General features: G+C 38.1%; 5 protein-coding genes and 1 pseudogene across 9 annotated transcripts in view; 2 read left to right on the top strand and 4 right to left on the bottom strand.

The window, feature by feature from the left end:
- The window catches only part of n4bp2l2 (NEDD4 binding protein 2-like 2), a 10,814-nt gene extending 3,973 nt beyond the window's left edge, over positions 1-6,841 (bottom strand). Inside the window, exons 1-4 of one of the 2 annotated variants that reach the window (XM_036564829.1) lie at positions 6,731-6,841; positions 3,790-3,932; positions 1,816-2,795; positions 557-681 (exon numbers count right to left, since the gene is read on the bottom strand). In XM_036564829.1, coding sequence (XP_036420722.1) covers positions 557-681; positions 1,816-2,795 — 1,105 coding nt within the window. In that variant the 5' untranslated portion in view covers positions 3,790-3,932; positions 6,731-6,841. The remainder of the gene's footprint in view (positions 1-556; positions 682-1,815; positions 2,796-3,789; positions 3,933-6,730) is intronic. The other variant, XM_036564838.1, reaches the window with a different exon arrangement.
- Positions 6,842-13,512: 6,671 nt separating this feature from the next.
- Positions 13,513-19,539, bottom strand: mmp13b (matrix metallopeptidase 13b). The gene is made up of 10 exons (XM_036555888.1): positions 19,433-19,539; positions 17,568-17,806; positions 17,306-17,454; positions 16,567-16,692; positions 16,038-16,194; positions 15,623-15,742; positions 15,113-15,246; positions 14,570-14,729; positions 14,291-14,394; positions 13,513-13,980 (listed from the first exon to the last, which is right to left on the bottom strand). The coding sequence occupies exons 1-10, from the start codon at positions 19,529-19,531 to the stop codon at positions 13,880-13,882; spliced, it is 1,389 nt and encodes a 462-aa protein (XP_036411781.1). The 5' UTR covers positions 19,532-19,539; the 3' UTR covers positions 13,513-13,879.
- A 6,979-nt stretch (positions 19,540-26,518) lies between these two features.
- On the top strand, positions 26,519-41,400 carry inpp5ka (inositol polyphosphate-5-phosphatase Ka). Of its 3 annotated transcripts, none has more exons than XM_036564804.1 (14): positions 26,519-26,718; positions 28,385-28,460; positions 32,269-32,373; positions 32,862-32,970; positions 33,315-33,431; positions 35,059-35,234; positions 35,338-35,449; positions 35,582-35,691; positions 36,326-36,352; positions 38,216-38,456; positions 39,634-39,771; positions 39,890-39,964; positions 40,070-40,174; positions 40,350-41,400. In XM_036564804.1, the coding sequence occupies exons 2-14, from the start codon at positions 28,393-28,395 to the stop codon at positions 40,428-40,430; spliced, it is 1,464 nt and encodes a 487-aa protein (XP_036420697.1). In that variant the 5' UTR covers positions 26,519-26,718; positions 28,385-28,392; the 3' UTR covers positions 40,431-41,400. The 3 variants fall into 3 exon arrangements, with proteins under 3 accessions (XP_036420697.1, XP_036420705.1, XP_036420711.1); XM_036564818.1 differs by having other exon boundaries at positions 26,634-26,718; positions 39,890-39,973; XM_036564812.1 differs by lacking the exon at positions 36,326-36,352 and having other exon boundaries at positions 26,530-26,718; positions 39,890-39,973; positions 40,350-41,399.
- Positions 41,401-41,534: 134 nt separating this feature from the next.
- tekt1 (tektin 1) lies at positions 41,535-52,348 on the top strand. The gene is made up of 8 exons (XM_036555877.1): positions 41,535-41,638; positions 43,795-43,988; positions 45,673-45,838; positions 46,000-46,128; positions 47,972-48,118; positions 48,644-48,869; positions 49,945-50,141; positions 51,444-52,348. The coding sequence occupies exons 2-8, from the start codon at positions 43,799-43,801 to the stop codon at positions 51,601-51,603; spliced, it is 1,215 nt and encodes a 404-aa protein (XP_036411770.1). The 5' UTR covers positions 41,535-41,638; positions 43,795-43,798; the 3' UTR covers positions 51,604-52,348.
- LOC118826364 lies at positions 51,925-54,218 on the bottom strand (annotated as a pseudogene).
- Positions 54,219-56,569: 2,351 nt separating this feature from the next.
- Positions 56,570-67,199, bottom strand: xaf1 (XIAP associated factor 1). 2 transcript variants are annotated; one of them, XM_036564797.1, is made up of 8 exons: positions 67,087-67,199; positions 62,320-62,455; positions 60,594-60,650; positions 60,003-60,204; positions 58,167-58,228; positions 57,859-58,077; positions 57,374-57,451; positions 56,570-57,278 (listed from the first exon to the last, which is right to left on the bottom strand). In XM_036564797.1, the coding sequence occupies exons 1-7, from the start codon at positions 67,134-67,136 to the stop codon at positions 57,410-57,412; spliced, it is 768 nt and encodes a 255-aa protein (XP_036420690.1). In that variant the 5' UTR covers positions 67,137-67,199; the 3' UTR covers positions 56,570-57,278; positions 57,374-57,409. The 2 variants fall into 2 exon arrangements, with proteins under 2 accessions (XP_036420690.1, XP_036420691.1); XM_036564798.1 differs by having other exon boundaries at positions 62,320-62,505; positions 67,087-67,198.
- Between the last annotated feature and the right edge of the window lie 3,859 nt (positions 67,200-71,058).

The following is a 71,058-nucleotide window of genomic DNA, read 5'->3' as shown; positions in this document are numbered from 1 at the left end:
AATAAAGATTTGTCTGTTGTCCATGTTTCTCAGAAGTGTTTTCATGAGCATAATGCTGACGTTTTATCCTCTCACACTGTGCTGATGTAAACTCAGCCCAATTTGCAACAATCTTTTGCAACACGTCAGTTGTTGACATTTCAGTTCTTGAATTTAATTTGACAGCTGGATGGAAATCTGGTAAGTGTTTTAAATGTGAGATCCTGACACAGTCAAGACAGCCTTGCGTTATGCCTTAGGAACACGATGAACAACTCTCCCTGGTGTGCATACACACACAAAACACCCCAGACAAACGCTTCAATGCTGCTAAACTGAAGTAGTTCTTTCTACCGATCATGCTCTGTACCTTATGGGGCACACGAACATAGCCAAGACAGTTTTTAACTAGCATAACAGAACACACATCTTTACCCATAATTCTGACAAGCGAGCTGATTGGCTGAGTTTATTTTTATTCACAAATTACTGGTAAAAACCAGCCTGTGGTTCTAAACAATTGTGCAGACAAAACGTGTTCTAAAATGTGCAACTAATGGTTGTACAATGTACTTACCTCTCTTCTGATTCCAGTCATGTGCATCCCCAAGCAGGGTGGGGTCAAAGAAGTAGCCGTCCTCTTGGAAGAAGTAGTCATCTGTACTCAATATTAGCCCATTTGGGCCACTGGACAATATTCCCCTGAAAAATGGTAATATATGTTGCTGTATTAGGAGGCTTTAATGTTCAGAATGACTTAAAACATTAACCTAAAATAGAGCTTTTGCATTCTTTAGTGCAATTTCTCTTGCAAGTTTCCAGTGATCACCTAAGAATATTATTAAGGTATTATGCATTGCATTTTAATTTGTTGTAAACAATCAAAATAATCACCATTTGACTATTAAAACTGTAAAGGGGTTGCACAAAATGGACAAAATATTGGTATCACAATTATACTGCGACATACTGCGACTGCAACATGCCTTGCAATTCACATAAAATGCATTATTGATTTAAAAGGGACGTTTAAACGTCCCATATCCCACATTTTTGTTATATTTTATATTTTCCCAAGGTCCACTTCTAATATTTGTGTGGGTTTATGTACCAAAGCAGTCATAATTCAGTTTTGCATGACCATTTTCCAACCTCCTTTTATCTCTTAGAACTAAACAGGCTGTTTTTGCTACTGTGACTTTTAGACTGATATATGTAAATGACCTCTGTTTTGATCAGCTGCCCTGTATTGCGCCTCATTCAAGAAGCAGTCCGGGCTGAAACATGCAGTCTGGGCTGAAACATGCAGTCTAATTTCAACATGAATGGACAGAGCCAAACCGCCATAGGCCAATTAGGCAGATACCTATAAATGTCATGGTATCTGTGAGATCGCAAAATAAATTATTCAAAACAGGCTGTTTATGCAGATTAACTTCCACGGCTGTATGGACTAGGGAGGGAACGGTATGTTTTAAAATAATGTTTTACATACTGCATCAATCAGTTGTATTTAACAAAGCAAGGAGAATGTTTTTTCATAACATGGGCCCTTTAAAACTGACCTGCATTAATCAGACTAAAATAATGTAATTTGCTAGAATACATAAATAACTTCATTCATCAAAATACCCACAGAAACACTCTGGGAACTGGGATTTGTCATTTACATATCACAGTCTCGGAACTGCAAACATCAGTATCACAATAGTGGATAACAAATTCTACACTGTACATTGTAACATTTGGGCATAACTCACCCACCAAAAATGTTATCAACACATGAGTTCATCAACATGTGAGGCTAAAATCTTTACTGTCATTCTCACAACTCACTTTGCCAGAGTTGATTTCCCAGAGCCTGGAAGTCCCCTCATCAGTATCAAAACCAAAGGTGTGCCGTTTTTATGCTGGTGCTGGTCTTGCTCCTGATAATTCTGCTCCCCATAATGCTGCCAATCATTTGAGCTTCTTTCTTGCTGTTGAAATGACCCAGAGCAGTAAGGTGAAGAAAGTCCCATGTCATAACCAAGCGGGAAATAGGGTCCTTGGCAAGAGGACCAGTTGCTTCTCTCAGCATGACTGTAGTCATTTAACTGAGGCTGGAAATATGGACGTTGCAGGGGATTCCCAGGTGGTGGCGGAGGAAAAAAATGCTGTGGGCCATGAAATTGGATCCTTGGTGGTCCATGTGGAAGCCTAAATGGGGGATGCTGCCACTGACCTTGGTTGTTGTATGAGTCTGAAAATTCCCAAGGCGCATCACTGTGTGACTGAGGCCCCCATTTCCTATTGTTTCCATAGTCCCTTTGAGGCCGAATCGGTGGATAAGGCCTATAGGCTTTCGTATGATCAGTTCCCCAAGCCTCTTTTCTGGGAGATGGGTTGGGTGTTGGCTCACAAGACTGTGAGACATCCTCATTAACTCCTGTATCACCATCAACTCTGTCTTGGTGGTTAATCTCCTCAAGCTCTTTGTAGAACTCACTCAGTTCCTCCTCTATTGCTGTCACTGGTCGACATGCTGGACCAATGAAAGCAACACTGCTGATCGCTATCTCTTTGATGACTTCTTCTCTGCTTTTGTCATGTCCACATTCATGGCCATCATCCCTTGAGGTGTTCCCTTCATATATATTAGGGTTCTCTGTAGGGAATACTAGTGGTCGTTCTTTCACCTCCACATTTGCATTGGCCAACAGGTTCTGCTGTGGGAGCACAGTCTGGTCAGGGGTTTCTTGGTTAGGGCACTGGGGGTCTTCTACAATTCCACTCACAGGTGGAGGAGAAGATTTGCTTGGAATAACATTAGGCATCTGGAAAGAATGACAACATTATTTAAGACAAATAGAAGCTAAATAAGTGCTTATAAAAGGAATCTGATCATGTTTGAGGTTTCTGATACATCAAATTATTACTCTAAATACATACAAACACTGCCATTATCTTAATTAGTGATGCACCTGTATGGAATTTAATGGGCAATTCAATAACCATTAATTAACACCTTATTGTGGCCGATGGTGATATCAATAACGGATAATTTACTTTTCCTTCCACAATAGAAGCCATGTATAAAACACATTGAGCTTAATGCAGGTTAAAACAAACCAAAAGTGGGTCACTGATTAATTTTACAAAGTCATGAATCGGCTAGATCAGACATGACAATTTCTGTCAACTTTTAGATTATTTTATATATTTTTTATTATTATTTCTTCCCTCATTTATGATTTCACCTGCTAGCTAGGCCTCCCCATAATAAAAACAAGCTAGGAGGGTGAAGGCTAGCACATGCTTGCTCCAAGTCACGTGATGCCACAGCATCTTTTCAAACCGCTGCTAACGAAACATCACTGAACACCTCAATGAGGAGAACAGTAACTGCCATTTGTGTTACAGCAGCTAACAGGTGACCACGTTGGCTGATATCACGCTGAGGGAGGTTCTTCAAACCCATCCAGAGAGAATGAGGCCAGTTATGTTCTCTTGGACTCCTGACCACGGCTGTGGCATCATCTGGAGTTAAACTGGCAATCTCCCATAGACAGGGCCACCACTTGGATGGTTACTTTTCTAGAGCTATTCGCAGTGATGGATGAATGTAACATCCATCACTGCGAATCCGTCTTGCCCAAGACTCTTACTGTGTCATTCTCTTTTTGAGATAGTAGTGGTGGTCCTGCCTTTAAAAAAGGGAAATTCCACCAGTAGAGACTACACAAGATAAAAATACTGTTTGTATTTATCGGCCGTAATTCTGATACTGGAATGATAATAGTGATATTCTCATGTGCAAAATATACTCACTGAACAAAATTTTGTGCATTTCAACAGGTCAAGCAGCCATCAATCACATGGGTGTATGTCTTTCCCCTGATAACATGTAAAGCTGGATGTTACTGGAGGTTACTCCTTAAAATAGGGCTTCTGATTCCAAGTACTCCACAGACCTGTTAATAAGGGGTTCATACATTACAAACAAAACTCTGGAAAGTTGAACAAAAATAATACTTCTAAATAAATCCAATCACTCCCGAGTAAACAACAGGAGTTGGCTCGGCTCATTGGTGCACTGGTGCACACGTTCATAAAAGTCATCATCTCAGCACTGGTGAGCAGATATCTCTGCCAATAAAACTAAAAAGCTGAAGAACAACAGTTGTGACTTGAATGTCCCTCGTTCACCTGACCATCCTCTGCACACACACTCCTGTTAAATGGATCATATGACAGAAAACCAAATTTCCCCTCATATTTCTGAAATAAAGGAGTTTGAAATAATATGTATACAACAAAGTTTCACGCCCCAGTCCATACAGTCCATATAAAGAAACTGTGCTGCAAAAACAGCTGGTTTTGAATTTATTGTTTCTGTGATGTCACAAGAATCAATTTACATATGTCCACCTTTATACAACAGTTAGTCTGGCCACGCAAGCTAATTGGTTGAGAGGCGTTCTAACCGTGCTGTTATTTCGCCATAACATCACGTTTTTTTCACAAACACTGTATCACTCCGCTGAGACGCTGTTGCTAAGCAATGATTTTGACAGCTGTGGGAGACGCTCAAGCCATTTGAACGTTTTTACTTCTTACTTTGCCACAAACAGAAAATGGACACTTTTATGATCACATTTGACCCACAGACGATTTGGTCAGAGTCTGAAGATGAGACTACACTAAATTCCCAAACTGTTTTCGCCACTGAGCAGCTTTTTAGTCGGCAGCTGTGACAGAAGCTAAACAGCTAAACAACCTGGAATCAGCCAGAAATTAACCGAATACCATTCGCCAAACTAGATGGGCTGTAAAATGCTTTACAGACCGGCTGGAACAAAACAACATTAATATTGATCCAGCAAAAATTGACAACACTGAGCTAAACTTGATATTGCGGCAGTTTTATGGCTCAGTCCGTACTTCAAAAGGCGAGGCTCAATTCCCACGTTCACAGCCCAATTTATTTATTTCTTACTTTATTATTTACTGTTGTATAAAAACAATACAACACAAGCTCGTGCCTGCGACCAAATCACAGGCGTGATGTTATTTCACAATAACACACTCCCTCTCGTATTCTATTGCTTAAATTGAGCCTACAGCAGTTAGCCCTGACCCATGCATTCTGAAGTTCTAGGGCACGTGTCAGGCTCCGGTCCTCGCGGGCCAAAACACTGCACACTTCAGCACACAGCCTCATTAAACACACCTGATTCAGTTAATCAGCTAATTAGTAAGGCCTTCATAAACTGAATCCAGAGTGTTAGATGAGGGTAAACTCTAATCTCTGCAGCACTTTGGCCTGGAAAGTCCCAGTTTTACCTGCCATTTGTAGGGAGAGTTTCAGCTCTGAGTACTTTTTGAATGAGGCACAATACAGCGCAGCCAAACAGAAACAGATGCCATTCAAATGTAACAACCTTAAAAGGTGCAGTAACACTAAAACAGCATAAAGAGAGGCTAAAAATGGGCCACGAAAAAAATGAATTATGTCCATTTGTGGTACATAAAAGCACAGTACTGTTATATGTGGAGCTCAAAGAAAAAAAAAAACAAGAAAAATGTAGGATCTGGGCCTTTTAAACAGATCAGGCTACATCAGTGGGTGACCAAACCTGGTCCTGGAGAGCTACAGTCCTGCAGAGTTTAGCTCCAACTCTAATCTAACATACCTGACCCAGGTAATGAAGGCCTTCAGGAGCGTCTGATGAGTAGTATCAGGTGTGTTGGATCTGAACTCTGGGCTACATAGTGGCAGACAAAGGTGAGCAGAAGAGCCTAAAATCACGCTTAAGGTCACGTACTGGTACTTAAATTAAACAATGGCTCAATCAGAAATACAACAGTGTGTCCCATGGAACTGCACTGAAACTTGTACATACAGCATTTATCACCACAGAAACTGAAACAGGTGCTGTTCTCCTGTTTGGGGTTCAAACAATAAAGCTTGAAAGTGAGGGACGTGAACAGCTGCAAAGTAGTCCGGGTGCTGAAACCAGCGTGAGACGGCTGAACTTGGCTTCCTATTCTCCAGCTTCTTGTTGGAACTTCCCCGCTCCACCTTAAAGGGCGCAGCAGTTAGATTCTGACGCAGGAACCCTAATGTAACTGCAGCACCATTTAAGGTGGAACAGGGAAATTCCAACAAGAAGTTGCCTTCAGCTTCGTCTGAAGACCGAAATTAACGTAAACTCAAATAGAAGAGTACGGAGCCCCGCTGGTGACATCCTGTGTCAATAAAAATAATGCGTGGCCACGACTTAGTAAAGCGTGGGAACAAGATCCTAATGCGTGGCCACGACTTAGCAAGCCGTGATCTCGTTCCCACGCATTACTAAGTCGTGGCCACGACTTAATCATCTCATTCCCACGCCTGCCTTACTTACTTACACATTATTTTTATTTATACAGGATGTCACCAGCGGGGCTCCGTAGAAAAGCAACAAGAAACATGAAATTGGATAAATATTACTAGTTACATCTAACGACTGACTCGCCGGCGTATTTAGCTACAAACGTCTCATTGCTGCTTAGATTAAGTGACTATTTAGCCACTTTTCTGCTCGTTGCGGACACAAACAGACTCGGTCTAGGGTTTGTGTTGGCTCCTACAGCGGTATCTTACAGTCGGTTAGCTGGCTTGGCTAGCGTTAGCGGTCAGTCTGTGTAACCGTTAACTAAATCAGTGTTTGGGACATCATTACTGATCCTCATATATCATATTTCATAAGTTAGACATTTATCTTACCTAACGATTACAAACTCGGCCAACGGACAGCCGTATTTCCAGTTTTCCTTCAGCGAGCTGCTCCAAAACCACCTTTACTGACTAACCGAAACTAAACCGGCTAAACAAGCCCCGGACTGGAGGGTATTTCCGGTTATGGTGGAATTGTGGGAAATGTATGACAAAACAAAAGTAAAAAATACTGTAAAAAATTAAAAAATGAATAAAAATACAAATACTGGTGCACTTGATAGCACACTATATGTACACTGGACACTGCTGAATTTTGCTGGCGTCCAAGTACGCAGCTAGAGAGGGAGATGCCACTGATATCCAATACAACGGCCAATATCACGATATTAACGCCAATACTGACACATTAAAAGGCTAATATCACGATATCAACGCCAATACTGAAATACTGACACATTTATAGAAATTTATAAAAATAATTATAGAATTTATAAAACATTTATAGAAATGTCCCACTCATTGAAAGGCTGCTATAAAATTCTCACACATGTAAAGGCTGCTATCCTGATATCGGTGCCGATATTGACACATTTGGCTAATATCATTATATCAACGCCAATACTGACACGTTAAAAGGCTAATAGCTCGATATTAACGCCAATACTGACACATTTATAGAAATTTATATATGTAAAAAAATAGTATTTATAGAAAATGTACAGAAATGTCTCATTTATTGAAAGGCTGCTATAAATGTCACACACATTTAAAGGCTCCTATCCCAATATCACTGCCACACATTTACATCTCGCTGTGCACATAAACTCTTAATTTAGTTGGAAATCAAATGCAGATCAAAACATTTGAAAGAAATTCACATTGATCTTAACTACACTGTCCAGTTTAAGCCTATGTGGGTTTATGCAAAAGTTTGGGCATCCTGCTGCCCAGTTTATGCCTATGTGGGTGTATGCAAAAGTTTGGGCACCCTGGTCAAATAATATGTTTTGCGGATTTTCTATGTGAAAATAAGTTTACGTCCTCTACAGGGAACACACATCTGTACATTTTTTTCCCCAATATGTTGAAGTCAACAAAGAAATTGTGATTAAAATGTGCAGAATAATGCTGTTTTGAAGTTTTACTTTACTGTAAAGCAGGGCTTCTCAACCTGTCAGCTGTACCCCTTTGACCTACACTCTTAAAAACGATGGTTCTTTATTTAGTAAAGAAAAAATAGAACTATAAACATCCAAAGGACCTCTTGCATGATTGAAGGGTTCTTGGCAACCTGAAAGTGTTCTTCAGGTGGTTGGAGAATGTGTTGTATATGGTTCTATATAGAACCTTTTTGAAAAGGGCACCAAAAGGGTTCTTTTACTATAACCATGTCAAGCTTATTACAATAGAAGAACAAGGCTCTATATAGAACCATCTACAGCACCTTCTCCATCAATGTGAAGAACACTTTCACAATACAAAGAACACTTTAAACACACAAAGGGTTCTTTGAGTGTTAATGGTTCTATTAAGAACCATTTTCTTTATTAAAGAAACCCTGAAGAACCATCTTTTTTAAGTGTGTAGATTATTTGCTTTAAGTATCCTTTAGATTTTAAGCAGGCTAACATTAAATGAAACCATGTTGTAAACAAAACACTCACAGGTCCCACAAAGGATTATTTCAGCAATGCAACAGAAAAACTATTTCAACTAGTGAACCATGTATGCAAAAGAGATTAAACTGCTGTAGGCAGAATAGGCAGGTATATGTAAATGTATTATAATAACTTTTCAGCTTAGTTTCCGTATGTTGAACATTCACTCTGGGAAGTGAAAGGCATGTTTTGAAACAATGTTTACAATCATCAAACTTCGGTACCTTTGCTTGATCTATGCCTGTTGTAAGTGGATGGATATACTGTGCCAATCTGACCAAATAGCCGCCTTTGATAAATTCTCTGGTTGTTGCTTCATGATGAACAGACATTTTAGGGCCATTACAAAATCTCCTGGCACACCATGTCCCCAGAGTCCCATGTCTAGGCTTATCCCCCATCCATAAATCTCTAGTAATGCTCCTTCACAGAGGTAGACATCATATTTATTTGAGGAGGGAGCAGGCAAGGATGCTTTATAACAGTGCTTCCTACCTCCAGTCCTGTAGTCCCCCTGCACTGCACTGTGTGGTGTATTCCTGCTCTTGCTATCCTCATTCAGCTCCAGAAAGATGTGATCATCAGTTAATGATGTGGCTTAGCTGCTGAGAAAACAAGACACTATAGAAAGACTACAGAGCTGGAGCTGGGAAACATCAGTTTAAGAGAAAACATGAATTCGAGTATTACTTATTTAGAAAAATGCCACAGAAATGCATTCAGACAACTGAAATTTCAAGTGAAGCACTGAAAATACAGCTTCCATCTTCTCTCACACTAAAATATACTATTAGACATACATTAGTGATGAATTTGAGAAAACCTGTTAATATTAAAGTTGTGGTCGTTTACATTGCTCAAATTGCATTGGTGAAAAGTGGGTTATACTTGTGAAAGACTATGAAAAAAATTAATTTAAACTTCTAAGCCTGTATATAATATCTTTCTTACTCTTGCTGTGTCGCTGCAGTGTCCCAGGCCCTTTGGGGAGCAAAACTGGAATGTGTTGTCAAGATAATCTTGCCACTAATCTTTCTTCTTACTCTTAGATTCAACATTTCAGCTTCATGGACATCATCTATGAGTTGGTGCCTCTAGGAGTTTTGGCTGGAGTGAGGCCTGAGGCCTGTCCAGTAAGTGATCTTTCAGTTTTTGCACATCAGGGTGCTGATTTAGGACCAGCTATTCCAACCAATAAAAATGACAAAAGCCAACGAAAATGACAAAAGGCCAAATATGTTACAGATCTGGATGGATACATGTGAGTTACTCAACTAGATCGCACTGCTCATTCTTTTTCGTTTCCCTCATTGCTCCAGGTGCCAGGAGGATTTTATTGACCATCCGATGGTCATAATTTCCTAATTTCTTCGCTACCAGCATGCAGAGATCTCCCAAGGCTGAAGAATACGCACTCATTCTCAAAGTAAGGTTGTTCCATTCTCCATTCTCAAGTATCTTTTACAAGTGATCATTCTGTCACTCAGAACAGAAATGATGCACACTTCTTCTGATGAGTTTTTGTTTTTGTCTGTTCCTCTGCATATGGTATTATGATAAACTTTCGGTTGTGGTCTGTGTTCCCTTTTAAATTTCTTATATTCTTGTGTAAAGCGCTTTGATGTAATCCATCCATCCATCCCATCATCTAAACCGCTTATCGCGCTTTGAGCATTTGTAACTAAAATAAAAGCGCTATCTAAAAAGTGTTAGAAATGTTTCCTAAAGAGCATTGTTTGCATAGTTTCACAATATTTAAAAAAGGAAAAAACTATATAGGTCCATATATCTGCATTGGGCTAAATTAAAGCAACGAATAGTAGGCCAAAAAAAACTGTTTTCTAGGTGGCACCATGTAACTGTGGTACCATTTAAGGTGGAACAGAAAATTCTCATAAGAAGCTAACTTCAGCTTTGTGCTGAGACGTGCGTTTCCAACTCATGTCTATATTCAGGTTCAAATGTATACAGAAGAGACTCGTACGTGCCGGAAATGTGGTCTTCAAATTCTTAATCGCACATTGTATTGATTTGATCTGTGTTGTGTCTGTATTATGAATTCTATTAGCCCCAGCTATGGTCGTCTTGTGCGGAATGATACCAAGGAAAAAGTGATTCTGGTTATTCTAAATGGCTGCCCCTTCCTATAACTGCACTGAGAAATGGTATTTTTTTCTATAGTTCAAAGTGAACCATGTGTTCTAAACCACACGACTTGTGGTATAGGATCTCAATCAAGACCTGGATGCAGTTTGAGCAGACTGAGAGAAATTTGGAGAGAAAACAGTTTGGGAGACTATTGACTTCTAGTGTTTGTTAGCAACATCGGGCTTGTAGCTCCTGTTCTAAATTAAAGAAGCAAAAATTTGGCACAAAACATGTCTTGACCGACGGACTGCATTTGGAGTAAGTCGTAAATCATGTACATTAGATTTTCCGTCAAACTATCGCTTGAAACTTTACAGTGTGATATTTATCCTTGATCATAATATTTTAATATCTGCTTTGCTTTTGGTTGCCTGTCAATTGCAGGTGAAAATGAAAAGTTAAAATAGTTTCTAATCACTTGCTCAGAACATTTCTTAATTTTAGAAAGTAGAAGGATGTATTTCACTAAAAAAGCAAAGAAAACTTACCAATATATTTCCATTTTTCTATAGCAAATGGGTTTTGGGCAGCAGGACACTAGCATTACTACTACTGAGTGCTGATTGGTTGGCGGGCAGAGCAGCCTATTGGCTGTTTGCGATCACAGACGTCATGAGGCGCTGTTTTAATCTCCTGTAACTCGAGTTTAAAAGCTTTTTAAATATAACAGCAGTGTTAAAATGTTTTATGATATTCAGTATTCAGGAAACCATTGTATTCTTTTACATTAAAAATGTTTAAGCATTTATAAATTATGATTTTGCTCAAATGCTCCATCTTAACCCATTCATTTTGGACTCTCTCAGGAGCGCCCTCTAGCGTTTGAGAAACCCGGAGAACATTACAGAGTGGTAATTCTCCTCTCTACAAGTTCTCTGATGTTGTATGTTTGTATGCTAAGATTTACAATGACAGTATTACACCTTGGCCAGAGACAGTCCCCAAAATTCCCAGCTGTACAATCTGATAGAATATCATGTAGAATTTGCTGTGTTTAAAACATTGTGGCTGTTTGCATTGTTTTTTACTGAAATCCTCTTAAGAAGCAAACATAAGGAGCTGCCAAAGTGGTTTGTGGTGGGAATTTAGAGCAGTTTCTGGAAACAAATGTATGCCGGGTCACTCCAAAGCCACACTGCCAAATTCAGCATACATAGTCACTTCACCTCCAGATGGTTCAAAGCTGAGAAAAACAGCACAAACATGTGTGCTTTCCAAACGAAACCAGGGTCAAATAGTTCAGTGTCCCGCTGCTGAGGCTTGGAGCTGGAAGGATGAGTTTGCAGACAGCCACAACAGCAGTTTACGGAAAACTGATAGATTGAGTTACTTTGCTTTTTTGTGCTCATATTTGCTATTTTGTATAGTTAGGTACTTAGAACCATATATCAGTAGTAACTACATTTGAAGAACCATCCATTGAAAGGTTTAAAGGGGACCAGAAGTGGTTCTTCTTTTCTGTTACATTTTAGTCTTTCATATTTAGATACTATTTTTTGTGATTAAATTTTTATGTTTTGTTGTTGGCAGCACCTGTAGTACTTTGTGATCGGTCTGATTTTTTAGATTTAGCATTTTATTTTAGAATAAGAGTGCATTCAAAAGAGAGGAATAAAACCTAACAAACTTCACTTCCTATGTTGATAGATAGTGGATGTTCTAAGAAGTTCTACCACATCTAAAAGGTGCTCTGTAGGATTCAGAGCTGGTGACTGGGAAGGCCACTGAAGTCCACTGAACTTCTTGTCATGTTGATGAAACCAGTTTGAGAAGACTAGTGACTGTGCATTATCATGCTGGAAGTAGCCATTAGAAGATGGTTGAATTGTGGTCATTAAGAGATACACACAGTCAGTAAACTGTGGCATTCAAACTATGTTCTAGTTTTCTTAGGGGGCCCATTCCTAAGACCATTGCACCACCACCACCAGCAGTCTGAAGTAAGATAAGATAAGATAAGATAAGATAAGATAATCCTTTATTAATCCCACAACGGGGGAATTTGCGGTGTTACAGCAGCACAGAAGACAGAGTAGCAGGAAATATACAAACAATATTTAAATAGAATAAACAATAAAAGTATAAAGATATATATGTATATGTACAAAGATTATAAGAAAAATATACAAAGTATTAAATTTAAATTTAGAAATGTAGAAATGTATGTATTGTAGTGAGTATTGCACAGTGAATAAAATAGCAAATAAATAAACAGTAAATAAATGGAGAAATATTGCACTTGACATAATTGCACATAAGTATTATTACAAGGTAGGTTGTGTTCATGGATTCATGTCACTTACTTCAAATTCTGACACAGCCATCTGCAAGATGCAGCAATAATTGAGATTTATCAGACCAGGTACCCAGACAAGGGGAGCCTGTGTCCACTGTAGCCTCAAATTCCTGTTTTTGGCTCAAGCCCAGTCAAAGTTTATTTATATAGCGTTTTTTACAACAGGTGTTGTCACATTGCCATTAATGACAGGGGCAAGGAAAAACTCTCTAAGAGCAAGAGGAAGAAACCTTGAGAGGAACCAAGACAGGGGTGGAACCTGATGTGGTCTTCTGCTGTTGTAGCCTATCCACCTCAAGGTTTAATGCGTCATGTGTTCATTAGATTCTTTTCCGATTACCACTGTTTTAAATAGTGGTTACTTCAGTTACTGTAGCCTTCCTGTGAACTAGAATGAGTCTGGCCATTCTCATCTGACATCTCATTGACAAAACATTTCTGCTCACTGGATGTGTTTTTTTTTTGTTTCTTTGTTTTCTTGTTTGGTTTGCACCATACAGTGTGAACTCTAGAGTCTCAGTCAAGTCACTAAGATCTCACTTTTTTCTGATTCTGATGTTTGATGTGAATATTAACTGAAACTCTTGACCTGTGTCTACATGATTTTAAATATTGATCTGCTGCCATATGATTGCCTGGCTGGATAATTGCATGACTGAGCAGGTGTCCAAGTCTTTCTAATAAAGTGACCAGAGAGTGTGTATTATAATGATCAAAGAGAAAACACATATAGACCAAAATGTTTTTATTTAAGAATTGATTTCTCTGGATTACATAGTACTATTAAATAATGCATACAATATTCACTGTCCATGAGTCAACTCAGAACCTCTTATTTCACAAATCTGTCACCACTGTCCACACCCATCGTAACTTCCATGACTAGATTTAGAACAGCAGACTTTCACTCCATTTGAACACAGACAACTCTCCAGCATGAGTCCAGACTCATGAATACTATAAATACATATAGAGAACTGTTACTGATTTACCAGCTCAGTAGTCAAAAATCATATCATATAAAATATGAAGCATCACAAAGATGTTCTGAACTGCTAGGTAGCTGTTGTTTCACTTCATCCACACTGTAGGAGCTCAGCAGTTAAAGATGGAGTTGACTCTCTGGATGCGAATGACCTTCCGTGCGCTGTAACTGTACTCAAACTGCGTTTGATCATGGTAGAAGTACAAATATCCTGTATGAAATAAAACAGAGAGAGAATGTATTTCAAATAACAGAATCCCTTAAGTTAGACACTTTTAGATTCATATTCTAACAATGTATACAGAGTAATACATTTCAGTCTTAAGTTCATTTATTTGCACCAAAGTTTTATTACACACTTCAATAACCTAAGAATAGCTCAACCAGTTTGCACTAAGGTCCCTGTAGTTACTGAATAATAAGCCTTAGTATGTAATAAGCCTGGGATTTTAAGCAGTTGACTAACATAAGCAGTGCTACAAATCAGCTCCAGCACTGCTACACCCTTAACTATGGCTTACCGTAGTGATAGGCAGCAGCATCCACCTCATCTCCTATTCCAGGAAAGTCATCTTCAATAGATCTCGGATATCCAGCATCCATGGCGCCTTTCTCTTCATCATAACTGTGGATGAGATATAACTCAGTGAGTTTCACTCCATCTACTGTATCCAACAAAGCCAATTAACATCCCCTTCAGCTGGAGGGAAATATCATACAGGGAGCAATCTTTATAAACCCAAATGTCAGGCACAGGGTGGTTCTTATTTTAGTTTTAATTGGTAACAACATCTACATACCTCCAGTAGTCCTCATCTGTGAAGAGCAGAGTCTTGCCTGTGTCCCGGATGTACACTGCAGCGTCGATTTTGCGGATGGATTTTGGAAGACCCAGCTTGTGGATGTATTTTGGGTAGCCGTCCACCAAAGTGTAACCATTAAGGGCCCACATTCTGATACCTGGTAAAATGTAATAATAATAATCGTCATCATTTTCATGATCTATTGGCCCCACAAGCAAGCAAAATTGGTCATTTTGCTGCCTAACTTTGCCCCCTCTGAGAACAGCACAGCATCGTCTGGGTTAGTGGGGGTGGTGGGTGCCTTGCCCAAGCACACAACCAAGTATGCCCATTCAGTCCTGGGATTTGAGCCCACAACCTTCTGGTTGCTGGTACAGTTGACCTTATGGCCACCCTGATGCATTGTGATCATTTACTGGTGATGTAAAACATATCTCAAAAGAATCACAAGTAATAATGTAATCTTCATCATTGTTATCATCAACATTATGTTCATCGTCATTTTCTGGTGATGTACAGTATCTCCAAATAAACACGTACCACTGAATATGATGACAACGTCTTTCTCTGGGTTCTCATAAGCTGCATCTACTTTCTTTGGGATTTGTGGCCAGGTGGTTTTGATGGGGGTTTGCTCGGGTTCAACCATCTGCGGGTGCAAACGCCAGTAAAAGCTGCCAAATGGAGAACAAAAGCATGTTCAACTTTATTCATGAGAAAAAAAAATTGCTGCTGTGATGCAGTCATCAGTCGGAGTGAGCGAGAATCACCTTAATTTACTTTTTTAAGACATGAAACAGTTGCCAAAAGCTCCACTTGGCAATCAGTCAACTCTTCAAATGCTAAGAAACCATAATTTTATATTTACATATTCTTAATGGTCCATGTTTCTCTCTTCCTCTCTCAATGTCTACCTAACATGGTAGTTTTATAGTCAATACTGTATAATTGCTAGTGGTTACTGGGCAGTAAACCTTTAGATCAATAACTGGATAAAACTCTTTTAAGGTCCAATATGATGTCACTTTGATTGTTTTGAACAAACCACACCTGTCTTTGAAAATGATCGTCTCTCCACGGAGTTCTGTCATGGCATCGAAGGTCAACTTGGGGTCACATTTGCTTGGAGCCACAGGTTTAGGTTTGACTTTCTTGTGGTCGGGGTTAGGGGCCTGTGATTCAGCCAAAAACACAAATAGTAGCAGTTGGAGTGATGCAGAATCACAAACACACACTCTAAAAAATTAAAGGTGCCAAAAATGGTTCTCTGGCATGATGCAGTTCACCAATATGTGGTTCTTCACAGAACCATGATTGTAAGTGGTTCTTTAGCAGGTTTACCAGGTTTTCTTAAGACTTATTGTCAAAGCCCAGAATTAGGAACCTTTATTTTTAAATAGTCTGCAAAGACTACACAATATATTTGACCCTTTGTTGGATAAGAGCCTCCTGTTTCATGTATTTACCATAGAGGGATTGAATGCCTTTGATGTCATCATCTGATAGAGGGAAACCACGGGCATACGAGTAGACTGGGTACATCAGGGCTCCAGGGTTAGATGAGTGAGCCATACCGAGAGCATGACCAAACTCATGGGCCGCCACCAAGAACAGGTTGAATGCTTTAAGGGAAGAAATGAGAGAAATACATTAAAAAAGCCTTCAACATAGATATATGTAAATAGCCTCTATTCTGATTGGCTGTCCTGTACTGTGCCTCATTCAGAAAGCAGCCTGGGCAGAAACGTTACTTTTAACTGTATGAGTATAAACTGCTGCTGGATGAATAGGTGAATAAATGTAAATGCCTTAGTTTCTGTGGCATCACAGAAACAATTAATTCAAAATGGGATAGTAGATATGAAAACTAGCATAAAACGTTTACATTAAAAAACAAATCCATAATATGGGACCTTTAAGTGAAACCTTTTTCGCAACTAACAACTACTGCAATTATGACAACTGTCTGTAACAACTGTAAGACAGTACTGTACCATGTGAGTCTTTTGTCCATGTTTCATCTTCATCAAAGTGTGTGTCTCCTCCTATGCCATTTCCTGGTGGGTAAGCATGAGCAAGGAGCCCCTCAGGACCATCAAATGGGTTGAAGTCTCCATGTTCTGACCACAATGAAGAAAAAAGAAGAAAAGATAAAAGGATGATAAGCAATGTAGTTCGACTTTAAAGAGTTAAAACGCACATAACACAGTTTACAATTGTGATTGCCTGTCATTTATAGCAGTTGCATAGATCTTTTTGTGTTGGTTTATTGTAGTTGGTTGTAACTTTACTGAACCAGAAAGACAGAAAAAAGCATTTGAATTTAGCTGTTTGATATTTTAGAAAAGTTGAATTATAAAAAAGGAGAATTTCGGAACATGGAAATATAAGTGCTTTGAATTTCCAGGAGGTTCCTTCAAAATGAACACACATATGTGACTTTCAACCTCTGTGAATTAGATGGTGATTAAATTGCAATGCTTTAGAATACAGTGGATTTTAAAATGCAAATCTTTATGTCTTCTAATAGATACATCTATTATATCTATTATACTTTCTAATAGATACATGTAACCCCTTAAATTTAACCTTTAGATAGATTTAAAATTATTTTGTTAAAAATAGAAAGAACATTTTATTTACTATAACTTCAGAGGTTATTTGAATGTTAACACTTTATATAGTGTAGAAGAAAAAGTCTTTCAAGCTCTCTTGTGTCTGTAGTGATGATACCTTTTCTTCCAAAGCTGATCATGATGTCAGCATTTCCTTCATGTAGCTTCTTAAACTTCAGAGGAGTCACATCACTCCAGACTTTCAGGGCGTTGTGGATGGCTCGATCCACATCATCTTCATCCAGGTCAGGAGTGTAGTTTGTTATTCTGGATGAAAGAGGATAGTTAGAACAAAAAACAACAACAAACAAGCACAAAAATAATCAAGAATTAAAAAAATACAGAATTCAAGAATGTGAAAAGGAGAGGTATGAATAAACCTGAATGTGACGAGAGTGTGGTCCCATTTGATGTCTTTGGGGAAGTGATTGTACTCAGCTACATCTGGCACACCACATCTGGCCATCTTCATCAGATCCAGTGTGTTGTCGTCCAGCCTGCCTGTAACCTCCAGCTTGAAGAACGACTGCATCGCACGGATCTTGTCACGCATGATATCTGATGATTGGCCTCTTCCCAGGAGACCAGGTTGTAAGCCATAGTACCGCCGGAGATATCGCTAACGAAAGAAAAAACAAAACACAACAAAAATTTCATTTTTTAAAGCGGAAAAGTGAAAAACTAAAGTAGCACCTATTAGTTGCAAAGCTTCTATACACTACCAGTCAAAAGTGTCCAGGTTTCATCATCTTAAAGACATTTTGATATAAAGTCTCATGCTTAAATGCTAATTAAATGTGTTTCAAACACAAATAGTTGTTAATGTCTATGTACAGAACTATTTCACAAACCGAAATATTAAATTTATTTTAAAAAAGCCCCCAAAGTTGATTACAGCAAAAAACCAGGGTCTCAGAATGTGCATATCTTTTTCAGTTCTGCTGGAAAAGCACCTCAGGTGGCTCCTCATGGAGTCACTTGAGAGAATATCAAGATTGCCAAGACATCAGGGCCAATATTTCTAAAACAGTCTAAACGTTATTTTAGAAATACAAGTAGAAACACAAATTGTTTTTAGTCTCTGCACAACTCCATGTGTTATTTTATAGCTTTGTTATATTCACTATTAATTAAAAATGTGGAAAATAATAAGTTAAGAAAACCTTTTTATAAGTAGGGTATGTGTGTCAAATCTTTTGACTGTTACTATACATTCTTTTTTATTTCTTTATTCAATTCAAATAAAAAAGAAGGAAAGGAAGGAAACAATACATTGTGAAAATTTAGGTTAAATAGACTATTTTACATTTTCCATCTATTTTTTAAATAGACTATTTTACATCGATTCAAACCTCAAAAACAATTCAAATTCATTTCTGTCCTGTTACACTGTTTACAGTGTTTACGTGTGTGTCCCAATACTGAACTGCCATTTTTCTAAATTCATCTGCACGTTAATGCAAATAAAAATGCAATATATTGGTCAATATATATGAAAAAATATAAAAAAAATTATTTGTAATATTTGTAATCTGTTAATACAAATTGATACTATTGAAAATGACAAACAATAAAACTTCTCATCTCATGTTTGAAATAGAGAAACATAGGAGAGATTTTCTATATACTCCAAATTCAACTGAACATCAATCCAAATAAAAATGGAATTTTGCTATCTACAGTTTTGGCGTGCCATTTCAATTAACATGTTTTGTTGATTTTCTAAATTTTTTTTTTTTTTTCTGCAAATTTTAGTACACAATTACTATTTATTTGCTGAGTTTAACATATTGGGAAAAAAATAAAACATAAAAAACACTGTGCTGTAACCTTTGCCCAGGCCACGTTTAATGTTTTATTCAGCAAATAAACAGTATTTGTGCAGATGTGATAACTTTTTTTGACTTTGAAAATCAACAAAAACATCATTTGACCAGGGGCGCCCAAACTTTTGTATATGACTATAGTTGATTTACTCCAGAATAGAAATAAAATGAGTTCAAAAATGATTATTACTGAAAATGAAAAAAATGTCATTTTCAATATAATTCAGTATATTAAAACACTAACTATATTCATTTAGTATATTATTTAGTCAGAGCAGGTCAGAGCATCTCATACTCCTCTTCAGAAAGAAAATTGTAATGTAAAATAAGCCAAACCTGCTGTGTTTTAGCCCTGATAACTTGGCACAGCTTACTGAAAGGACAAGAAAAAGTTTAAAGTTGTAAAGTCCTTCTCTTACCTCTGCTAACAGCCACTTTTCTGACCCCTCTGCAGGAAGAGGCTTTGCTAAAGAATGTGCCACAGTCACTAGTAGCACTACTAAAGCTGTGAGCTCCATGCTGGACATCGTTCCTCTTGGAATGGTTAAGACTGAGACACAGGGAGCTTTATACTGCCCACCTCTGAGGACATCAACACACTATGATTCATGGTAAAGCACCCTGACCACTTCCTCCCTTTCCACAGCCAGAAAAATGCAAACAACAGCACCATTGAGGTTAAAAACCTGCTTTAAAAACACTTGAGTGTGCAATTACATTGGTGCGCAGGTTTTCCTGCCTGTGTTTTTCTTGTCTTTTGCCAGAAAAGATGAGTCATGTTGGTAAAGATAGCTGATTTTGAATTGAGAACAAACGGATACAGTAAAAACTTGGGCCTTTATCCGTTAATCACCAATGCATACATATCCAAGGAACTGTAAGAATTCCAAAATAGAGCACATATTCCGTCAGCACTCTCCTGACTGATCATGATGCCATTCTTATGTCTATTATTACCTGTTCCAGACGTTCATGACTGTGATACACTGCCATGCTGCTGTGAGTAAGAGCTGCTGCGTGATCTCTAAACCGGGTCGAGTTAGAACAGAGAAACAGCAAACTAACAAAATGCGTTTTACAAGTAAAAGTACCAGAAAGGCTAACAGTCATTTAAAGAAATGCTATGGAGGAATCACTTTTAGTTAACTGAAATACCTTTCAATGAATGGTTCTTTAAAGAACCATTATCTGTAAATGAGATGTGCCAGAACCACTAAAGCTTAAAAAATGTCCACATAATGTTAAGTTTCTATACAGATTGAATTACAGCCATATGTTCAAGCCAAGAACCATTTAGGATCCTTTATTTTTTAGAGTGTCTACACACTCCCCATCAAAACTTCTCTCTTCAAGATGATTTGATACAAATAAGGTTGTTTTGTTTGTAGGTTGGACATTTACACTTATGCATTTGGCATCTGCCTTTATGCTGCGTTTACAAGGACATTTTTGTATTTGTCAAAATACACCTCAAATTCATCTATACACCTCTTGAAATACTCCCATTGATTACAATGAGAATGATGCATTGATGGACAGCAGACACCTGAAAATAACGTAGTCTGATGTATCTATGCATCAGCCAATAGAATACTGTCTGAGACGGGGCTTCAGACAGTTATGAGAAACCAATCACTGCTGTCAACTCGTATTTAGACTCAGGGCCGGAGTAGGACTTGTTTTCAAACCGGGAGTCATATGATGCGGACCGGCCCACCTTAAACTCTAACTGTATTTCTCCTGCTATACACCCACACACAGCATTGCCTTTGTTCAGCATATCTTTTTCCAAATGTGTGCGTTTTTGTCATCTTCTTTTCTTACTCTTATGATTAAATGAAAAATGACAAACGTTTTTGTCTTACATTTGAAATAATCATGACAGTCAGTGTGCTACAAACTAATGCTAACATTAGATAAGGAGCCAACATTGAAGTCCTGTCAACATTTCTCACTGCCCACATGCTCGGATATGTCCTCATCCACCTTAACTAGCTTCTTCATTCCTGTTTTCACCACGCCACCTTGGTTTTCTGTAGTTCTTGCCATTGCTGTCCATCTTCACATGATTCAGGTATGAAAATTGTGAAAACAGTAATAAACTTTGTAGTGAATAAATTCTGTCTGTTGTGTTGCGAGAGATTTTTTATGCCAATGTCTTAAAGCTGTATAAAGTTTCTTATTGGAATTTCTGTTCCACCTAAAATAGAGCTGCATTTACAAGCCAGCACCCATATAGGCGTCTGAATGTAACTGCTGCATCATTTAACGTGGAACGGGAAATAAGAATAAAATGCTAACTTTAACTTGATCTGATTTCAATCCACTATGCAAGTTACAATCAGCAAACTGGGGTGGGAGCTGCTGGTTTAACCCTTAAATTACTACAGATATACATTTGGAGGTGCATTTACAGTTTGAGTGTTCTTGTGCTTATTTGTATGAATTTATACACTGCAGCCCAAAATGCTACTGACTCTTCTGATTTCTCACTCCAGCATTGTTTAGAGCTGTACAATCCAGACATAGTAGGATAGCGAATAGTTTGATTACTAATCAAACCTGCTTCCTTTTATGAAAAAGAGCAGCAACTGCCAGCAGATTTCGCTTTTGAGCTTTTATATTGGAATAATTTCCTGCTGATATCGGTCTCCACCCACAAACATGGCGCCAACAAACCAGCAACACATTTTGACAGATATCAAAATGTCCTGTCAACGCAGTCCGACAGTTTAATTATGATACAAATGTTGGCAAATATGGCATTGGGAGTCTTGCCCAAGTACTCTTACTGGAATATGCTGGAAGCAGTGGTGCTACCCACTACACTAACACTGCTTCAGAGTAACAAAGTTTATTTAGATTAAATTAGAATTACATGTAAATATTTGCACGAATAACATTTCTAGAGCCACCTTGATAATTTCAGCACTAAACAGCACTTGAACCTGTCAGATAAAAGGCCTTTATCCTACATTTTTCTTGTTTTTATTTTTCCACCCTGAGATCTGCTTTCGATGTTTGTGTATGTATCAAAAACAGTAATAATTCACTTTTACGTTGCCTTTTCCCCACCTGTCTTTATCACTTAGAATTAAACAGGCTGTTTTTCTTACTGTATCTTTATGACTGATATATGAAAATGACCTCTGCTTTGATTGGCTGCTCTGCATTGTGCCTCATTCAAAAAGCAGTCCATGCTGAAACACTCCTTATAACTTCAGTGTGAATTGGCGATGCTAAACTGCTGTAGGCTGAATAGGTGTATATATTTAAGTATGTTACATGTGACATCAATTCAAAATGAGCTGTCTGCAGCTTAGTTTCCATAAATAGACTGGATGGACTGGAGAGTGAACGGTACATTTTGAAACTTTACCAACGCGTACATGACATCATGTTCTTTTATTTTTAAAAAAGTATGACTTATGCACATATTTGAAATATGAAAAATGATTGCATATGGACAGGGAGTGGTAAAAGAAGCATCAAACTTTGGAAGAAGGCGCTGTCCTCATTGCTGTCCAAACTGAAGCTGTATCCTGTAATATGTGCTGAAAATAAAACTGTTTATATGACGTTTGCCTGATCTTTCAACACTTCATTTGTTATCAGCAGCAGAGGAGGAGAAGGCTTTTCTAAGGGACTTTTGGTGGTGCCAAGTAACCAGTAAAACATAAAACATGCACATATGCTGTTTTCATGTGGTGAAGTCTGGGATCAATTAAGAAGACAAAGAAACGCTGGTTTATAGTAGTGGACAAGTCTGGATAATGACGCTGAATAATAAGGATGGAGTAAAAGAGTTAAACTGCCCAAAAACAGACAAACATCTTCAGTAAAGCATGTAAGTACAAGTCCTGTTAACAGTTCCTGCTAAGTACTATTAGAATGGAATTCCTGGACGTGAACTCACTTTGCAACAACCTTGAATTTAGATGGTATTTACTATGTACTGTTAGCACTGAAGATAGCATCACTGCCCAGATCAAACAAGTCAAAATGCCTTTTGCTTTAAGATATGTTAAAACTAGCGTGGTTGTTTCCAGGATTACAGGTTTTACAGTAAAGCGCACTCAGAATCCAGCACTGTGTTCAATCATGAACTAGACTCATTTTCTGCTCATGTGAGTCAACATTTTTTTTTGGACTGACATCCCAAATCTGCTGAGCAGTCATGAGTCATAAAAATGAGGTTTCGGGGGATTTTGGAACAGTTTAAATAGATCCATATTACACACATTCACAGAGATAACACTAATGAGGGCATTGGTGCATAAATGGACAGGAAACAGTCTAGATCAAAGGGGAATATCCTTTTTCTCACTGGTTAGTTAAATAATGGTTAACTTTATCATGGACTGAAGATACATGGGCGAAAGAAACAAGCAGACCTAGAATCCAGTAATCAAACTCCCAGAAAGTTTTAAAGTGCATGTAAACGCACATAAAAAAAACACACCAGTAAATATTTTTCTGATACTTTTTTTCTGTCCTGCTCAGATAAAAAATGTATTGCTCCAATGTTGCTCTTTGGCTCAAGAGACTTAATAGTGTTTTTTCTCAGGAGAATTAGAAGAAATAACGCTAGTCAAAAAGGAGACATGAGCTAGTTCTGGCATAGACAAAAATGCTAATAATTAATAATTAACAATAATAATTAACCCACAAGTTTTAGCTTTTCCGGGCAGCAGCTTTCACTCCAATAGAACTCTTAAGCCAGTAAATCCCAGCACAATTTGGTTTTACTAAAAAACTAAAGCCATGACAAGTTTTTTTTCTGAAGAATCAGGTCAGCCCGCATGGGCTATAACAGCAGAAGATCATGCCAGGCTCCACTTCTGTCAGTCAAGAACAGAAAGCTGAGGCTGTAGTGGGCAAACACTCACCAAAAGTGGACAGTTGAAGACTGTGTGGTCTTGTGAATCATCAGTTTCTGCTGAGGCACAAAGATGGTATGGATCAGAATTTGATGCCAACAGCTTGAATCCATGGACCCAATCTGCCTTGTGTCAATAGTCCAGGCTGGTGGAGGTGGTACAATGGTGTGGGGAAAGTTTTCTTGGCACACTTATTTTTTCCTGGGCCTATTAGTAACAATCAATCTTCACTTGCATGATACAATCGTGTCAGGATGGACCAGAATATCAAAGGAATGTTTCCAACATCTTGTGGAATTCATGCCACGAAGAATTGAGGCTGTTTTGAGAGCAGAGGGAGGCCCTGCTCAGTATGAGTATAGTGTTCCCAATAAAGTGGTTGGTGATCTGTTTATTTATATATATACACTGCAAAAAAGTGAAATCTGGGCATGTGAATGTATCTTAAATCTAGCTGTGTATTAAATATGTATTAGGTATATGTAGTATTTCTCATTTTGAGACTGTTGTAAGCTTGTTATAAGATTATTTAACTAATTTCTAGACATTTGTACTTGTTCTAAGTGATCGTATTAAGTTGAACGATCTCACCATGTTACCAGATAATTTTGCTTGCTGTAAAAAATATGCCTGAAACAGGCAAATTTATCAGCCAATATAGTGAGATAATTTAACTTACTACAATTTACAGATACAGTTTAAGATCCTTTTTCACACTTACAAAGCTCTCAGCAGTCTTGCTCCTTCCTATCTCTCTGACCTTCTCTAATCCTACAAGCCTACGGTCACTCCCAGTTCTTCTACTCCCTTCTGATTATGTGATCGAATCTTACAATAAGCTTGCAAAAATCTCAAAATGAGAAATATTAGATATGTTGACTAGATTTGAGATTTTTTCACTTGCCAAGATATATATTTTTGCAGTGTACTTTCATGTTTATTGTTGGCTTAGTTAATAACCCAGGTAAGAAGTACAGTTTATGGCTTTCAGTAAGTGAATGAATGAAGTATATCTGTAAAGAATGTTATCTAATTTCCCCTAGTTATATTTTAATCCCTAATAATTAGTTTTAATTTCTTTTTGTGTTTTGGTTTAGTACTCTTACTGGTATAGCGTGGTGTGCTGGTAGCAGTGGTGCTACCCACTACACTAACACTGCTTCAGAGTAACAAAGTTTATTTAGAGTAAATTAGAATCACAAGTAAATATTTGCACTAATAACAGCTCTAGAACCACCTTGAGGATTTCAGCACTAAACAGCACTTAAACCTGTCAGGTTTATCCTACATTTTTCTTGTTTTTATTTTTCCACCCTGAGATCTGCTTTTGATGTTTGTGTATGTATCGAAAACAGTAATAATTCACTTTTATGTTGCCTTTTTCCCACCTCTCTTTATCGCTTAGAATTAAACAGGCTGTTTTTCTTATCTTTACAACTCTTTATTCTCTTGATTCTTCTCTGTTGGTTTCAGCCCCTGTGCTGCTCTGCTGCTGCCCACACCTCTCCCTTAATTTTACTTAAGACAACAACAAGAGATGAATACGCTAAACAGACTTCAGTTTCTATACTGATAGATTCTGGATGTGCTAAGAAGGTACACTGCAGTTCTACGTTCCCTGGGTTCTATGTTTTTGGTCGCTATTTTTCCTTCTGGTTGAGTCAATATTCCACTGAAGTAACACTTTTGGATAACTGCGGTTTTAGCCTTTCTAGATACTCTACCCACCCCTGTGACATACATGAATGAATGGATGAATGAATGAATGGAGGGATGGATGAATGAAGCCTGATGTATCTATGCATCAGCCAATAGAATACTGTCTGAGACGGGGCTTCAGACAGTTATGAGAGTTGTCTTTCAGGGATTCTGCTCACATATTTAAGCAATATCTATAATGGAAAAAAAAAAACTTACCTTGACACAAACAGAGCTTGAAAATAATAAGGTGAAGCCATCTGTGACAGTTAAGATGCTAAAAATACAGACACTCATTTTTTGGGTTCTTTTTAAACTAGAAAATGGAAAATATTTTGTAGATACTGTATTCAGTATGGTTTTTGGGCACAACAAGAAGGTATAAAATGATATATTTATAGTTTTTTTTTTAGTTAATTGAAAGTTAATTGATTAACCCTTAAAATTAATGAAACAAATGAAACAAACAAACAAAAAACAGAAAGCTGAATCATTAAAGCCAACATGAGATGTTCTGGGTTTTAATTTTGTTATAATGTATTTAACTTTTGCCTACTTTAAAGCTTATTTCAACAATTTTTACAAATTAATTATGAACTCTATGAAATTATAGAGAACTAGCATCATATTACAGCGAGTGTTGATACATGTGTCTGAAAAGAAAAAACAGATTTTGTATTATTGAAGAAAGTAATTAAAACGACCAGCAGTACAAGTGAGAGATTATGATCATGCACACAGAAAAAGGACACTTCCATTGAGACTCTTAATTTACAATTTTAAACAAGCACACAGACGAGAGCGCCTGTTGGGACTCATATTTTGAAATCTAGCGTCTGTGTTGATGTTTTGTACGTGTGAGCAGCTTCACCTGTAGCTATGTGGGCTGTGTCCGAAATGTAACAAATGCTGCCTACTTAGGCAGTATTCTCAGGCAGGAAGACACCCAGTATAGTCTGAATCGACCGTTTGAGACGCTGGTTTCGGTTTCGGACACAGCCATGCAGTGAAGGCAGGCCAGTAAACACGGCGCAGAGGAAGAAGCAGTTCAGTTTCATTACCACCACCTTCTGCTCAGTGTTACAAGGACCTTCGGACTGAGAAAGACGGCAAGAGAAGAGCGCCAGGTAGTTTGGTAGCTCATTACTTGGGAACGTTTTAAAACGACTGTGTTTTTCCGGCTGTTTAAAATGGTAACGAGCGTTAGCAGCAGCTAGTTAGCAGTTAACGCTACAGCTGTGCTCTGTGGGCGACCGGTGATGATGGACGAGTGTCAAACTAGTTTAACTTCGTCTGGTTGTGTTTTACAGTACAAACACTGAAGTTCTGATAAGGTAACGATATGTGTGGAATATATACTAACATTATATGATATGAAAGTTTGAGATTATTCAGTTTATGACGGACTTGAATCAAAAACGTGATAAGACATCGCTTTTTTAGCTGCTGGTACTGAAAAGAACCCGTATGAAAACTAGCTAACCTATAGGACAGTCCCATTGTAGATACGCTGTAAATACTCTTTAATTAACGAAGACTGAACAGAAGAGCTATTGAACCTGAACTTGAAGCTGAATGTAATAGTTTCAGACTTGGAATCACTTTATTTCGTGTTCCACATACAGGGGATTTGTCCTGGTGAGTTAACCTAGCTAACATACCAAATAGATCAGACAAGCAAACAGGCTGTTATTAAATATTTAACTAAAGGAAAAAATAGTATGTCTGGTTTTGCTGGTTTTGATGGCCCTGAATCTTCTACCAGAGGGGAGTGGCTGGAACAGGTGATGTCCAGGATGAGATGGGTCAGCTGTTATTTTGCTGGCATGTTTCTCTTAAATCTAAACTGAACCTTAACCTCAACTCCAAGCGTAATCATAACCCTAAACCCGACCGTGACACTGTAGAAAAGCAAGTTTAACCAGTTTCAACAGATTGATGCTTAAGTAACCATCTGAGCATCTGTAGATGATCTGTAAGGGTCTATTGAAATAAAGTGGGCCTAGAATCTTATAGTAACTTACAGTAGAGGTTCTGTTGTTTACTACATTGTAGAGGTGGGTGTTATGGCAAAAATGTAATATCACGATACTGTAAGAACTTTTCACGATACGTGAAATTTTTTTCAGCTGTTTGATGAATTGTAAAAGACAAAGTAGTGCCACGTTATAGTATAGAAAATACTGTCAAAAACTACGTATTTAGTGATTTATTTTACACATTTTACACACAGTGCCACACCCAATTCACTTCAACAGTACTAATGATCAAACATGCAGTTGGGAAGTGTTTATAAGTACTGATGATATCCACGATATGCTTGGAAAAGCATATTGTGACATATCGTGGCGTAATTTATCACAATAATGATAAATACAGTCATACTGCCCATCCCTGCTATAGGACAATGCACCAGTATTATGAATTGTTACAAGGTGGTGTTACTGGGGGACAGAGATGAAAGTTTAATAATAATAATTATTATTATTATTAGTTCTTGTTGTATATACTGATATATATGTATTACTACACAGTGCACTAGAATGTTTGTAGATTGTCGTAGTGTTGCTATATACCTATTTTATAAAGAAATTTGTCAATATCTATATATCTATTCATGATATCTAGATAGCTAATGCAAAGAGATACAGGAAAAATAGCAAGGTACATAATTTTGCAGACTTTTAATTTGCTGTATAGTCAATAACTTGTTCGGAGCAGCTGTTTAAACTACTCTTTGTACCATATATTTAGTTTTTTTGGCTGTGCATGAACTATTTGTGTGTTTGCCAGGTGTGAAGATGGAGCAGGAGGCCTTGTCCAGTGCCCTGAGCTCTGTCAGTCTGGACCATAAGATGGACACCTTCAGGTTTGACTGATTGTCTGATATGTTCTGAACATGGTGATGTAAGACAGTAGCATGGCCTGAGCACAACGTTTCATATAGTCAGGATAAGCCTTGTTGTTCTGCTTCAGAAACTCAAGCTTTTTTAAGTTGTGTTTCAACACTCCAGATCCTCAGCGTGAACAGCACAACCTCTTTGTGGGCAAAATGAGAAGCTAGTGATGTAAGAAAAAAGTAAAGGATTAGACCTCAGTGATTAGGTTTCTCAACATGCACCAGGCAGAGCGAGTGGTTTCTATTTATGAGGGCCAAAGCGGGTCATATATGGGAGAAGTATGATGCTACAGGTTGTATAACACATTAAATGTATGCTGACTTCGCTCAGGTCCTTGTGTGTAGTTTATTTGATGTTATAGCTTGTAGAAGTAAAAATAAAAAAAAACTTTTTGAACTGTGACTTCTGAGAATCTGCTGTGTTCCATAAAGCTGAAGACTCTTTGAACTATAGTTCAGTATATGTAGTTCATTGTCACACCCACTAGAGAAGACTGAGGTCTGTAGCTGAAGACCTCTGTCACAGACAGTAATGCAAGAAAGTGGTTGCATGTTTCAAAAACCTCTGTGTGGACTGGACAGTGAAAAAGTACAGTGTGCAGAGTGCTTAGACCTTGAGATGTGTGAGTTAAGAGATAGAGAGAACACAAGAGGAAGTGCTTTATCATGAGTAACATCAAAGCTGTGGTTGCAGGCATGAATCAAAAGCAACAGTTAATAAAAAGGAAAGCAAAGACGCCCTAAACGTACACTACCACTCTAAAGTGTAGAATCATAAAAATACAGTATACGGTGCAGATTGAAATGCTCTAAACTATACACCTGAACATAAACTGATGGCTTATTCCTAATCTAGAGTATTTTGGGAACAGTATTATGACGGGGCAAAAAAGTAGTAAATGTTTATTGTTATTGTAATTTCCTCACAAATTGTTATGAATAGCTGTTTGATCAGAGAGACTTTGGCTCCGCTTTTCAAACATGAGACATTCTGGATATTTTAGATATTTAGATTTTAGGGACGCGCAATAATATCGATATAACATCTGCAGACGTGTGCTTAAAAAAATGCTACCGGACTGATGTTAATATTTGACAGGTAAATCAAACCAATATTTGGTGACGTATTTATTCAACTCTGGAAGAGCAGAACGTTGAGGTGACGCTACGCCAAAATGTCTGCATTTTATTCATTTTACTGCATTTTTTTACCCAAGTAAAAAGTTGGGACAGTGGATAAAATGCACATTAAAAGAAAGCAGTGATTTATAAATCAGCCCTTAACCTGCATTTGAATGAAAACAGTACAAACGTATCATAATGTTTTATCTTAGCAACTCATTGTTTCTTTGTAAATATTGTAAATATGTGCTGGTTCTGAAGTTGATGCCTGTAACATGTTCCAAAACAGTTAAGACAGGGACAGTTTAAGACTAGAAACATTGTGAATGTTCAAATAACATCTTAAGCAGGTGATGCAGTCATGGTTGGATATAAAAGGAGCATCCAGGAAAGGCTGAGTCCTTTATGAGCAAGGATGGGTTGAGGCTTGCAAATTTACCAAAAATGCCTCAGCAAAAATCCAGCAGTTTAAAAATAATGTTCTTCAACAAGCAGTTTTTTAGATATTAAGGTAGAAATTAAGTATTTTATATATTTCACCCTCTACTGTGGAAGTCATACATCACATGTAGTGAATAGTGATAGAGTTCACGAGTGAACCATTTCAACACAGCGCATATCAGGGCTCGGTTTGAAGGGTACTGTAAAGAGATGCCATTTTCCTGACACTTTCCAAAACTGCCAAACCCCATTCCCATCGCTTTTGGGTTGATGTTGTTGTATTACTTAAGTGAGGTGTGTGTATTTCTGGACATCTACCACCTTGTGGACTTTAGCTGCAATCCTAATGTAGCAGACCTGATCCAGGTAATAAAGGGCTCCAGGTGGCATCTGAACAGTAGAGCAAGCAGTGTTGGAGTCTCCAGGGTGGTTTATCTCAAGGCCTAGGATTGGGGACTCCTCTGACTTAAGATGTCCGGTTGTCTGGATACACTAATTCAATCCATTTTTAAGGTTTGCATACCAAGTTGCTTTGGATTCATTAAGACATATCAAACCAAGACGTTACGATTAAGCCAGATCATCCCTCTTGAACATTTTTTACAATTGCCCTTTGTGAGCCAACATTTTGGCCAGCATAATAAGCTAATATGTTAAGACATGACTGTGACGTAAAGCCTAAATTGTTTGTGTTTCTCACGTGGCTTTTCTTTGAGTCCAGTTACTTCTCTAAGCTGGTCCAAAGTCCAGCCCACTGCAGCCCTCACATTGTCCTTGCTGGGTGGGAAAGAGCTGCTGGCTGCTGAGACACTGGAACTAAGTTTCTTGCATTGGATACGCTTGAACTCAAAACTTCTCTAACAATTCTTCTTTTATGCTTGCTTTGCATCACTGCTTAGCAGAGCGACGGTCTTGTGCAGTAGCTTAATGCAGATACAGAGAGGTCGCCTTAGAGTTCATTGTGAATATTGGCCTTGAGCTACTTCTTCTTGAATTAGACGTGACTGTGGAGACGGACGCTGCGAGACAACATGGAAGAAATTAACGCACATTTCAGCACTAAGATGCGACCTCGCTCAGACAGCGTGGCTAGCACAGGCACTCAGTCCACGGGCAGCCGAATGCTACTGCGGCAGCGGCTGACCATGCTGATGACCTGTGTGGATGACCTGGACCCTAAAGACAAAATTCATGCCCAGGTGACCAAAACCCTTGACGGGGCTTTTCAAATCTGTGGACAGAGGGCTCAGCAACGCAAGAAAGATCAGTTCAGGTTGTCTATTTTGCAAGGTTTTAAAAGCTTTTATTTGGTTTATGGGCCTTTGCTTTCCTTCATGCCAGGAATCTGATGTTGGGCACAATCAATTTATTTTTCACAATAACATTTTATAATTTTTGGGAAAAAGAGTATAATAATGAAGCATTTGCCTGGTTTTCCTTCATGCTAGAAATTAAGCCTGCTTGATAAGGACAACTTACCAGTATTGTGATTATATTGCTGCATATTATAATTGTGAGATGCCTGGTAATATACACTGTAAGGTTATCCAATATTTCTTCTGAAATCAAGGGTATCAATTGGAAGTTTGTTCCCCTGTGCTGCCGTAACAGCCTCTACTCTTCTGGGAAGGCTTTACACTGTAAGTTGGACCATTGCTGTGAGGATTTTTAATTGCATTCAGCCACAAGAGCATCAGTGGGGTCAATTCCTATCAGGAATTGTCTGTTGGTGTCTTATGTGTTTTTTTTTCTTCTAACAAGAAAGAATGAGCACATTGATGAAGGTTTCGCCTGGAGCTTTTGTTTTTTCTGTGTCTATAATAGCCGTGTTTGTGTAACGCTGCAGACCTTTTTGTTTTTCTAAATAGTTTCTCATGAGCTGTGTTTTTAGATTGGTCGGGAAGAAGAGTGGCTTCTTGGAAAAAACCTGTTTGTGTCATTTATCAGCTCCAAAAATGGCTAAGATGGATAGGGCAGTCTGAGATCCTAATCTACGGTGTACTTTGCTTGGCATTTCTTGTGGCGATTAGTTGAAACAGTTATTGTTAATCACAGGAGTTATGAGGACCAGTAAGACTTTTACATACCAGACAGATTATTTAAGCGGGAAAGGAAGCTGAAAAATAGCTTCATTAAAGGTGTGTCAGGTTAAAGTATTTTACTCGAATTGCCTCATTCTTTCTGTCGCTCATACTTAATTTCTTTTTTCCCACAGGCTCTACATGGTCACATGGAATGTGGCTACAGCAGAGCCTCCTGATGATGTCACGTCACTGCTCCAGCTTAACTCCTCAAAGAAAGCGGACCTCTATGTGATCGGGTGAGCACCAAAGTGTTTAGAGTCAGGACGAAACATTTTTCACTGTCTTGGTCTTATAAACTGGCCATCGAATAACAAACATGCACCACATCATAGTCATAAATGCATTGTAGCACAGTCAAGTCATAATTCGTTCAGAAAGTCTGTGTCAGTTTTCACTTACATAACATTTTAAAGATATATTTTGGTTTAACTGGGTTAATTTTTTATAAAATACTATGAGAGTAAATCTCTTTTAGCTGCCATGACTGCAGCTCTAGCTTCCTTCATAGGAACAGTCAGGAATGTCATCAAAATCTGGATACTCATATGAACAAATTGTTCAGTAACTGTAGCTTTTTAGTGTTTTTTTTTATTTTTATTATTTGACTTATAGTTAGTTAGCTTTTTCTAGTTCAAAGCTGCAAAGAAAACATTATTTTTTTTATTTATAGGTATAAACAAGTGTCTATCTAAGCTACTGTTTATGTTCTTGTGTTCTTTCCTAGCCTACAGGAGGTGAGGGCAGCACCTCTGAAGTTTGTGATCGATCTGGTGTTTGGCGATTCCTGGAGTCACTTGTTCATGAACACGCTGGCCCCTCTGGGCTATGTTAAAGTAAAGAGTCTTTCACTTTTGTTCTCAGTGGTATCCAGTATGTTTTGGTCATTTCCCTGCTCAAACACACCTGACACAACTCATCTGTAATTGACAGGATTGTAGGTGCGTTTGAGCAGGGAAATCAACAAACTGTACTGGACATTGGCCATCCAGGATTGGAGTTGAATAACACTGGTATGAATGCTTGCTTACTGCTGTGGTATAGTGCACTACTGTGGATTACATTCATGGCTGTGGTGGCAAAAATGATATTTTGTGCTTTTAATATTCTCTGTGCTCTGTCATTTCCTTTATAATAACTAAACCAACATGGTCACATTCTCTATCCCGCCCTTTCCCAGGTGTCCTCCATACGAATGCAGGGCCTGCTCCTGCTGTTCTTTTCAAAGATAGAGCACGTCCCCTTCATCAGAGACATCCAGGTCACGTACACTCGCACTGGGATCTATGGGTACTGGGTAAGTTGAGTCAATGTGAATGAGCTGAGTTTACCAGTTAAAAAGTGAGCTCTGTGTGACAAGGTTCAATTCTGATTAAGAAAAATTAAACCTACCATCTTTTTAGCATCTAAATGATATAGCTTGTAATTCCAGATACAGTTGAGTACAAAAGTTTGCATCCTTTTACTTTGAAATGACAAAAGAAGTAAGACAAAGATCATCAAAAGTAAGAAATATTGTCAACTTTTGTACGATCTCAGGTGTAAAGTTAGTCCATTCTTGCTGGCATATTAACTCCAGTTCTACCAGATTGATGGGCTGTCTGTCTTGTACTGCTTACTTCAAATCTATCCATTCTGTTATATTCAGGTTTGGAGACTGGCAAGGCAAGGGTCTTTTAACCCTTGTCACAACTGACTTTAAGCTTTATGTTTTGGATCATTGTCTTGTAGCAGGATCCATCCATACTTCATTTATAGCTTTTTCACTGATGGTACGAGGCTTTGCTCTAAAATCTGTTCATATTGGACTGCATTCATTCTTTCTTCCACTTTCTGCAGAGCTCCAGTCCCTGATGCAGACATACACCCACAAAACATCAGTGTTAACATACCATGTTTTACTGTGGGAATGATGTTCTTATCCTTATAGGCACAGTTTTTTTTTCCTCGCCGCACATATCTGTGTGAATTGTGATCAATAAGTTCAATTTTGATCTCAAAAGACCACATAATATTGTTCGGAAATTCATCTGGTCTATTTATATGCTCTTTTGCATACTCTGTGCTGTCTTGTGTGTTGAAGTAAGCAGTGGCTTCCTGCATGCTTTTATCTCAAACAGTCCAGACTTGTGTAGACTGCACTTCAATGTGGAGACAGACTTTTTTAGGTCCCCTGCTGTTTGTTTTGGATTCTTACAGAGTTCTCGAGCTCTCTTTCCTGGCAGTTTGTTCACTTATTTTTCTTCCTCTTCCACTTCTTGGTAGAGTCTTCATGTGTCCACCTTTATTCCATTTCTGGATAATGGTCTTCACAGTTGCTACCGATTTGCCAAAATGCTTTGAAAACTTTTTACATCCCTCTCCAGCTCCTTTAAACATTTGTCATTTCCTTTTGAGGTGTTCAGACATCTGTTTTTACTGATCCCATCTTTGTTGCTCTCAGCAAACTGCTTAAAACTACTCCTGAAGACCTACCTACCTGCTAATTTAAACTACAAGCCTAATCTAACACATCTAATGCCACTTAACAAGCTGGCACTGATTTTCAAAGCTCAGACACTTAATTCTACATATTCAAGTTAAATTCTTTGAATTTTTATCAAAGGGGATGCAAACTTTTGAGCTTGCTAATATGGTCACTTTGAGCTGTTCTAACATGGACGCTATGAAAAGTTTTCAGAGAAAAACACCCTTAAATGAGTATGTAATGTTATTTTAAAGATTAATGATTAATAGAGACCAAATTTTGGATTAATTACAGATAATCTAAGGGGGATGCAAACTTTTGCACTCAACTGTAATGTCTTTTAATTTATTATTTATTGTGATTTTGATCTCTTCTATTGATGCCTGAATTAAAGCTCATAGTAAGAGGTGTATAAATCTGCCTGCCTATTCTTCTGATACTACTCTGTTTTTCCCAGGGTAATAAAGGGGGAGTGACCATCCGTCTGTCCTTCTATGGCCATATGCTCTGTTTCCTCAACTGTCACCTTGTTGCAGACATGAAATATGCGTCAGAAAGAGTGGATGAATTTGAGTACATCTTGGATTCCCAAACCTTCCAGGGGAAAAAAGCTCCCTCCGTTTTAGACCACAAGTCAGTGACCATTACCATAATATGATGCATAGCATTCTATATGTTGGATTTGATAGTTTTGTCTGTTCAGTTGTGTTGCTAATGTAGACTTTCTGCTGTTTAGGGTGCTCTTCTGGTTTGGAGATTTGAATTTCCGTATTGAGGACCATGGGATGCATTTCATTCGAAACTGCATCACAAGCAAGAATTTCAACTCGCTGTGGTCCAAAGACCAGGTACATGCTGAGAAGGGTTATACTGTTATTGGATAAATGATCACATGTGATATTTAGTATATACATGTTGTTTTGCTATTTTTAAATGGGTTTTTAGATCAAGCTTTGCCCTTTAACTCTTTTACTCCCCAGCTAACTGTGATGAAGGAGAAGGTGCCTAAACTGCAGCAGTTTGAAGAAGGACCTCTTGATTTTCAACCCACTTATAAATTTGACTTGAACTCTGATAACTATGACTCAAGGTAGGTAGCTTTACTTGTTTTACTTCTTGAATTTTACGAACAAATACACAAACACTAACTCAGCATTGCAGACTGGTTTTATGGACATAGTAGTTAAAAGAAAAGCTTAATGCTTTGTCTGTAAATGCTTTGTTTTGTACTTAATGTTGTTGTCATTTAACCTAATGAGAAATTGTAGTGCACAGCCAGGTTTTAATCAAAATACGTAACTTATTTATAACAGACTCCTAAAATGTTAGAGTCTCTGATAATGCTCAGTTTCTATATTTAAATACCAGATTGCTGAGCTGGGCTGAGTTGTTATAAGTAGTCGATTCTATGCAGGTTATAAACAATGATGGCTAATTGGCTACCATGTTACGTTTGTTATACAACAATAAAACTTGCATCTGGCATTTGAAAGAAAGCTACATACGATGAATGGTGTCCTAACCGTGTGGCCTTTTGCATGTATACAGAAAAAAGTTCATTTGAAATGAATAACATGTTCTAAATATAAGTATTCACGTTAAATGCATGGACAGGTCAGTTAAGGTGATGCTTTACCAACACTTTATTTGAAAGAATCCCTTGTAATCTCCCACAGCTCTGTTTCCTTCTAGGTTGTCATGTTTGTTCTTTCTTGCCCTTGCAGGGTACAGAAGGCTTGGTTTGGTCTTAAGTAAGCTTTAAATTTCCCCATCTTCTCTCTCACTGGCAAACCCTCACTTATGCTTCCCTATCACTCTTCCCTAAAGTCCACTTTCACTCTGGTTTATGGAAACAATACATTAGTGTTCCTGTCCAGAGCTGAAGTTATTTTCTAACCACGTACTGGCCGCATTAACACAGGCCAACCCTATTTCACATTTCTCCGGGTGAACCTTTTCCTCCTGTAACATCGCCGTGTCCCGTTGTGTGTTGAGGCTTAATGCCTCAATAAGGTGATTGTACATAAGATGATTATAGATGTAATAACGTGGGTTATACATAAGCTGATTATAGAAATAGTAAGTATGATGGAATGTGTCTGATTCAGTTGACTCTGTTTTTTCCTGAGGAGGTGTACGTTATTGTTCATAAGACATATGCTCCATGTGAGATACAGTGTTCTGCAAAATTCATAGACCACCTTTTATTTATTTAATTTATTTAAGTACAAGTACAAGACAATGGGAAAATGAGTGAAAAATGGGAGTTTTCAAAACTTGAGGTAAAAAAAAAAAAAAAATTATAAATAACAGATACAGGGAAAATGGGACTCCTAACAACCATGCAAGACGTGGTAGACCACAAAACCATCAGATTAACAGCACTGCTTTCATCTTTAAGAGAGGGGGGAAAATTAAGGTCCACTCTTGCTTCAGATCTGAAAAAAGTCAACAGATATTTCTGTTCGTCTTTCCACTGTGAGAAGACAACTCAGTGCTGTGAGTCTGAAAGGATGGGTGGCTGTTCAGAAGTCAAATTGTGGAAAAAAGAAAAAAAATACAAATTAAACAAAGAAGCTGCTGGTGCTCTCAGAACAATGGACTGACTAGCCCAGAATCCAAATGTGTACATCATTGAATGTGTTTGGGATTACTTGGGTGTAATAAAGGCAAAAGAAAAAAGGCAATTTGTTTGCATGATATTTAGTTCTTGAGGCTTCTGTGTAATTTTCTGTTCACTATGTTTTTTCTTCTGTTTTTTTCTGCAACTGAAAAATTAATATCTTTTACTTAATGGCAGTTTTGATGGGAAATTAAATAAATGAAGGGTGGTCTGTGACTTTTGCACAGTATTGTATGCTAAAGGCTCACCTAGTTAAAAAGAAATCGTTAGGTTGGGTGCTTTATTTCAAATATTGAACCTCCCTTGACTCTAACTGACCAGTCAGAGAAGGAGTGGCTGGCCTGCTGTCCGCCTCTCACCTCTCGTTACTTCTGTGTGCACCTGTTTGTCTATACATAATTAACCCTGCATACACAATATGTGGTGGTGTGTCACATGTTTAGTCACATTTATGTCTCTCATCCAATCCAACAGCAACAACATACTCCATTGCCTAATTGCCCAAATGAGTGGGTTTCCCCAGAGCATTGTAACAGAAAGCTAATCTTAAAGGAATGCTCCAGTACTCTAGTCTCAACCTAATCTCCTTTGTATGTATGTAGCATGTATGTATGTGGATGTAGCATGCAGTTAATTAACATAGACAATAATTCAATCCATTTCCCCGTACTTTCTGTAAAATAACAGAAAACCTCTTGACGCAGAGGACATTTATAGTAGTAGCCAATAAGCAAATGCTGTCAAAAATTATTTCCATAGTAATCGACTGTGTGCTACTGATGTGGGAGATAGAAATAAAGTTGAAAATGCTTGAGTATTCCTTTAATATCACTCTAAGTACCTTTAATAGTTTCTGAACATCTCTTAATAATTTACTATACTTTTGCAAAACTGTGTTCGAGCACTCAGTTTTTTAGTTCCCCAAACAGTACAATAAGTCATTCACAGCACACATTCTCTTTTTTTTTCCACTCCGTTTTTCACTGCTTAGTGTGAAAAAGCGGAGGCCTGCGTGGTGTGATCGGATTCTGTGGCGGGTCAAGTCCAGGCCACCCCCACCTGAGGACATTTTCGAAGAGGATGATGATGATGCAGCCAAAGAGAAGAAGAAGGAGCTGCTAGAGGATCTGGTGGAGAAATACCCTCTGAAAGTGGTCCAGGACAGTTACACCAGCAACATGGAGTATGGCGTCAGCGACCATAAGCCTGTCATTGGCATCTTCAGACTGGAGGTGATCCTTAGTTTCTCTTCATTTGTTAAAGAAGTAGTTCAGTGAAAAAATCAAATGTACACAATATTTCAAATCATTCTAAATGCAGTCGATCATCCGAGATGCTTGGTGTCTGAACTGTGCTTCGTTAGTTTTGCTTTGAACCTGTAAAGCTAATGTGGCTAATAAGTGATGGAAGCTTTTGTACACCAGATAGCTTTGTGCAAACTGCATGCAATCGTTACACACATGCCTCAAACTGCATCAAGTTGTTAAAATTTAATTCAGTTTCTGCACAATTGTTGAGATGTAAACAAAGTCAGTCAGAGTGGTTTGATGTGAAATTGCTAGTTGTAGAGAAACGTATTATCTCAAAATTCTTTACACTGGTATTGATAGTAGCTAGGGGTCGCAGTGTGTACAGTGCAAGTGACCAGTGAACATACATATGTTTTCTGAGTTTTTAACATGTAATGTTGAGATTTGTAAAATATTGGTAAACCTAAAAAATCTAAGTTTTCTTTGGGGACTATTTTGCCTTGTTAACACCTTGCATGTACCCCTACAGCAGGAATTGATTAAAAAAAAAGCTTCATCTCAAATCTATCATAACACAGTGTCTCAGACATGAAGCAGTGCATTCCTAACAATTTCATGTAATAACGTCCTGCGAGGTAGCTTTTAGAGACATTAAACATTCTATCAGCACCACTGTGAACGGTTCTGTCTGGACTCTGAATTACTTGGTTTACATCTTAACCACTTTGCTTTGCAGAAATATCAAGTGATCTTAAATAGACTTGTTTGAGTGTTTTTTGACACTGTGTAACATGCAGATATCTATGGCACAAGTAACCAATTGACTCTCACATCAAAACAAAGAACCAAAAAGGCCACAAAAATGAAAAATTTCAAGGCTGAGATCATGTTTTCCTGTATTTGCCCGACATGGTGCTCAAGTGCAAGGTGTGTGAGTCATTTGCTTACTTTTGCCATGTTCAGTTGTTTGTTTACCTATGCACCCAAGTTCAAACTAATAGTAGTCACTGCATTTGAAGATGCCTATATTTAGAATTTTATAAAAGTGAACAAAATTCAGTCAGGATGGCTCCTGCTACTGTTTTTAGTTATGATTAAGCCTTTTTACTCTATAACGACCTGGGCAATAGCAGTATAACCCTGTCCTTTCCCTGTTTAGCTGAGGAAGGTATACGACATTCCACTGGTGCGTCTGTGTGCTGAAGGTGACTGGAGTGCAGATATGGACGCCTTGGTGTCTTATAGCCCACTGCAGCCCTTCCCCTCCAGTGCCTGGGACTGGATTGGCCTTTATAAGGTCAGACTTTATAGCAGCACTTGACAACCTCAGTAAAACAGAAGGGGAAGAAAAGTGACTTGCTTATGTCTCTTCTGACTTGCTGTACTGAGGAGTGACAGAAGATCTCTTTCCCCAGGTTGGATTCAGAAGCATTAGTGACTACATCACCTACACCTGGGTAAAGGATGACCAAGTGGCCTTCAATGATGAGGTCGTACAGGTAGCATTCCTCACTGCTTCCATTAACAGTCTGCCCCTTGCAGACAAACATACTTGAGAGTTTTTTAATGATTTTTATTTCCTTCATCTACTTCAGGTTTATGTAAGCAAGGAGGAGATTCCAGTCAAAGGGGGAGAATGTGTGCTCTGCTACTACAGTAGTAACTTGCAATGCATTGTGGGAGTTAGTGAACCTTTTAAAGTGAGTACATTAACAGTTATATGCTTCCTATGCACATATTTCTCTGTGTCATCTATATGAATAATGAATTCTCAGCATGTAAAAATTAGTTTGAATGCTTTTAATACTAGAACTTAGCATGCAGTTTAATTACATGTCAGTTATTTTATATGGACATCTGTTATGTCTGTTTCAGGTTCATGAGTCCAGAGCAGCCATTGAAGAAGGAGTATTGCCTGAGAATATTAATGGACTGGACCAGGCAGTGGCCAGTTAAGACCATGTGGTTTGCCTTTTTACCAACATGCACTTTCAGAGTGCTCAGTGTTGGATGCTCTTTAACTACTTCTTGCTTCAGAAATAGCATCGATATGTGGAGGCATTCAAGCAAGTGCAATTTTATCAGAACACTGCTTAGAGTGTTTTACTGATTCTGTGATTTGTTTCGTTCTCCGTTTTTTTTTTTTTTGCGTCATTTCTGCTACTGTACCTTTTAACAGTGATATTTGGTCCACTATGGCCCATAATTGTTTTAATTGTAAATCCTCTAAGCAGAGTAAAAAACTGCCAAAGAAATGTAATCAAGTTCCTACAGACCTTTTCTACAATAGCTTCTGCTTTGCGTCAAGAATTTGTTACATTTAGCCTTACAGTCACTGTAATATCGGAAAACCTTTGTGTTTGTTTTATCTAACTTTTACAGGTTTTACATCTTTTTCTCCCTCCATTCAACTCCATCGTGTTAATGTACTGTAATCATTCTCATCAGTATTATTGTCACTTTGTCATTCTATTTCATTTAAATCAGATCTGTTACAACGAAGTACAAGTGCTGCGCACAAAAGGATTATTAGAAAAAGGTCCGAATTTGCACTGATTTCTTTGACGTGTAGTTTGTGTGAAATAATTTACAATTTGTGTAAGTAAGTAACATCACATGTACATGAAATCGGGTGAGAAATGAAGCATTGATTTATTTTATTTCGCGCTGTTATTCTTGAACTGTATGAGGTGTGGTCTTAATCTTGTCTCAAGCCAGATATACTACTGGTAATAACAGATATACTGTTTTATTTATGTATACTGTGTTATGTTATTTAAATATAAGGCACACAGATTTATTGGCAATTTACTGTATTTATACTTGTGTTGTACAAAAGATGTAAATCATTAGTCTCTGTTTAAACCAGTAACGTTTTCTAAATATGTTCATATGCATAGCAGCGTTGTGGAATTTAATTCAAATAAAATTATTATTTTGGTATAACCTATTTCATATTTCCACAGTGTGTAGTTCATTACTAATGGACCTAAAATGATTTTAAATGATTATTTTGTCGAAGCCCCGCCCACAGCCTGGAGTTGACAGTGATGTTGCTATAGCAACAGTTTGTTTAGGTCCTGTGGCCGGGCTGCAGCTCATTCAACCGCTGATCTCTGAAAGCGCAAAGTTTCCGCTTCAACTACAGCCATAAAATCTGACAGGTAAGACTCTGACAGGTAAAACTAAAGAGCTGAAAATCGTAATTATGTTCCTGATAATCGTGATGATGTTTAATGTGTCCGTACTAAAACGAACGAGCGCCAGAATGTAGCGTTAACTGCTGCACCATTTAAGGTGGAACGGAAAAATTCGAGCAAGAAACCAGAATCAGCTTCATTATAGAGCCGACACACTCAAAAATATGGTTTTCTAGGGTTCTTTAGTAAAGAAAAAGGTTTCTGTATGGAACCATAAACACTCAAAGAGCCGAAAAACGATTAAAGGCTTCTCCAGACGAATGTGCTGTAGATGGCTCTAGATAGAACCTATTTGAAAAGGGTTCTGTATAGCACCACAAGGGTTCTCCTGTTGTTACAAGCTTGACATCGTAACAATAGTAGAACCTTTTTCAAAAATGTGCCCTATAGAACCATCTACTGCACATTGATCAATCTGAAGAACCCGTTCATGATGCAGTGAGCCTTTTAATCATGCAAAGGGTTCTTTGAGTGCTCATGGTTCTACATAGAACCATTTTCTTTACTAAGGAACCCTTGAAAAACCATGATTTTAAGAGTGCACTACTGCAGACTAAGCTAACTTAACCCACCTAAGCTGGCTCACTTAGTTACTTCGGTCAGAGGTCGATGGCAGCTAAGTTGGTTACACATATATTTCTGTTCAGTTTTGATGGATTTTGGCCCATTTTACTCTCAGAAAGAGAAGAATAACGTCTGACAGACTACTAAGTTGTTCTCTCGGCAGTCTTTGGCGAAGTTGCCCATAAGTTATCTGACCTCAAGATGTTTTTGTAACTAGCTTAGATGCTTTAACTTCTGCTTAAGTCATTATTTCACTGAAGTAACAACCACCGTAAGTTTCACCACAGTGGTTTTACTCCTACCCACCCACCTCGGCTTCTTGTCTCTTAGTCAAAATGACAACAAAAAATGTCATGTCTTATTAAGCTGTGGTCAAGGCTTAATCCCACGCCATGCTATGTCATGGCCACACATTAGAATCTTGTCCTCATGCCTTACTAAGTCGTGGCCATGACTTAATTATCTCGTTCCCACGCCCTACTAAGTCGTGGCCGCGCATTATTTTTATTTATACAGGATGTCACTAGCAGGGCTCCATAACCCAGAGAGGCCATGAGCTATTGCTATAATTTTCTGGATTGTTATCTTGAGATCATGACTTAACTAGCTTGTGATCTCAAGATAACAATCCAGGAAAAAATTATAGCAATAGCTCATGGCCTCTCTGGATTTCCGAACCCGAGTACGGGGGTATTTCACAAAGCAGGATTTCTCAGTTTAGCCAGGTAGCTCGGTAACCCAAGCTCAAAGTCAAGCCTGTCCAATGAGAGAAGAGCTGAGGGACACACAGACCTGTTGGACAGTCCTCATCTGTGGCTAACTCTGAAATCCTGCTTTGTGAAATGCCCCCTGATGTAGCTTGTTCTGAATGGACTGTTTTATTCTGGTTTCTTCTCTAACAGCTAGACAAAAGGGAACCTTGCGCTAATTCTGTAAACGTTAATCAGATGGAAAGCACCTGTCCACAAAAGACACTTACTGTTTATTTGATTTGTATGTATTGTGAAGTGTTCTTTGAAAACTGAAGCACATTGCGGTTAACTGTCAGCTCCTGGACACCATGTGGAAAGTGCACGAAAAAGGACTGAAATGCTAAAAACAAACCACTTGATGACAGGAATTCTATGGTCATCATATTACAGATGTATGCAGATATATACAGATATATTGCTCATTATCTGTCAGATATATCACCAAGATATTGCTAAAGCTGAAAAGCCTTATTACAGTATGTTAATATAATGGTATAGTACAGATGATGTATTACCCAGCACCAAGTCTGTAGGAGGAGTATGGTTGCCAGATATGTCTCACTTTTAAGCATTATTCAGTCAGTTATTTTCCTAAATAGTACAAAAATAGGAAAAATAATGCTCACAAACTTAACATTGTCACAGGCACATTCTGTTAGGCCATACTCATGAGATTAACTGCTAAATGTATGCATGAATTGTGCTCTTCGTTATATAAGTGTTAACTCTGTAAATCTGCATCTGGGCTTTTTAAAGTCCATCTGTAACTCTAACTGTCACCTGATCTTACCTCCTGTTTCACAGTGCAATGTCTCGAGCGATAGAACCAGCTCATACGTTTCTGCCTTCTGAGTGGAAGCATGCAAACCGTGTGCGTTTCAGGAGTGCTGAAGCTGAGCGGGTGCGCTCAGAGCGACTCACCGCAGAATGCAAGCGACTGATAGAGGAGAGTGAGAAGTCTGCGAAACGCATGCAGCAGGATGCCAACAAGAGGCTGGGTAACTACAGCGTGGATTACAAAAGCAAACAAAACTTGTTTTAGTGGGGCAGCTGTGCTGCTGTGCTGTTGTGCTGTCGTTTCATAGATAGTGAAAAGCTACAGTCAGGTCCACAAGTATTTGGACAGTGACACAATTTTGTAATTTTGCTTCCATACATCACCACAATGGATTTGAAATGCAGCAGTCAAGATGTGAAAAACTAAGTTGCATTAACCGTTCAGGAATTACAGCAATTTTTACATAGTCCCTACATTTTCACAGGCTCAAAAGTAATTGGACAAACTAACAATTATAATTACAAGGATTATTTTTATTTATTTTTCTTTAGTCTTCTTTTTACTGAAGCACAGGTGCAAGTTGTACAGGGTACAATTAAAATTTGTTTCTTCTTTTTCCTCCCTGCCACCTTTCTTTCCATAAAGAAAAGGTTAAACACAAAGTGACAATAAGGGAAAAAACCCTGCATACGGGATGCTAAAAACATTCATTTCAAATCCATTGCAGTGGTGTACAGAGGTAAAATTACAAAAAGTGTGTCACTGTCCAAATACTTATGGACCTGATGTTATATTTGTGATTATGCTTGACAGTACACCTACCTTGTACCTACACTTAATGGCCATTTTATCAGAAACACCTACCATCTACATTACAAGTCAAAAGTTTTAGACAGTTTAGACCTGACTGAATGTACAGTCGTATGCAAAAGTTTGGGCACGCTGGTCAGATTACATGTTTTGTTGTTTTTCTAGGAGAAAATAAATTAAAGCATGCTCTGCAGAGAACACACTGCTGCACACTTTAAGGCACACACACTGTTTATTTGCTGAAGTTAACATATTGGGATAAAAAAAAAAACATAAAATGTGGCCGGGGCAAAAATTTTGGCACATTTTATATTTACTATCATTATTTATTTTTACTATCACTATTTATGTATGTATGTATTTATTTATTTATTTATTTGAGTAAACTTAAACTGTTTTGGTGGCATAACGGAGGTGCGGTAAAAGGAAACAATTGACTAATGACGTAATGTAAGTGCATTTTGTAGGTTACATAATGCAACCCATCTATTGCTGCACAATTTATCAGCCCCCCTCTACACTATCCTTCAATGGATGGGACCACCAAAGGGCCCTTCAGATTTTTAAACACTTACTGGCCACTTTGTCAAACACTCTTACATTGTTGGTCCACCCTGATGTAAAATTATCTTATCTGTTGATGCACAGTGAGTGTTTGTCATCCTCTAGCCCAGTGGTTCCCAGGGTCCCCCAGACAGACCACAGGAAGTTAGGGTGAAGCACTGCTCTAATCCTTCATCTAACCCTCCATTGCTGACCACATGATACTGTTTGCTGGATATTTTCAGCTGGTGGAATATTTTTGACCCAGCAGTGACAGAGATGTATAAAAATCCCAGCAATGCTATGCCTGATACACTCATACCTCATCAAACAGTACCCTGTTTATGTTTGTCACTGCCATACTGAGATGGTCCACCACCAACATAATGTCTGGTCAGCAGTGGTGCATGTCCACTGATGGATGGGGTAAAGGGGGGCTACAGTCAGTAACTGTAAACCTACAAAGTGCACCTACAGTATATGAAAGGTCTGATCTGATAAAAGGGTCAACAAGTGTAGTTCTGAGTGTGTTCTGTGATTCTTTTCCACAGAGCATAGAATCAAAGACATTAAGTTCTGGAGGCAAGAGCTGGACCAGAAACTGCAGGAGGTGGTTCAGGAGATTGAGGTGCTCAACACCTTTAAGAACAGAGTCGAGAGAGCGCTGGAGAGCTGCTCAGAGCCTCTTAAAGCCACTCTAGACTGTCTGGATGAGAGGTGAGAGACAAATGCTTTGCATTGACAGTAGACCAAAAAGTAGACCATATATAATCTATGTGCCATCATTTTAAATCCACTTTTCAGCTGAAATCGTCTTTGACCTCTCCTGCCTCATCAGACTTGTAAGTTTTCCTCTAATCTTCTCATTTTGGGCTCAGACAGAAGCGGGTGGCGATAGACCTGGTGAGTGATGAGGTGGAGAGGGAGCTGCTGAAGGAGAAGGACGTGATAGAGGGAGTGATGACCCTCCTCCAGCGCACTCTGGAGCAGATAATTGAGCAGATTAGGTGAGCCAAAGTAGTCAGCATATATGCAATGGCTACACAATACTTTAAACAAGCTGTTGTAATGGAGCTGTTGTAACATTGTAAAGCCTACGTTACATATTAACTGTTACTGTAATTATATAATGATTGTTATTATTTTATTCAATACAGTGTAGACTGAAAATAAACTAGACACCAGAAAGCATTTTAAAATGTTTTTAAAACGTTTTAAAATGTTTTGGGAACAGCAGCAAATTATTAAATGATAAATGATTTGCTGTCATTTTCTATTTATAGAATTTGGACTGTAATTTCCTCCTTAAGATTTGATCATCACTTTTCAAATACCGGGCTTTCTTGATTATTATGGAATCATCTACAGCTCTGGTGATCATACTTGGTACATACAGTACTGTGCAAAAGTCAGAGACCACCCTTAATGAATTTAATTTCCTGTCAGCCAGCAAGAACTACAAACCCAATGTTAGGAAAAATGTAAATAAAAACAGACAGCAATAATTTGCTTATTCTTTTTGATCTGTTGGCTTGGCATTGTCTTGCTGAAACAAGCAGCGTGTCCCTGAAAAAGACGTTGTCTAGGTGGTAACATATGTTGCTCTAAAATGCGTGTGTACCCCTCAGCATTAATGATGCCCTCACAAATGTATAAGTTACCCACTAAAACACCCCCATGCCATGACATATGGTGGCCTTTGTGTTAGTAACTATCAGGACGGTCCTTTTCCTTTTTTTAGCCTGGAGAACACAACGTCCATTTTTTCCAAAAACAGTCAGACCACACATCTCTATTTTGCGTCAGTCCATCTTAGATGAGCCTTATCTCAGAGAAGTTGGTGGCATTTCTGGATGTTGTTGATATATGGCTTCTGCATTGAGTACTAGTAGAGTCTTAACTTGCATTTGTAGATGTATTGATGAACTGTATTTACTAACAAGGGTTTTCCAAAGTATTCCCAAACCTACATGGTTATAATCATTACAGAAGCATGTCGGTTTTTAATGCAATGCCGTTTTTGAAATTAGCATATTTACTAAAATAAATAAAACTGATGAGGTAAAATATTAAATATCTCTTTTTTTTGTGCTGTTTTTAATTAAATAACTGTAAAAACTGCTGCTTTCTGTTTTTATTTACATTTTATCTACTATTCTAACCTTTTTGGAATTGGGCTTGTAAATATAAAATTGTGTTCATCCTTTGTTTTTTTCACATCATTTTTTCATACTATTTTAGAAGCTGGTTGCATTTTTTGCTTCTCCAAATAATCCCAAACACAGTCAGTGATGTTGAGGTCTGGACTCTGGGGTGATCAGTCCATTGTTCTGAGAACACCAGCAGCTTCATTGTGTGATTTGCAAATATTTTTCTATCTATTTTTTTTTCTCAGTAAGGGCTACACATCCTTTCAGACTCATAGTGTTGAGTTGTCTTCTCACAGTGGAAGGATGGACAGAAACACCTGTGAATTTTTCAGTTCAGAAACAAAAGTGAAGCTTGATTCCTCCTATGTTTTAAAGATGAAAGCTTTAAATACTAGCTATTTTGACTGGAAATTAAAAGGGTGGTCTCTGACATCGACATAGTACTGTATGAAATTTTATAATTCTGTACAGCTTTCCACAAATGTTAAGCCTATGAAGTTGTAGAGCACTAGCATCAAAGAATAATTCATACATTTTTCTGCACCTAAAATTGGCTTTATATTATTGAAATCTCTGATTCCTTTGCATGGTATTATATATTAATTGCGTTATTGTTGTGTTTTGCTGGTTATTATTATCTTTTACGTAATATTGCAAATCATTTTAATTTCTCTCATTACTGTCATTTTATCTGTTTCAGACTGAACCGCTCAGCCAAATATTACTTGGAAAAAGATCTGCGAGATAAATTTCAGGCAGAGAGCATTGATGACTTCTGCTCCATGCTCACCAGCACTTCAGCCAATGTTGAGGAGCAGATTGGAGCGGCACAGTTCACTGCAGGAGGGTAAAGATGAACAGATGGAGAATTTGAATCTGCTCAGAAAGCTTGCCCTGTAGTGACAAATCTTTAAAACCATGAACTCTGTGACTGTATTTAAATTCAGCAGCTTCCTCATCCAGCAGATGTCACTCATGTACCAATGAATGGAGCAGCAGGGTGATTGAGTCTGTTGACCATGAAACAGACTGTGGCCTATTTTTTATTTATCTATTTACTTTTTTGCGTGGACTGAATAATTATAGCCTAGCCTATTGCTGTATAGGCTAGGCTGTGTAGGCTAGGCTATAATAGCTGTATTCATAGTATGCATTTATTACCCTACCCATTCTGTTGCATTAAAAATAGATGCTCAAAATAACTTGAAGACCTATTGCGCTTACCTACCTACTGCAATAAAAATGAACTGATTCAGCCCCTCCAATCAAAAATATGTTCTACAGTCCATTTCACTGCAGTCTTTCACTGTACCATACAGCAGTAATGTTTAAGATAGCTTTGTGGAATATGGTCTGATCTCTCTAACTGTAGGGCCGCAGTGACCCCAGAGGAGTGGGAGAGCTTCTCCAACATAAACATCAGCAAGGCAGAGAAGGAGAGGAACAACTCCGTCTCTCTGAGAGCACTAGTGGAGAGTCTGCTGGAACAGACAGCTGCGGACATGCGGCAGCAGCACGATGCAACAGGCACTGCACTGGAGCTGCGCATACAGGAGACGAGGACTGCCAAAGCCCAACTGGAAGACCAACTCGACAAGGTGCACATAGGCCTGCTGACATGATGCATTTTCTGAGTCTTCTTTGCCCCCTTTCAAAGCACCCTCACTCCAAATGTATACGACTAGCCAGCGTCTAGACAGTGTCCAGCGTTTTTCTTAAGTTTTACATTCTAGGTAAGACGCTAATGTAAAACAAGTAGTTATCTGTGCTTTTGTCTATTTTTATAGATAACAGTATGGTGTGGAATATAAGGCACCACAGATTTGAAGTGTGTGTTTTATTATTAAGGCTTGTTTTGCACAATGCTAATTGGTGGGATATAAGCTTCTATTACTTATTTGCTATATTAGCCTCATAGTTCCAGTGCAAAACTAAAAAAGCAAACTTCGTACACTAAGCATGGCTTGCCTTTTTAAGGGGAACATTTTTGGACTATAGCTGCATTACATTCCACAGGGTCTCTAAGCAGCTGTTACACTCCCTACACACTTCAGCATGAGACGTCAGTTAATGGAACTGCAGTTGATAAATATCCTAATTTGTAATGTCCTGCAGAGCATCTCAGAGACGTGCAATGACTGACAGGTAAACTTTCCTGCAACGTCCTGCAACCTGATTAACCATTGTTCACTTCTCAGTTTGAAGTTTCTTCCAATGGAACATTTTCACTCTCTATGGTTTGGAGTCAGCTATAAATGTCTGAATACCCTGTGCAGTCCACTCTGGAGGAAATTATTAGGGCAATTGGAATGCACCATATTTGATTATTGACTGAACTTTCACTCCAGTTAAATTTTTTTATCTTCAGTTTTTGTGACCATTCTGCCCGTAATTATGTAATGGCAATATTATAGTCACAAACCGATGTTTTGCAGCCCCAGCAAAATAATTTGCACACTAAGCAAATAAATATGTTTGTGTGGTAAAAGAAACCACAAATGCAAAAAATGTCATACTTAAATTCCCTGTAGAGGATGTGCTAACTTATTTTCACTTAGAAATTCAAATAAACATGTAATTTGACCAGGGGTGTTCAAACTGTTCCTTTTGACTGCATATTCAGTTGAACACTGAGTTAACAGTATCTTTCCCTGCTTCTTCTGTCCTTTAAAGTTGCTGGTGGAGATAGCGAATCAGGAACAGAACGTGGAGGCTCTGAAAGTGGCCATTGCTGATAAAGAGGAGCCGCTGAAAGTGGCCCAGACGCGGCTGTATGCGCGCAGCCAGCGACCTGGCGTTGAACTCTGCCATGACCCCGTGCACACTCGCTTGCTGTCTGAAGTGCAGGAGCTCACAGGCCACATCATAAGGTAAATAGGGCACAGCTGAGCAGGTTTCATGTGGTCATGCAGTAGCCACTGAAAGCTTTTTCTGAATTGCCGGGTATAACCAAAGCCTGATTTGAGCTTGACGAGCACGTATCTCTCTATGTTTTTTGCTACAGTTTATGATTCATTGGTCACATTGTATCTTAATTACTCCTTATACGTTTCTTACAAATACTCAGATTGTTTCCTACAAATACTATCTTTTCAAACAGTTCATTATCAACCGTGTTAGAGTCAGAGTTAAAATTAGGCTTTGGTTTAGGCTTGTTAGGGTTAAGGACAGCTTTAGAGTTAGAGATGCACTGAACATGAATTTATTTACAGCCAAATTGCCCAACTTATTAGCCATTTTAATCTGAAACTCACACTGTGAGGGTTAAATGTACACATGAAGCACCCTAGCAGAACTTTTTATTAGCCAAACTTGCAATTTACAAATAACACAATTTTCACTTTAATGGGGCAAACTGGCATTTAAAACTTTTCCATTTTAAATCAGTTGCCTATTTAAATAACATGAATTAAATAAAGTACATCAAACGTAAAGGGCAACTGACTATTTAGCATAATGAGTCATGTATAATTATGCTACAGGTATAGCAGGAACATTCAAATACAGCACTAGTGCACTTACCTGAACTTACCTTACCATGATATTTACATCATAAAATTGCAACTCAGATCTGACAAAATAAAAACAGTGAATTGTATGATTGCTGTTTGTGTTTTGATCAAAAAGCGTCCGATTCCGATTCGGATTGTGCATCCTTTGTTTGTGTGAGTGTGAGGTTTAGGGCTAGCTTAGTTTAGTTGAATGTATATTTAGTTGAATGTCAGTTAAAGATAATGTGATCATCTGCAGAGCGTCTACCGTAGACCATCCAAATAAAGTATTACTGATTTTAAGAAATCACCTATTCATTCAACACTGTTACACAGCTTAATGCTGCTTCTCATGGTCATTGTTGATAGCTGAACACACTTGGAGCTCCGTATATGTGAGCTTACGTGTGCCCTTGACTAACTAGCATTGCTTTGCTAGAGAGACAGCATGGCCAGTTGTGACATTGCTGGGAAATTAATAGGATGCATGCTAGATGCACCACCTCAAAGACCAAATTTTGGGAAACTGACTTCTATGGAAAACATTTGCTACTGATTAAGCTTTATTTACATTTTCACAAATTTAGCAGTGTTGTATGTTGTTAGAAATGGTACTGTGATCTTTCTTTCAAGTTAATGATAACCTGACACTCACTTTTCTTTTCAATCTTTATTTTTCAGGTTAAAGGAAGGCCTAGCCCAGTCAGAGACGGAGCTCAAAGCCCTGACCCGAAATCAGCTGGCTCTGGAGGAGGAGATCCAGGTCAAATCCCACTCACTCTACATAGATGAAGTGATTTGTTCCCAGCTCCTTCAGCCAATCACAATTCACAACTTCTGACAAATCCTTAGATGTCAGCTAATGTTGCTCTATCATCAATAGTGTTTACTCATTTGTGCACACTTACTGGAAAAAAAATTGGAAATATATCATGCAAGAATGACGCAGAGGTCTGGTATGCTCTTTGTTTTGTCATTTTTATACAACAGGCCATGTCTGTAGTGAATTTTATGCTGTTATGATGGTTGGGAAACCTTGACAAAGAGAGGAAAGAAACTTCATGCTGTGTAATAACAATTCGGCTGTGCAACACTGTAAAGTGATGATCAGTTGCACACCAGGATTCCTCAGACTCAATATGTTGCATATGGTGTGCTGATATTAGAGCATAGGATCATTCATGGCAGAGTAGTCGAGCCCTGAGTCAATAAACTACCTGTAGCGTGAGAACAGCTCCTCTAGCATCTCATCCTCCTCATGGGTCTCATATTTGTTGGGGCAGAGCCGCGCCTGTAGCATAGCAACACTGATATTTTCAGGTCTCTATTCAAATAGACAAAGAAAACTTGCTACATATGTGTGTGTGGAGATCCAATCATCAGACTCCTTCTGACCTACCATGGACTAAATTACACTCTTTCAAGGCTATATGCAGTCTTAATCTAGGTCTAATCTGCACCTTTGCCCAAAATGCAGTTAAAAAAATTCATACTGCTTCTCTGAGACAAATTAATAGAATGGTGAAAAATTTAATTTACACAATGTTAGTTGACTGCTTAAATAACCTCTGACCCTGTACGGCATGCTGTTATCTAAAGAAATAAACTAAAGTATAAGACTGTTGAAGACTGAATTTAGTCTTTTGTGCAGCTTTTGTGCATTTTTATAGGTAACAGTATTGGGGATGCTCCAAAAATGGCACTTTTGTTTTTGTTTTCCCCTGAAAGAAAAAATGGTAGATTTTTACCGACTTAACCTGAATAATATGAATCCCTCTTTTGATGAATTGAAAAATCAAATCAGGGAGTGCAGTCTTGTGTCTGGAGGATAGACTTTATTTGCTCACGTTTCACAGATGACAAGCTGACCCGCTGAACAATGGGTGGGCCCTGTTTATATAGGCTGGCTCAGGCACTCTGTTACCTGGACCATTCCCAACATTAGAAAGCAACAGGTGTGACAGAAGTAACCATAGAGGTATAGGCCAAAATAACTGAACAAAATGACCTCTTAAAATGTCCTCTCAGAATGTCCTCGGGAATAGCTTACATAAAACACACACAGAACACACAGAACATATAACACAATCATCCTTTCAATGTAAGATGAAATAGGTCGGCACCAAAGAACCAGAATGAAAGACTTTACAAATTTAACCTATTGTAAAATGTGGCCTGTGAAAAAGTTATGGCGCATTTTGTATTCTATGTTTTATATTTTCCTTTAAGTTGTGCAATTCTGAAAATTCCATATTTATGTTTGCTCCCTGTAGAGAATGCGTCAACTTACTTTCACTTAGACAGCACAAGTCATTTGATTGGGGGTGTTCAAACTTTTGCATGACCAAATTAGCTTCAGTTCAGTCTAAATCTAGCAAACTTTGACTGATGTCCAGGAAGGCCTATACCTTCAGGTAAGTGAACTTGCTGCATAATGTGATGACCTTGAGCAGTTCCTCATCCATAGTGTCGTTAATGTTATTTATGTCCAGAGTCTGTTTCTAGATGTAGAGGAGATAAAGCTGCTCCATATTCACATATTACTAAATTGTCAGGTTCTTGCTGGATGACCTGGGACCAATAAAGAAACTAGAATCCTTGCCTTATTTAATTTGTATGTCGTTGAACTATATGTGGGACAGATGCTCCTTTTCCACTCACCTGTTCCAGGGGACCAGATGAGTAAGTGCTTGATAGTCAAGTTGAATTCACTGAAATAGCAGCCAGTCAGATTGAGAGCATGCAGAGAGATCTTTTAGAGTAAGATGCAACTGTTAGCACCAACAGTCTGCTCCACAGATATCTGCACCTTCAAAGTAGGGCATTTCTCTGCCAGGAGGGTCCAGGAGACCCCATGCCCAAGTGATCAGGGGTCTCCTGGACGTGGCACTGAACTGTTAAGGAGTGGAGTGACCCTGCCCATTTGGACCAACAGAAGATGAAGCCAAGGCTTTGTGTAGTTAAGTGTAAAGGCTGGAGAGGTATTGAAACTTGTGCAGCAAATGGATGAGTGGAAAAGTCCTCTAGGTTCAAGGTCATTAGGCCTGGCCAGCGGCCCAAGCAGGTGTGCTGCTGGGTAGCTGCCATGGCCTCCAGCACCTGTAGGCCCTGGAACATAATGAAGCGAGCCCTCCTCAGGCTCAGGGTAGAAGAGAGACGCGATCCTTCAGGTCACAGGTAGAAGGTGAGGCTCTGGACGAGAGCGTTCTGGACACTGTGGCACCAGGTCAAACGTTCCAGCTCCATGTGGAGGGTAGTCAGGGAGCACATGCCTTGCGCAGAACAGCAAGGAATGTCTGCAAGGGCTTCTGGAAGCGTCTGGAGACCGAGGAGTTGAGGGGATGGCTGAAGCATACCTCCATGTGGCTCCCATAGGCCCTCATATTGTCCACAGCTTTGTCTGCGTCATAGCACCGGTACAGTGAGGTGCGGCCAGAGAAGTTTAAAGTGCTGACGCCATAGTGATGGAAAACAAATGACTGATGCCAGTTTTGACAGACAAGCTATACATGGACCCTATCCCAGACACGGAGCCACCTGAAGACTTGATGCAGATATACGTCTGGCAGGAAAGTCCACTCAGATTAAGGTTGTTCAGTTTCTTTGTGCTCAGTCACTTTACCTTCCTCAAATATGTTCTCCTCATCTAAGAGCCAATCACTCCTCTTCAGCGTACTCCATTTACAAGAGTATTGGTGGATGCAAGACCTCTATAGAAGTCTTGTACTTTGCTAATAATGTATATGTAGTTTACTACTAAGACTTGTTTTTGGATTTTTTTGGGGTATATTTGGGATGAATGTGGTATAATCAGGCAATTATATTGTGCTTTTTCTTACAGTCTGAAATAATGCCTTGATGAAAATGTTTAGGAAGCCATGAGCATTGGTGTCCATAAATGCCACTGAATGTTTTCACACCATAGTTATTATTTAGTCTTACTGACTTTGGCTTGACGTTTATTAGTAGACACTCATAGTAGAACTGGACTGAGTGGTTTATTAGTGTTCTATTGGTCTTATATACCAGTTCTCCAGATTACAGAAAAAATACAGCAAAGAAGCCCTGAACATTGTATCAACTGTGCCTTAAAATGTTAATTACTTCCACCACAAAAAGTAGTATATGTTTGTGTTACAGATAGAGCCATAAGGCTGTTGCAATATCAGGTTCAGCTCAGCTTTTTTCAATAGTTGCCTGATTGTCGTATTGTTCCAGCCAGTCTGTAAAGCATTTCACAGCCCATCTTGTGTGCTGATCTGTAGTCTCTAGGCTAATTCCACTTTGTTTAGTTGCAGCTGAATGAAACCTTTTTTTTTTTTATGGACAACCACAGATTCAGATTTGATGTAGGCTTGCTGTTACATTCTGACCAAAAGGGCTGTGTGTCAAATATTGTCTTATAGGAATGATCTAATGTTTCCACTTTGTTTTTTATATACCAACGGAGAAACTTAGTAACTGTGTTAGCTGCAATGTAAATGGAGTTTCTATTTAGCAACTACTGCTCAGCAGAATGATGCAGTCATTGTGAAAAAACGTTATTGCATGTAACTGTTAACTGAGTGAATGAAGCGCACACACACAGACTCATTCTCTGCTTAAATTTATTAAAGAACTTTAAACATGGAGTACTTTGAAAGTATCATAGAGTGAGAAAACAATGAGCCAGATAAATAAAATGTGCTATGCCCCACAAAACGTGTCACAGTACTTTTCATGAAGACACTGAGGCAGTGATCGTCTTGCTGGTCTCTCCTTACCACTGCATTATTTTACTCGTGTCCTAGCTAAAGGCCAATCAGATTTGACATGTTAAAGGGGAATTCCACAGATGTTTTAAAAAGTCTTTGTAAATAAATTAAGATGCAAACAAAGTCATTCAGAGCAGTTTGATGTGAAACGGTTCATAGAGAAAACTATCAATCAGATTTCTTTACAGTGGTGGTGATAGGAACCAGGGGTCACAATGTCTGCAACACAAATATAGTCATTTTATTTACTATTCAAAATGATCAGGGACTCTACATGTTATCTGATTTTTATATGTAATGATGATGGTAAAATCGTAGTAAATCTGAAGTAATATGTTTTCTCTGGGGGCTGTTTTGCCTTACAACACTTTGCATGGACCTCTCTGCCAATTTATTAGGAAGAAATATGTTTCAGGCCAAACCTTCTTCAACTATCATATAAAATGTCTCAGGCATCTGGTATCAAATTTGTAACCACATTTACTGTAATAGCTCTCTATGACGGAGCTTTCAGAGGCATTAGGCACTTCAGATGCTTGGTGACTATCAACCCCACTGTAGACAATTCTTTCTCAGTCGTGAATGACTTTGTTTAAATCTTACTGTAATCAAATCCTGCAGATAATTTGCCTGTTTGGGTGAAATGCTGCAGCAAAGAAAACCAAAATCAAAGCTGTGCACTGCAAGAAAAAAAGCAGAAGTGCTGTTTTGTAAAACTGTGGCAGCAGTTAAAAAAGATGAGAACATTATCAATGTCTAATCAATCTATAGTTAAAAAAAAAAACAATTTAAAATAATATCAATATCAAATTCTGCATTAATGACCTCTGAAATCTTTCTCAAGCAAGTCCTCTTGCTCCTCATGTACTCTAACAAAAAAAAAAACCTTGCATCTCCAAAAAAAGCAACAGAAGAAGACAAAATGTTCCTTTCAGTAAGAACATAAGTTAAAGTCATAAACTTTTATTCTAAGTCGTTCTGGACCATTTCTGTTTATCCATTTGTCATGAAATGTTGACACAATGTAAGAGACAGCTGTCATTTTCAAATAAAAAAACGTAAAAATAGAAAATGGAAACGCAAGGTGTTGTTCTGACAGCGACAGTAGCCTGGTTGCTCGACTGGGTGGGTATACGTGCATTGTTTCTTCATTTATTGCATGTGCGACCAAACATGATTGAGAACATTACAGAACAGATCATTCAATCCACATCGGCTTCTTAATAGTGTATTTACTGTTGGACTGGTTCAGGGAGTATTTTTTGCGGGGTGGGGTTCTGCAGTGACAGATTCATTTTTTTATTTGAAAATGACAGCTTTCTCTTACATTGTGTCAAAATTTCAAGACAAATGGATGAACAGAAATGGTCCAGAACAACTTTGAATAAAAGTTTATGACTTTAGTGGCCCTAGGCTATTAAACATTTGAGGCCCCATTTAATTTTCTATATAAACACTGTGTAGTAAAAAAACATGTATCTACAAAATAGCCATTTTGCATAAGAAGGCACATATGTTCACCATCAATGTCCATTCATCTTGATATTTTTAAAGTGTAGAAAGCAGCTCTCAATAATTCACAATAATCATCTAAAATTCTGTTATGTCAAATTTTAAAAAAGTGCCTGTTTCATCTCTCTATACTATATATTTGTTAGGTTTTACAGATATTGAAGTAGAGTGCATTATAACTACTTCATTCACCAAAACCAGCTCCATTATGAGTTGTCAGGTTGCTGTCCTGTGCTTTTGGAGAGACATCCTGTGAAGAAATAATGACATTATTATCCTCTTTGGAGGGTAAATTTAACAATATCTAGCAATTATTAGACAAAATGATACGATACAGTGACTTACGTGTTCATTTTCACTGGCGATTATTTCAGTTCATTTTCAGGTGATCAGCTTCAGAATTTCAAAAATCTTACATTTTTTCTTAAAAGAAGAAAAAACATCATCAGACATGCACTGTAGTAAAAATATTAGAGTGGTTGACATGTCTAATATATACAGTCGTATGCAGAAGTTTGAAGATCCCCAGTCAAATTATGTTTTGTTGGTTTTCTAAGCAAAAATAAATTAAACATCCTCATTTTTCTATAAGATTTAGTCCACAATTTCTATTTATTTGCAGAGTTTAACATTTTGAAAAAAGAATAAAGTTGAAAAATATAAAATGTGGTGTAACTTTTGCACAGGCTACATGTGTGTTTAGCGAATAAACAGTCATTGTTTATTAAAAAAAGGTTGTGTTAACTTATTTTCACTTCATCATAATTTGACCAAGGGTGCCCAAACTTTTGCATGCGACAGCACATCAGTACCGTGTAGTTGCTCTGTACCTCGTGCCATTCCAGTGTCCGAAGTGGAAGTGCCAGGTGACAGTGTGGACAGGTACTAATCTGATCCCAATCTCCAAATCCAGCAGCCCCACTGTCCTTCTTTTGCTGGGTTAGGAATGAGAAATTCAGGTCTGGAGGTTCTTCAGGCTCTTCAGACACACCGGCTTGACTCAGGTCAACATACAGACCACTCTGATTGTATGATAAATAGCCACCAAACTGTGTTGTGAAAGCAAAAAAAGGTGATTTTACACAATGATCGATGAGGAAAATATACGCTGATGTCTAAAAAATATTCTGAGCTGCACCTTCTGATCGTCTTGCAGATTATCTGCTGGCACACTCCTATCTTCATAAATGGAGTCATCATCTGTTACAAGGAAGCACCATCATAATGCCCATTATTACAATAAGCAGGTCATTAGCTGAGGCAGACAGGTTATGATTAAGACTACAAAATGGCCATTAGCTGATAAGCAGTGGTGTAATTTCACAATGATATTGGACACTTACATCATCCTTGAGTGCCCTAGACTCTTAATAAGCCTGGGTGATTTGTCAATTTGATCTTCATAATCTCAATCGTCTTGACTAGTTCTAGGTATTGTTCAAAAATGCAAAAAAGTGTACAGCAAAAAAATGTACAGACAGTACTGTACAAAGTCACAGACCACCTTCCATTTATTCAATTTCCAGTAAAATCTGGAAGCCTTTAATTACAAGTTACTCATTTTTCAGTGTCTAGCAGAAAACATGTTTAACAGAAAATTGCCCAGATACCTCAATAACCAATATTAAATATTTTTTGTTTTCACTATTTAATGTGCCCACTCTTTTTTACAGCTTCCATTCTTTCTGAGACACTTGCTTTCATTTTTTCAAAATAATCTGCAGGGATATTTCTCCGTGTCTTCAAAGTTCAGTCTTAGAAGTTGGTTGCATTTTCTACTTCTCACCACATCTCAAATGTCCAGTCCTTAGTGGTCTAGTGCAAGTTTTTTTTTTTTTGTCTGTTTCCTTTTCTCAGTAATGGCTTCTTTAACAGCTACACGTCCTTTCAGACTCATAGTGTTGAGTTGTCTTCTCACAGTGGAAGGATGGACAGAAACACCTGTGGATTTTTCAGATCTGAAGCTTTAACTATTTATCTGATGGGGACAGTTTTGGTGATCTACCACATCTTGTATGTTTTTAGGAGTTACATTTTTTCCTATAACGTTTAATACATTTTTAACTTTAGTTTCGGGAACTGCTGTTGACTTTCCCTTTCCTCATGCAAGTGGATTATTTTTATATCTAATATCTAATTTATCATTTAATTCACATGAGAAAGAAATCTGAAGTGCAGTTAAGGTGAGTTTGGGTGGTTGCTTGTGTAAACATTAGTGTGTCTTTGAAGAGGAATATAACGTCAGTGACTTCTCTGGGGACCATAAATAAATTATAAAAATGCAGGTAATGCTTATGTATTGCCAAACGAAAAAAAAATTATTATAATCTTGAATGCCCCCCAAAAGTAGTTTTCATCAGCCAACAAGGTCTCAACTTTTTCAAGTCTGTTGGAAAAGCATTCTAAGTGCTTCCTCTTGAAGATGCTTGAGAGAATGCCAAGACTGTGTAAAGTTTACATGAAGGCAAAAACAGGCTACTTTTAAGATGTAAGAATTAAAATGTAAGAATTCTGTTTTTTTATGGTCACTACATAATTCCATGTTTTATTTAGTTTTGCTGTCTTCACTTTTATTCTGAAATTAGTAAAATAGTAGGCTAAAAATGAGACAAACCCTCCCATGTGTAAGTGTATCAAAACTTTTGACTGGTGTTATATGACCTCCTAATATCAGAGCATTTGTGAAAAGCAGCAAGTAGAAAAGTTTGAGACTCACAGCAAAGACATTTTCGCACAGTGGAGAAAATGCCTTTTAGCAGATGTTGCAGGAACCATTCAAATGGCATTAAAAAAACATGAAGCCAGTTTTGTAAAAGAGGCACTGTAGACCTTTCTAGAACTGCATAATGAATATCCATTTTCCTATTTTTACATGAAATGTCAAAAAGATCAGTGATAAAGAGAAATAAATATGGCCTCACACTAAATACACACCACACAAATGAGTACAGTGTAAAGGTCAAGATAAACTGACTGTTAGAGCCGTCATCCTTAGATAGTGCAGAGGAGCAGATCTGGTCATGGCGTGTCCGGTCTTTCAGCATGACGTACTGCTTACAGTCCGGGCAACGCTCTGTCCGACTCCCACAGGTCTCAGTGTGCTCATTCAGAGCACTCAGAGGAAGCTCCAGGTTACAGAACTCACAGCTCTGAGGCCTCTCACTGCATTCATCTTTCTGAGAGAGACAGACAGTCAAAGCTGAGAATGGGCATGTATGTTATTGTTATTGTGATATTGTGACTGCCAGAACTTTTAGGACACTGAACAACTGCAAATCACATAGATAAAACATTTTAGACCAATTATAGAGAGCATGTAAACAACAACAGTGTACTGGTAAAGTTTTTCACAGCCTTTTTTAAATGTGGCATTGCTGTTTTACTGGCGCAGTCTGTCCATCCCAACGTGTTTACAAACCTCACAAAAACATCTTTGATAATCTCATGATACGTGTGATGTATTATGAAAATGTCTTCAGGTATCATGCTATGTTTCTGCCCACCGTGAAAAGAGCTACTTTTCTGAAATGTGTCTACTCTTTTAGTGAGTAGATCAGGTATTCACCTCATGGTCTGGAAGCTTGCATCGTTGCATCTTCTCATCACACTTCTGACACCTCACCTGTAACACATGGAACAGATAGTAGGCACAGAAATCTCTTTTAACCCCTTAAACTTAGAAGTATGTATACACTTATGTACATTATATGGCCAAAAGTATGTGGACACCCCTCCTAATTATTGGGTTCAGGTGTTTCAGCCATAATCATTTCACAATCAACAGGTGTATAAAATCAACCACACAGCCATGCAATCCCCATAGACAAACAGTGACAGTAGAAAGGGTCATACTGAAGAGCTCAGTGACTTTAAATGTAGCACTGTCATAGGATGCCACCTTTGCCACAAGTCAGTCTGTGAAATTTCTGAACTGCTAGATCTGCCCAGGTCAACTGTAAGTGCTACTATTGTGAATGGAAGTGTTTGGGGGCAACAACAGCTCAGGCACAAAGTGGTAGATCACACAAACTCACAGAGCAGTGCTGATGAGAACTGAAGCATGTAAAATCGCCTATACACTGTTGTATCTCTCACCACAGACTTCCAAACCGCCTCTGAAAGCAACAGAAGCACAAGAACTATGTGTCAGGATATTCATCAGTGCTGACCTTGCAAATGCTATTTTGACTGAATAGGCACAAATTCCCACACACACACTCCAAAATGTGTGGAAAGTTTCCCAGAAGAGTAGAAGCTGCTATACCTGCAAAGGGGAAGCCAACCCCATATTAATGCTCAAGGTGTTGGAATGTGATGTCCAACAAACTCGTATAAGAGTGAAGGTCAGATATCCACATACTTTTGGCCAACTAGTGTACATGCTTTTATATGTATATACTCACAAGTCAGGGGAAGACATATAAACACTTGTGCTGGCCTCAATGAATCTTGTGGCCAAGATTCAGAATTGATGACCAGAAAAATAAAATCCTGTTTATCACATTTATACTGTAATTATAATTAGCATTAACTTTATAGTGGCTTTCTTTATTTTACAGACACCAGATCTCACATGGGAGGATAAAAAGTTGTCACAATCTCAAAAAAAGGTCCGGCTTAATGTTTAGGTCTAATAATACTTTATAGTATGGCTGTGCAATATGGCAATGTTTATCATTATTGTGATAAATTACTTCACAATGTCACAATAAGCTTTTCTGACCGTGGTGTCTACACTGGCAGTACTTAAGAAACACTTCCCAAATCCATGTTTGATAACAAAGAGAGCATCATTAGTCCTGTTTAACTGGATTTAGAGCAGTGCAGGTTGTAAAATGTTGAATATAAATAATTTTATTCATAGTGTTGGTGAGTATTATTATTAAAATGTGGTACTACTGGTTCTTTTTTTGTCTGTTCCGACTTACCAGATGTAAGAAAATAAATAAATATTGTGACGTCATGTATCATGAAAACTTAAGTATCATGATATTATATTTTTGCCATAGCATCCACTTCTACTTCATAGTAATTGCTGAACACTCTAAAATAAACATTAAATAAAACATTCACACAATGTGAATGTGATGCCCTAATAGGTTCTTCACTCTCACATATCTCATTTACAAACATGTTTTTAGGCAATTAAAATGGTTCTTTTATGGCATTGCTCATAGAACCCTTTGCGCCACATTAATTTTAAAGTGTGAATAATAAGTCTTGAGATAAATAACTGAACAATAAGGCTTTAAGAGTTTGAAAGGTTAAGTATAGTGTTGTATGCTTGTTACCACAGTGTGTTGTTCCTCTCTATGTTCCTCGAGTTGTTCCTTAGGTACTGAATCACCACAGTCAGGGCACAGACAGAGAAACCGCTTGCAGTGAGCTTCATGCATGGAATAGTTGACCTTGGCCACCTCTTTATTGCTGTGGTTGGACATTAGAGGAACATTAAAGAAGCAGCATTTGTTGACAATCTAATAATGGAACACAAACAAGTACTAAAATATTGCAACTGGTATTATTGTCTTCTTCATATCACCAAACATCAGCTTAACTAGAAAAGGAGTGGCTGATAAGAAAGAGCTGCCCTGTGATATGTTTACATTCACTTTTACTTTTACCTAAGATGGAAAGGCCAACGATAAGCTGGGAATACTGAAGTGCTTTACAGACCTGGGCCCATATTCCCAATAGTTCCCAGCTGCAGGTTCTGAGATGCTGCGCTCTTAGCCTGCTGCACTTTCAGGCTACAGCGCTTTCAGCAGCATCCGCTCGCTCTCAGATTTGCTCACTCGTTCCATATGTAGTGAATCAGTACATAGTAAATACAAGTTTAAGACTCAGACAGAGCTGTGTATCTGTCACACACAGCAATGTTTAATAAAATTAAGCCTTTCGTTGGGTGATTAACACTGCCAACATAAATGCTAATTCCGGTAGCATCGCTAGCACTAAGCTAATGGCAGTTCACCTGAGGAATTCAAAGCAGCTGTGGAAAAATAGTCAACTGATGACTGAATACATGAAATCTGATCCTTTCAATAAATACTTAAAGTTAAAGTCTGTAACTGAATATTTCCAAAGAGGCTTGGTTAGTCTGTTAGCTTTAACCTGTTAGCAGGTCAGGCTACTTTTATGTCATGGCTTGCTCATAAAATAAATAAATAAAGTGCAATACTTGTGAAATATAGCGTGTTCTGTTGCGTTCTGTAGCATGTGATATGTTGTAGGTAACTACACAGTGGCAAAGATTAACATCAAAGCATGTAAGTTAAATCAGATACAAATGCAACTGGTTAGCAAGTAGCTAATAGGATGCTATGAATGTTGTAGTTAGTTGAAGACTGATACAGATTCATAAATTATGATAAAGTATCTTTCTAGACTAAACCCTTGTTGTTGGTAGGCATTTGTATTCATAAGTGTGAAAAATACACATTTAAACTTTTTGTTCCTGGTGAAGAGGCAAGAGAGATAATGTATGCTGGCACTAACTGCACACACATGAGCATTTAGCCTGAGAGCGTGGCGTCTCCGAAGCGGCAGCAATACCCTACTTCCATATTCACAACGTGTCTTAGAGTAGCAGTGATGATTTAGGATCAGATTCATGTCTTTACTGACTGGGACAGATCCTAGATGAGCACTCCAAATCTGAGGAGCTGGGGGTCCATATAAAATTATTATCATTAACATTTTAAGTACATTAAAAACAAAACTTCACTGTTTTTATTATATGTCGCTCTTAACGTGTTCAGTAAACTAAAGTTAGATTTAGAAGATTGTATTCAAAACCACTAAAAAAGAGCATTCAAATCAGTTTCACTCAAATCCCAAGAGTACATGTGAAACCAGTGTAATTATGCTAGGACTGGTATTCTATTCTTCTGCTTCCTCTCAGGCCTAAAATTACACTGCATCGTCAGTTTCGTTTTAGCTTCAGTCCTCCTGTTCCAGTGATTTAAAAGTCAAATCACAAAACCAATTGCTTTCACTTGAGTTATATGGGACTGAGGTTCTCAGGAATGTATAAAGGGCCTATATCCTACATTTTTTCTTGTATTTTATTTTTACCCTGACATCTACTTATAATGTAGGTATGGTTTTGTGTACCAAAAATAGTCATAATTCATTTTTATATGATCATTTTCCAGCCTCTCTTTAAAAAATAAAAAAAGGCTGTTTCTGTTACTGTGTCTTTAAGACTGATCTATGTAAATGAGCTGTCCTGTATTGCCCTCATTCTGGGCAGAAGCAGTAGCCAAAATGGACCGATTTGCAGCTCATTTGTCATATGACAGCATTGTAAAAAAGTGCTGTATAAAAAAAAAAACTTGCCTTGCCTTTTAAAGTTTGTTGAATGAACAAGATTATTTTTATTATAATGTACATTATTTTAATGTTTTAATTTTAAGTGATTTGTTTTATTAACTATGTGTTTGTAATCATTTGAGTAATCTCTTTTAATCCTGTGTTATACAGTATTAAGTTTTAAAAAAAGGAAAAGAGTGGAATCTCATGTTATGTGTTAAAGTTTGAGCGAGCCGAGGCCTGATTTGAGCTGCTGGTTTGTCTCTTTTGGGTAATCAGTAGACAGAACGAACATCAGCTAGGATGAGTTAATCAGCTTGGCCTATGTCCAAATTGGGAAATGCTAAAAGATTACTGGCTTTGTCACCACTGTATGATGTGTGAAGAAGTGGCCTAAAAGGGGTTAATTCTGGAAACCCAGGTGGTCAAGCAGTAGCTTGGCTCACGGAGGGCGAAAGTAAGGCTGTATACCAGTGACAGCTACCTTATCTCAGTTGTTTGGGTTACGAAGTGAACACTTGGGCCTTTCTGAGCGATCTAAAAGAAAGCTGAGATCTGGCCTTTTTTCTATTTTATTCTTTTCTTTTATTTTGAATCAATTAACCCTTTTTTTAACATTTAACCAACAATTTCTTAAGTGATTTATTAATTTTGTTCTGCTTTTCTCTGACAAGTCCTCTGAATATAATCTGGCAAAAGCATTTTTGGACTGTTTTTGGCCAATAAAGATTCTTACAAAATCTTTCAGTCCTGCTCCTGGAGTCGGAATCAGCATCAGAATGTTTTATTAGCCAAGTATAAGACGAAATATACATTTTCTTTTGGTGCAGGTGAACACAAATTCTAATAAGAATATATCACATAAATATGCAATACACAATATAATTCCCCTGTACATTTATTGTGTTTTTAAAAATGATATTTGTTTAAGGAATTGTTAGGACTTCTCCTAAAAAAAAGGAAGACATATGGATTTTTAATTTTTTTTAAAGAATTTTGTCCACATATAATAGTATGCAAAAGTTTGAACACCCACCCCTGCGACCCCAGTCAAATTACATGTTTTGTTGATTTTCTGAGTAAAAATAAGTTAACACATCCTCTACAAACAACAAACTTAATTATGGTCTTTCTCTGCAAGTTTTAGTGCACTATTTCTATTTATTTGCTGAGTTTAACATATTGGAAGAAAAGAAAACATAACATAAAATGTGCCATAACTTTTGCACAGGACAATTTATCATTTATATTTTTTTCTAATATATCAAATTCAGCAAATAAAAAATAATGTGCATTAAAATGTGCAAAGTGTGTTCTCTGCAAACAATGTGTTAATCTATTTTCAGAAAATGTCATTTAACCAACTTTGGCATGTGGCTATACATGGACAGTTCAGTAACGTTAAGTGATATTTGGAAAAAGTCAAAATTCTTAGGTTGTACCTTTAAAAATTGAAAAAAAAAGTATGATAGGGTGGACATACAACACTTAGGAGTTTAGTCCAAGACTAAACCTAATCCATTCCTTCAGTCCCTTTGTTCCAACACTCCTAATTCAACTCATCAGCTCATTCCCAAGCACTTCAAGTGGTGAAATTTAGGAACTCACGATGCGATTCATAGCATAATTAATTAAACGTGACTCATAATGATAAATATCCAGTCGTCTCCTACTTTCACTTTGATACTTGTTAAGTAAATAGATAAGTGATTTTTTATTCAAGAACTCTGAGTGTCATTTTTCAGTTTGGCTCATCAAAGAGCAAAACATGTTATTTATATTGTAACTTTGCCTTAATAAAATCATAATAAAACAAAGATAAAATAGGCTAAATACAAATATAAAAAAGGTTAGTAAAAACTGGCCAGTTTGGCTGCAAAGAAATCTGTATTGCCCATAAAACTTCATGACTGGTGCATCCCTAATGGAGAGTCAACCCTTACATTACAATTTAGTCCAGTACTAAGCCTAATCCATTCCTTCAGCTTTTCTCTTGCCTCCAACACACCTGATGAAATGAATCAACTTATAATCAAGCCAGTTATGAGGAGCTGTGTTACAGCAGGGAGAGACAATAAAACCTGCTGTACAGGGCAATAATTCATAGTGCAATAATTCAATTCATAGTGTGTATTTCAGACACACACACACACACACACACACCACACACACACACACATATAAATATATAGTGTGTATTTTGGTTTCCTCCGGGTGCTCCAGTTTCCTCCCACAGTCCAAAGACATGCAGTCAGGCGAATTGGAGATGCTAAATTGGCCTTAGCTCTGAGTGTGTGTGTGTGTGTGTGTGTGTGTGTGTGTGTATTTATTACTCATGCTACTGTTTACTTGCCTTTCTATGCCTTTTTTATGTGAAGCTGACTCTGCGAGTTACAGAGCTGCAGAGGCTGCTGTTCTGTGTCGAGTCTAATCTCTGCGGTTCTCTCAGCAGCAGTTATGAAGTAAAGTCGTCACGGTTAGTTTCGTTTTCAGCCGTGTTTAGTTTTAAGTCTTGTGGCTGTAGAATGTTAGTTCAGTAACACTGGTTGGGACATGTTGTTAAGCAGCTTCTGTCTGTTGTCTTTCACCGGATTTAGCCTGTTATGTAAGGCAGTATCTACTGTAACTGACCTGTTAGCGACTACAAGCTAACTACAGAACTCCAGGAGTCCTCATGCGGTGAACAGTCTGAGTGAAGTAAAGCCATTACACTGTCATACAAAACAGGCTGGATTAAAACTTACCAGTGGCTACACAACTCTAACTCTTCCGTGGTGTCCACCGCTTCGTCCATACTGGCTGAAGTGGACAGCAGAGCTGCTCTCCTGTGAGTAAGATGGTTTCACTTGTGAAAAAGTGAAACCGAAAGTGTTAACAGGTTAGTTGTATTATTACAAACAGGCAGGTGCGCCGCCCTGCTGAGCTGTATATAGAAAACAGACATATGCAGAAGTTTGACCACGCCTGGTCAGATTACATATTTTGTTGATTTTCCGATTTTTTTGTTTGAAAAAAAGTGAACACGTGGGAACAAACTTTAATATGACATTGTTCTGCAATATATGATGTGCCATAACTTTTGCACAGGCCCCAATTTAAGTTTTATTTTTCCCTTTAAAGGTACAAGATAGCAAAAGTGAAAAATGTAGTTAAAGTGTATTCAAATGAGCAGAAGTGTGTTCATGTCTACTTATAAACCCGTAATTTGCTCAGGGGTGGCCAGACTTTTGCATATGACTGTCTCTGCACCCCAATAGTGTGATTGAGGCACATTTCCTCTTTCTTTGTCTTGTTAAAGAAAGTGGTCCTCTTGTCAGTTGACAGTCACCATGGTATGATGTGATGTCGTCCAGGTGCACTTGTGACAGATCTTCCTCATATACAGCGCCCTCCACAAATATTGACACCCCTGGTAAACAAGAGCAAGACAGGCTGTAAAAACGTTCTTTATTGCTGATCCTTTTAAAGTTTCATTCAAAATATTTACATAAATCTTTATTTGAAGTACAATGATTGAAAAAAAAAAACAAAACCTAAATCTTATTCAGAAATAAATATTTTTCTCAAATCTGTGTGTGCCATAATTATTGGCACCCCTTCATTTAATACTTTGTCCAGCCTCCCTTTGCAAAGATAACAGCTCTGAGTTTTCTCCTACAATGCTTAATGACACTGGAGAACACATGGCAAATGATCTGAGACCATTCCTCCGTACTGAGCCTCTCCAGAGCCTTCAGATTCCCAGGTCCACACTATGGACTACCCTCTTCAGCTCATCACTTAGGTTTTCTATGGGGTTTAGGTCAGGGGATTGGGGTGACCATGGCAAAACCTTAATTCTGTGGTCATTGAACCACTTTTGTGTTGATTTTGATGTGTACTTTGAATCACTGTCCTGCTGGAAGATCCAAACTATGGCCCAGATTTAAGCTTCCTGGCTGAGGCAGTCAGGTTTGGTTTTATTTGTGCTGGTACTTGATGGACTCTGTGATACTCTGTATCTGAATAAATTATCTAGGGCCTTTGGAAGAGAAACAACCTCACAACATCACAGATCCACCACCATACTTCACAGTGGGATGAGGTACTTTTCTGCTGACCAGACAACATAGTCCCACTGAAAGTTCTAGTAATGTTTGGCAAACTGTGCTTTTGTTGGTTTGTTGGTCCTTGACAGCAGAAGCTTTCTTCTGGCAACCCCTCAAACAACTTATGGTTCTTCATTTCTACATCTTTGATCATTGCCCACTCAAACTACCCTTCACACTGTGAGTGGGGTCAGTACAGACATACATCCTCTTCTCACCAGATTCTTAACATCTCCAATTGTTTTAAAGTTCTTAATTATTGCCCTGGTAGAGGAAAAGAGCATTTTCAACTGTTTATATATTCTTGTAGTCATTTCCTGATTTGTGCAGCTCAACAACCTTTTGTCGAACATCTTTGCTATTTTCTCTGGTCTTTCTCAAAGTGATGGATGACAGAGGGGGGCTGGTCTGTGTTTCATCTCATATATATTCCACAGTGAAACAGGAAGTCATGGCTGACCATTTAAGTGCTCTTTATTGCTCAGGTGAACTTAAAAACATGAAATATGAATGGAAATATACTTCAGTTAGATTTCATTCTTAAGAATTTCTAGGGGTGCCAATAATTGTGGCACACATAGATTTAAAAAAACAACAAAATTTAGTTTTTTTTCAATTATTATACCTTAAATAAAGGTTAGAAATTTGCTAATATTTTGAGAGAAAGATTAAAGGAAAAGTAAGTATAGAAATAGAAAGTTATGAAACTTCAAAATAGGTGAGCTCCAAGTGACTTTAGCCTTTGCATTGATACATAACACTGCTGCCATAGCAAATCATCGTATCTCTGAAATGGTAACTTTTTTAGGAGAAGGAAAAAATATTAATGTAAGTTAATATAAAAAGGTTTAATTGCAAGTAATTGTGAATCATTTCTATTGGTCCAGTCATAATGAAATGTTCACAGAATGTAAAGTATGGTTGGCAAATAGTGTGAATGAATGAATGAATGAATGAATAAATAAATAAATAAATAAATGGTTTAAAGGGAAATTCCACCATTTTTTAAAATTTCAGCAGGATGCAATGACAACAAAGTCATTCAGAGTTGTTTGGTGTGAAATGCTGCATTCTAGAGAAACAAGTCTAGAGAATTGTTCACAGTGGTGGTGATGGGAACCAGACATCTGAAGAGTTTAATGCCTCTGAAAGGTCCCTCAAAGAAAGTTATTTTATTAGTTATAAATGGTTATGGTTATGCTGCCTGATGTCCGACACATTGTGTTACAACATTTTTGAGATGGTTTTGGCCTAAAACATATATATTTTTAAATACATTTATGGTGGAGGGGCACACGCAGGGTACTTTTTTTTACCATCATCAGCATTACATATAAAAACTCAGAAGATATGCTTAGGTTCACTGGTGATTTTGGATACTAAATAAAACTATATTTGTGTTGTAGACATGGTGACCCCTGTCACCACCACTATAGGGTAAGGCAAGGCCTTAGCACCTTTCATACTCTGAGCTTCACCCAAACACAGAAACAAAAAGCGTTAAACAATAAAGCTAATGACGTCCTGAGATCTAGAACCTCAGAAAGGCATTTGCAAAAGTAGTTAGAAAAAATTAAAATTAAAGTGCATTGCAGAGATAAACGACGACATAAAAGGATAACAATACTGTAGTGCATTGCTTAACAAAGGCAGAAGAAATGAAGAACATCTTTAAATTGGACTTAGAGCTACTTTTGAAACATATCGGACTTTATCTGGGAGTTTGTTTCAGCAGTTGGCAGCATAATGACTGAATGCTGCCTCACCCTGTTTGGGTCTGTAACTACTAACTGGCCGATACTTACTCATCAGGAGGTTCGTATACTTCAAGCAGAAAGAAATCTGAGTAAGTTTCTTGACAATGAACCATTTCTCATCAAACTACTGTGAATGACTGTTTACATCTCAACGACTGAATTATGCAGCAATTTAGAAAAATCGGTGGAATTTAAAAAGTCTTTGTTATGACAGTGATACATACCTTTGAACACTTAATAGACACAAGCGTTGATGTATCATCCATCAGTCATTTCTCTCACCTCTCCATCAGTGGGGTGACTGTTTCTGTATGAAGATAAACAGCGCTGCCAGGGTGGGGATATATTACCATATATATTACGCTGTGCCGTTGCCAACTCAGATTGCAGTTGGGGGGCTTCCTTTGCCTGTAACTGCAGCGGTGTCTATTTCAGTCCAGCAGTCACACTGTCATAGAAACAGTAATTATGCATGCTCGGGTTCTTTCTGTCCTCTGCTGCGTTTCTTTTGTAGCTGTTAGCATCCTCTCTGCAGTTGTTGTTGTGCTGCATTGCATCTGACTGCTTTCAGCTGTGTTAAAGGAAAACTCTTCCACTTTTCCAACCTAATCTTTGTTTGCTACATCTGTCAAATACGGTCGAGTACCAAAAACAATGATTTCCCTTTATTTTCCTGTACTTAGGAAACAGTAGAAAACCTCTTGACATGAATTATACTTATAGTACAAGCCAATGGGAAGGGGCACATACCCACTGGCCTCTATTGTAAGTGCATTTTTAAGTTGCTTTCTACTAATTTTAAGTAATGTTTGTAGTAATCTGTAGCATGCTACAGATTTGACAGATTAAACTGGAAAGTTCTTTTAAAGGC

This window comes from Colossoma macropomum, unplaced genomic scaffold (assembly GCF_904425465.1).
Source record: "Colossoma macropomum unplaced genomic scaffold, Colossoma_macropomum, whole genome shotgun sequence".
Lineage (NCBI taxonomy): Eukaryota > Metazoa > Chordata > Actinopteri > Characiformes > Serrasalmidae > Colossoma > Colossoma macropomum.
The sequence above is the reverse complement of the archived record's forward strand: the minus strand, read 5'-3'. Positions and strand labels throughout refer to the sequence as shown.

Excerpts from the sequence above, each read along its gene's own strand:
- xaf1 (XM_036564797.1), bottom strand. The coding sequence starts at position 67,136 with ATGGACGAAGCGGTGGACACCACGGAAGAGTTAGAGTTGTGTAGCCAC. Across the intron at positions 62,456-67,086 it reads TTAGAGTTGTGTAGCCACTG|CAATAAAGAGGTGGCCAAGG; the intron begins GTAAGTTTTAAT and ends GTCCAACCACAG. Across the intron at positions 58,229-60,002 it reads TAAGGATGACGGCTCTAACA|ATGATGACTCCATTTATGAA; the intron begins GTCAGTTTATCT and ends TCCTTGTAACAG.
- inpp5ka (XM_036564818.1), top strand. The coding sequence starts at position 28,393 with ATGGAGCAGGAGGCCTTGTCCAGTGCCCTGAGCTCTGTCAGTCTGGAC. Across the intron at positions 32,971-33,314 it reads CCCCTCTGGGCTATGTTAAA|GTGTCCTCCATACGAATGCA; the intron begins GTAAAGAGTCTT and ends GCCCTTTCCCAG. Across the intron at positions 33,432-35,058 it reads CTGGGATCTATGGGTACTGG|GGTAATAAAGGGGGAGTGAC; the intron begins GTAAGTTGAGTC and ends TGTTTTTCCCAG.
- mmp13b (XM_036555888.1), bottom strand. The coding sequence starts at position 19,531 with ATGGAGCTCACAGCTTTAGTAGTGCTACTAGTGACTGTGGCACATTCT. Across the intron at positions 17,807-19,432 it reads AAAAGTGGCTGTTAGCAGAG|CGATATCTCCGGCGGTACTA; the intron begins GTAAGAGAAGGA and ends TTCTTTCGTTAG. Across the intron at positions 13,981-14,290 it reads TGCTGCTGCCTATCACTACG|GATATTTGTACTTCTACCAT; the intron begins GTAAGCCATAGT and ends TATTTCATACAG.
- tekt1 (XM_036555877.1), top strand. The coding sequence starts at position 43,799 with ATGTCTCGAGCGATAGAACCAGCTCATACGTTTCTGCCTTCTGAGTGG. Across the intron at positions 43,989-45,672 it reads GGATGCCAACAAGAGGCTGG|AGCATAGAATCAAAGACATT; the intron begins GTAACTACAGCG and ends TCTTTTCCACAG. Across the intron at positions 50,142-51,443 it reads CTCACAGGCCACATCATAAG|GTTAAAGGAAGGCCTAGCCC; the intron begins GTAAATAGGGCA and ends TTTATTTTTCAG.